This window comes from Gadus chalcogrammus, chromosome 1 (assembly GCF_026213295.1).
Source record: "Gadus chalcogrammus isolate NIFS_2021 chromosome 1, NIFS_Gcha_1.0, whole genome shotgun sequence".
Classification (NCBI taxonomy): Eukaryota; Metazoa; Chordata; class Actinopteri; order Gadiformes; family Gadidae; genus Gadus; species Gadus chalcogrammus.
In genome coordinates this window covers 15,204,384-15,266,309 of record NC_079412.1, presented here as the reverse complement: position 1 = coordinate 15,266,309, position 61,926 = coordinate 15,204,384, and the positions used below count along the sequence as shown (strand labels likewise).

At 41.2% G+C, this 61,926-nt stretch overlaps 4 protein-coding genes across 11 annotated transcripts; 2 read left to right on the top strand and 2 right to left on the bottom strand.

The window, feature by feature from the left end:
* Window positions 1-7,433: 7,433 nt before the first annotated feature.
* Window positions 7,434-13,964, bottom strand: znf217 (zinc finger protein 217). 2 transcript variants are annotated; one of them, XM_056591437.1, is made up of 5 exons: window positions 13,732-13,964; window positions 10,582-11,950; window positions 10,348-10,455; window positions 8,827-10,206; window positions 7,434-8,709 (listed from the first exon to the last, which is right to left on the bottom strand). In XM_056591437.1, exons 2-5 carry the CDS (start codon window positions 11,897-11,899, stop codon window positions 8,600-8,602), a joined length of 2,916 nt encoding a protein of 971 aa, XP_056447412.1. In that variant the 5' UTR covers window positions 11,900-11,950; window positions 13,732-13,964; the 3' UTR covers window positions 7,434-8,599. The 2 variants fall into 2 exon arrangements, with proteins under 2 accessions (XP_056447412.1, XP_056447413.1); XM_056591438.1 differs by having other exon boundaries at window positions 13,799-13,964.
* Window positions 13,965-17,671: 3,707 nt separating this feature from the next.
* On the bottom strand, window positions 17,672-33,596 carry bcas1 (brain enriched myelin associated protein 1). Of its 7 annotated transcripts, none has more exons than XM_056591430.1 (16): window positions 33,419-33,596; window positions 33,219-33,288; window positions 32,916-32,994; window positions 31,786-32,033; window positions 25,228-25,404; window positions 24,133-24,192; window positions 23,775-23,813; window positions 23,308-23,523; window positions 22,729-22,767; window positions 22,409-22,450; window positions 22,180-22,221; window positions 21,774-21,818; window positions 21,360-21,482; window positions 21,168-21,248; window positions 20,598-20,816; window positions 17,672-19,532 (listed from the first exon to the last, which is right to left on the bottom strand). In XM_056591430.1, the coding sequence occupies exons 2-16, from the start codon at window positions 33,255-33,257 to the stop codon at window positions 19,452-19,454; spliced, it is 1,530 nt and encodes a 509-aa protein (XP_056447405.1). In that variant the 5' UTR covers window positions 33,258-33,288; window positions 33,419-33,596; the 3' UTR covers window positions 17,672-19,451. The 7 variants fall into 7 exon arrangements, with proteins under 7 accessions (XP_056447405.1, XP_056447406.1, XP_056447408.1 ...); XM_056591431.1 differs by having other exon boundaries at window positions 33,219-33,268; XM_056591433.1 differs by lacking the exon at window positions 21,168-21,248.
* A 1,640-nt stretch (window positions 33,597-35,236) lies between these two features.
* On the top strand, window positions 35,237-37,188 carry pfdn4 (prefoldin subunit 4). Its single transcript, XM_056601342.1, has 4 exons — window positions 35,237-35,346; window positions 35,876-35,983; window positions 36,300-36,440; window positions 36,842-37,188. The coding sequence occupies exons 1-4, from the start codon at window positions 35,320-35,322 to the stop codon at window positions 36,971-36,973; spliced, it is 408 nt and encodes a 135-aa protein (XP_056457317.1). The 5' UTR covers window positions 35,237-35,319; the 3' UTR covers window positions 36,974-37,188.
* A 10,819-nt stretch (window positions 37,189-48,007) lies between these two features.
* Window positions 48,008-49,354, top strand: LOC130388212 (uncharacterized). Its single transcript, XM_056597600.1, has 2 exons — window positions 48,008-48,026; window positions 48,606-49,354. Exons 1-2 carry the CDS (start codon window positions 48,008-48,010, stop codon window positions 49,352-49,354), a joined length of 768 nt encoding a protein of 255 aa, XP_056453575.1.
* Window positions 49,355-61,926: the final 12,572 nt, after the last annotated feature.

Sequence of the window (61,926 nt, the reverse complement as noted above, 5' to 3'; positions counted from 1 at the left end):
GCAATGTCAAAGTTTATTGCTCGGAGGTACCGTCTTATTGGTAGCCAGACATCTTGCGCAGCATTCAGCCTTAATTTATGGGCCCCAATGTGCCAGTTACTTTTAAAGGAAATGTTTGGATACTGGGGAGGATATTAGGGTTGCACCTGGGTTGTCTGAGTTCCAGTGCCACTGGGGATGCATGTGTCATGTCAGGAAATACTCATCCAGCGTATAGGGGAGGCACATGGTTGGGCTGCTGCCAATGAGAGGAGAATGCTATTTAGGACATAAATCACGCAATGTTACACACAAGTCACACATGCATGGGTGCATATGAATTCCACCGCTCTCTGGATTGTTTGTTGAGAGTTCACTGGCCTGTGTGTTCTCAATACAAGTGTGTGAGCAGCATTTTTATGTCTTTAATATATATTTATGTATTCATATTCATGTTTATTCAAATGTCATTCTCTGCAAAAAATATAGCTTTAAAATACTGATTCATTGTTTAAATTGCAATCTTTGTGGTCTATTCCCATTACACATATATTTGATCACTTGAAACTAATTCTAAAGTTGAACACATTTCAAAGCTCCTCAAGATTAATTCTATGTGGTAAAATATAACATTTTTAATTGCTGATGGAACTCGCCCGACTAAGCGTAAATGACACCAGTAAAATGACATCCGTGGTGAGCACCTTCTTAATAACTGCTGATGCTAAATGTCATTGTACTGCACAGTGATGAGAAAGGTGCTGCGTTCAACATGACGCAAAACATTCTACAAGTCAGAGATTTGTGATTAGCAAAAGGCTAATCTTAATATATAATTTAATGAAGATTCCTGACAATCTCTTTGAAGAAGAGAGGACATGCCTGCATTGATATTATGCTGAAAATCAAAAAAACAGTGACATAAAGCAGTTTGTTGTTTAATAAAAAGGATCTACATATTATGAAGAATGCCCACATATGTATTCATACAGTAACTGCGTATGTCTCTTTATTTGAAACTGAAACTGAGAGCGATGGTGTGCACCTCAAATGCCATATTTTATGACTGACATTCCGGAATTATTAATCAAATAATTCTGTAATTTCTCCTTATATTTTTTCTCTCTATGCTTTTTACCTATGATATACGTATGTTATCTTCAGTTCAGGGAGTAAAGAGCTCTGTATTGATGTTTAAAGTTTGAAGTAAAAAAAGTAAACCATTCAATCAGTGTGTTTCATTTTTTCTGGCTTTTTATAATAAAAGCTCTACCTGGGAAGTAAGGAGTTAATTTTCTTCAAATAAAAATATGAAATAATGTATGATATATATCAGACAAAGAAAATATATAGAGGGAGAGAGAGAGTGCAGAGAGGGAGAGAGAGAGAGAGAGAGAGAGAGAGAGAGAGAGAGAGAGAGAGAGAGAGAGAGAGAGAGAGAGAGAGAGAGAGAGAGAGAGAGAGAGAGAGAGAGAGAGAGAGAGAGAGAGAGAGAGAGAGAGAGAGAGAGAGAGAGAGAGAGAGAGAGAGAGAGAGAGAGAGAGAAGACCTGAGAGGGAGATGGAGGTGGCACATTTAACCAACAAAAGAGTAACCATGTTGTTGCAGGCATCCACCTGAGGGACATCCAGGTGCTAGGTTATGTTACGTGACGGTGTTTTAATCAGACTGTAACTGTAGCTGGGCTTGCATTTGGCTAAAGAGTAAAGAAACCATGCATACGTCCTGTCTCCAGAGCACAGGAGAGTTATCTCCTCCATGTTCTGGAAAACTTCACTTCTGCACAACCACTTCCAAGTTCACGTTGCACAATCTGTGAAGTTCAAACGTGTGTATACCAACATTAGCTCATACCGCATGTAAGTTGTTCTTTTTAAGTCCCTTACATATTCTATTCTTGATAGTTCTAGAATTGCTTTTCTTAACTTAATAGCGGCTGTTGTGCCGACTATTTATCTCATGCAAAGTCAAATCACTTATTTCCCCTCATTCATCCTGATAGGACAGAGAGACCCAAGGAACATCAGCCAATTTAGGCCGAAAATCCCAGTTCAGCTTGGAGTAATGTGATTTCCCTCCTCCCTAGAAATCTACATTTATAGTGCTTATCAACTGCATTACTGGCAGGTAGGAGGAATAACCCAATTTGAGCTTACTTGTTTCTCTGTGTGTAGTATTCAGTGTCACAACGCATTAGAGGAGGAGCGCTATTGCCTTGTGGAGTGGAGGTGTAGTTGTCTCTATCCCCACCACCCCCTCTCCCTCTCTCTCTGCTCACACAGCAACAGTATGTGCGCTCATTTAGCCGCATGTTTGTGCATTACACAGCCACTTAGGCCATGTACAGTACACAGGAATAACAATAGCATTGGGGAATGTTCCCATTGAATCCAGAAGCACAGCGTCTTGTACAGTAGACTTACAGATCACAGCGATAATGCTGGTGGATTTCATGAGGGGAAAGATATATTCTAAATAGGAACCCCTTTCAACATTGGACGTCCGTCTTAGAATATACCTCACATGCAAAACTATTGAAATGTTTTTCTGATAGGAATCTGGCCCCTCCCCGCCCCTCACATGGTCTGGTCATGTGACCTGAGGGACGGACCACAATGCAGGGGAGTCCCGCCCCCCCCCGCCCCCCCTCCTCCCTATCAGTAATAGGGTAATAGCGGTATTACAGCAAGGCTGCAGTAATGAATGACCCACAGTTCACACCCACATCACCGCAGAGGTCAGCCCCCCCTGGAACAAGGGCGGCACTTCCACCAAGGTGATTATTGATAAAGAACGACACGCCAATGTAGCCTCGGGAGGGGGGTGGGGGAGGGAATACACCCCAGGGGCCAATCACAACTCAGCTCATGTTTTCATAGAGGGAAACCAGCGCAATCTATAAATACAGGGGCGGAACGTTATGCCCTACCTATCCAGTCACCATAAAGGAAACGGAGTGGAAACCATCAGTGAAGCAGGGAGCCATGTCAGATCCCTTTAGACACAATACTCCTAATGTCTTTTAAAGGAGACAATTGTTTCCTTCTCCTCTCTGATAAACCAAAAGGCCCCCGTATCAGGCAAGGTCAATGTGTATTTAGGCATTCATATCCTTTATGCACTGTGGGCTAAGTCAAAAGTATTGTTGGATGGACTTTCTGATTCTATAGCGAACAAATGATTGGATCAAATGGACATTTGTACTAAAAAGACAATGCATACAAAATAGGTGACCACGTTAATGTATATTCAAGTCCTTTATGGGGTACACGTATATGAACAAAGTGTATGAGTTTCTTTTTTTTAATTCTCCAAAACCGACTGCAAAATGAGCAGGAAAAAATAATGATGGTGAATGAGGTGACATTGGCTCATTTTGAGGACACTGTAGAAAGATAGATTGGTGGAAACTACAAGACAGGGCTAAACTCTTGAAAAAAAGGCAGTTGCTTAGGAGGGGCCATGTCCTACCAATCACTCTCCTCTCCTAAAGGGGCTCCAATGGCACCTGAGGGGGAATCTCATGGCTGTCATCCCAGAAAGCCTGCCGCAATGAAGCCTGTTTACCATCTGCTCCCCATATGAGCCCAAAACAAGCAATTTTCTCCCAAAAAATGTGCCTCCATCCCATTATCAACAACCCATATACGTGCACGTATTGTGCATTAAGCTAGATCTGCAGTAGTCCACCTAAAATCTTCACAATTTTGTGAAGACCCTGTATTGGCTTAGATATCGGCAACCTCTGACGATCAAACATGTTTTGTTGTCGAGTGCCTGGGAAGTGTATCACGGCCGGCCTCTGCCCGGGCCATCTGAGAGTGAAAAAGCACAACAGTGGGACCCCGTCAGCATAACACTTCCTGTAAATAACCCCTCCATGCCTTTGGTTTTATCATTCCCTGCAAATTATTCTGGGCCCCTCCAGAGCAGACGAGAAATAGCATTATTTTATGGCATGGAAAGAAAAAGAGGAGAGGAGATAAAAAGAGGAGTCAGGGAGAGAGAGGCAGAGGAAAGAAGATGGAGATGGGTCTAAAAAAGGTCCTTCAGGGAACATGGTGTAAATGAAGTTCCGGGAATGACACAGGCGTGCAATGAGGCGTGGATGGAAAATATACGCTGCACATCATCGGATAGAGATGCCAGTGGAAATGGCTTCATTGAAGTGTCAGCCCTCATCCATCAATCAATCATCCGCAAGAAACAATAACGCTGCAGTGATGGGGCAGCTTTTATGGGGCTTACTCATGGGTATCGGAAACAGCACTTAAGGGTAGTTCTGACACTGGGAAAGAAAGAATCCACGGTGTGGCGCTTATTCCACATGCAGGTGGAGTTAAGGGTAGGTCTGACACTGGGAAAGAAAGAATCCAGGGTCAGGTGGTTATTGCAGATGCAGTGAGAGTTAAGGGTCGATCTGACACTAGGAAGAAAGAATCCAGAGTAAGGTGCTTATTGCACATGTAGACAAATATAGACCACATACAGAAAGCAAAAATTTAAGTAGACAATCCACCCCTGGCTCGAGAAGAAAAAAGGGAAGAAAGAAATCATGGGTTTAGCTTCGCTAAACCAGTAGCATTGTATCTGTCTTGGATTAAAATTAAATATATAAACTTGGGATGTGGCTATAGAGTACTTATTTATACAAATAAAGCAGAAATGCCTAGCATATTAAACCATTGCATTCTCCTTAAAATGATTGTGCCTATACTTTTGTTTTGAGGCCCTGTACATTTAAATTAATATCTTTTAACTGACTAAATTATACAATAACTGCTCATTGGTAACCCAGTAGTAACCCAGTAGTACTGTAACATTAGACATTATTTACAAATGTTTTGGGATAGCACATTATGCTGCATTGAAGGCAGAGGACAGTGTTTTCCTACCATGAACCCTCATTTGGTTCAGGGATCATAAAATTAAACAATAAACAAAAAAACAACTGCTAAATAGTACATCAGTCGCTTTTGCTGTGTGCGAGTGTTTTGATTTCCCCAAACTAAGTCTCTTGATGGCTTCCCTGCAACATGAAACATGACACATCATCCATTATTCTGTACGTGTGCCTTGCTATCTCAGCCCTCTCCATATGGCCCCTGTTGTCTCCAGACACCCAAATCCCTTTCCTGAGGCCAGAGGCTGTTTTAGTGGGAACCATTACACTGCTCCTCTTCCTCAGAGGGATAGGGTGACGATGATGAGCAATCACAGCACAGCACAGCCTTTCTGCCTCAAATTGTGACAGGATATTCAACAATTGACCATATCCACATTGTTGGCCCAATTGCCGTACATGCAATGTTGGCAATCTGGAGGTTATTAGTTGATGAATTGATTGAATGACTGAGGTTGGAATAGGTACACAGGAAGACACATACACTTGGTTTACTTAACAATTATATAGGAAGGAAGGCAGGAGTTAGTTTGATTGCAAACAGCAGGAAATGCTTATGGAAAATTGTCAGTTTGCCATTAGGTCTAGTCACCGAAGAATGTTACCACATCTAATGGCCACATAGTCTAAAATAAGTACACTGTCACATGGATGGGATGTTCCACACTGATTTGCTATAACGTATGTATGGTAATTTTCCTTTCAAGATTTTTTTTGAGTAAAGGATTTGCTATGCTTTGGCAGCTCGGTGGCTCCATCTGCTAGTGTGCTAACCCTGTAGGTAGTACGCCTTGTAGCTCAGCAGTCAACATGCTAGTGCTAACCCTGTAGGCAGTACGCCTTGTATCTCAGCGGCTCAACCTGCTAGTGCTAACCATGAGGGTAGTATGCCTTGTAGCTCAGCGGTCAACATGCTAGTGCTAACCCTGTAGGTAGTACGCCTTATAGCTCAGCGGTCAACATGCTAGTGCTAACCCTGTAGGTAGTACACCTTGTAGCTCAGCGGTCAACATGCTAGTGCTAACCCTGTAGGTAGTACGCCTTGTAGCTCAGCGGTCAACATGCTAGTGCTAACCCTGTAGGTAGTACGCCTTGTAGCTCAGCGGTCAACATGCTAGTGCTAACCCTGTAGGTAGTACGCCTTGTAGCTCAGCGGCTCAACACACTAGTGTTAACCATGTAGGCAGTACGCCTTGTATCTCAGCGGCTCAACCTGCTAGTGCTAACCATGAGGGTAGTATGCCTTGTAGTGACCTAGGATCTATTCCTACCTGCGGTCCTATGATGTATGTAATTTCTGTCTTCTACAACCCGCTTCCCTGTCTCCCTTCACTGCCCTGTCCATATAGGGGGATTTTTTTTTTAAGGCCTAGAATACCAACAAGTATAAAAAAATATTAATCAAAATATGCCATTAAACGTATGCATTCTCTGTATTTCTTGTGCTCAAATAAATCCCCCAAAATACATTTTGAGTCATGATTTCTAGGTTTAGAATAATTGTATTGTAATACAAATATGACAGTACGGAAATATGCCACAGAAAACTGATTTATACAATTTCTGCTACACATACGTGCAGCAGAAATTCTCAATGCTGTTCATGTTAGCAATAACAAATAAATGTCAGTCAGATTTGAGGGATCCCAAATTGGGAAATAAACAAAAAACAGGAAAAAAAAATAGAAAAATTGTACATCTTGGTAACAATTTTGTACATCTGTTTGTAGAAGGTGCAGTTTGACATAAAAACCCTGGAAGCTTGTTGGGAAGAAAGGAAATGCATCATTTTGGACATGGGGGATTCTGAATAGCAGGAGACATGTCATAAACGATAGTCAACTTGGCTACTCCAACAAACATTTGCACTACGTTTGCCACAGTGTGGGGGAATATGAGAGTGATGCTAAGTGAAATGCTCATTTTGTGATTACCGTGGGCCATGGGCAATATCCACTAATGTGAGCTAATGTAAGAAATTACATAGTGCTGGCTCAGGGGAACAGGCAGCAAACAGATGTGGTTTAGTCTAAAAGGGAGGGGTTTAAAAGCTGATGCATAGCCACAAGGGCCGAAGAATTGCTATTGTGAAAGATATAATTGATGGATGTGTTGTCAATAGTCTTGGTTTGGTAATGTCAACATCAAAAACTTATTTAAGAATTGTGTCTTTGCATCTAGGGCGTTTTTTTTTAACTTTGACCATGGTGTTGGAATATATAGGCCTAATTGAACCAAACTGTTGCAGAAATCTTTTGGCTTGATTGAAAGGCAGTATATTTGATCGTGACTAGCCTTTGAAAGTACTGCCCTCTAGTGTTCAGAATATGCATGCAACCACACATCAAACGACGAAAACTTGATTCTTAACCTGCCACAACGGTAACAAGCTATAATTTCCACTACATTTTGATGTACCGGTATATATTTTTTTTTAAATGATAGCCTTTAATTATGAAGTGTTAGCAATGTTTGCCTGAGCAACAAAGCTGGTGGATTGTGTCGCTAGTTTGGGTAAACATTAGGGTACATATATATGTGAAAGGCAAATCAAAGAGGCAAATAACTTAACACAAGGCTTTATTTGTTGGAAAACATACTAATTAACAACAGATGCATCCAATTTGCTAGTACGTTTTGCTGAACCTGAGACTTTTCTCTTTCACAGTGTACAATGTTTTGAGTCATTAATTCCATGAGTACATATTGACAGCCCATTAGTCTTTCCAAAATAAATTAGGGACCAATCAGGAAAACAAAATTGTTGAACACATGACGGTAATACTTTCAAGACGTTGCAAAATATTGGCGAGTACTTAAAAGCACTGTACATCGGTCCAAAAACATCAATCCCTCCGATAGTTGGTACAGAATTCACAGCTGAAGAGACACAACAGTATATTGTTTTTTCCAGGAGAAGATACACATCAGCCCATCAAATGACAACACATAAACATCTGGCACTTACCCAGATAAAGAACGTCTGGGTAAGTGACGACTGAACAGTCGACATGAAAGCTCGAACAGCTTTACAAAATAACAGTGTCAAGTCTCTGAACTGAGGTAGACCACATAAACTAACATTTTAACAGTTTGCTGTAGCCTGTTGGTAACCCACTGGAACCAAAATAATAATAAACCCCAACCATTCAGTGCTTTGGGGAAGAACAGTGCTGGAGTGCTGCACAATGATCTGACATACAGCATAAATAAAAATACCCAACTATTGCAAATACTAATACAAGCTTTAAACAAAATTCTCTCCCACATTAAAAAAAAGGTAATGATGGAAATGGAGTTTCACAGTTGTTATAGAGTTCTAGTGGCAATAGGCATAGGGAACCTTTTATTCAAACAAGTAATGCATGTCTTAACATTCAGAGGAGAAATGCTCTACTTTAAACATTGCCTGAGTTCTAGACAGCTTGTGAAAAACTATCTTTCTTTTACACAAAATAAAATTAAGTAATAATAAGTGAGGGTAAGAAATAAAGATAAGACCATCCTTCCGCCTCGAATCCTAGAATACAAACCCTCCTAAGTTTCTCAATGCTTTATTTGCACATTTAAAAACATGGAAGAAAATAAATGGATTCGACTTTGTCAAATGACTAAAGTTGTGTACTGTGGCGAAGCAGCTTGGAAACAAGAAAGATTCCAGATAGGATTTAGTCTAGTTCAGCAGTTTTCTTAACAGTTTACCTTGGTGATATATTACTAACTCTTGTCCGCATTGCCATAACGTTCCCCAGTGAATTTGGCAGGATGCTCGAGCCTCTGAAGATGGGGCAGACTCGGTAGATGTTGGTAGTGAGTAGTTCTGCTTCCTGATTAAAAGAAAGAAAGCAGAAGAAAAACATTGTTAAACTGACAATCAAATTGTGAACGTTATGATGCCTTAGAAATCATTTTATTCAATATATTTAGTTTAAGTCCTTGCATACCAGCTCTGGGATGGGCCTGCACTCCATGGCTTGGGAATGCCGGGTTACCATGGTAGAGTGTGGCTAAATCTGCTGGGGAACAGGATCGCAGGATGTTCATTATATTCCAGTCGGTATCCATGCTGCCTCCACCCACAGGTAGAGACTTTGATTGACCCGTGACCTCAGAGACAGTGGCGGCAGAGGAACTTTGGGATGACGTCTTCATGGTTCTCCTCAAGCCAAGCAGTTGGTTGGCTCCATCAACGTTTGGCACCCTAAAGTCATGCTTCTCAACGGGTTCAGTCTCCCTGCCCGGCGGGAGGCAATACTTGAGTCTCTTGTTCGAGGGTTGACCCAAGTCCATCTGGGGGAGGCTCCCAAAGCGGCTTGAGAGACAGAGCCTGGCCGCATTAGAGTGCCACATGACCCCAGGTCTCACCGGATAACTTCTCTCGCCAATCCCTACTCTGTCCGATGGATGGTATGGCTCCATTGCATGCTTATTGTTACTGGACTTCTTCTCCACTTCTGTAAACCGAGAAGATTCCTGATTGAGTTGTTGTTGTTGTTGTTCCATCTTTGCCCCATATCTCTGCATCTCTGGGGCCACCTTCTGTGTGGGTACATGCATAGGGGAGCATTTGGGAGCAACGACTGGGGGCGCTGAGGGAGTCTTGTCATCCGCTTTGCCAGCCTGGGGTGTTGGGGACCCGGTTCGACGGGGGTGTCTCCTGTCCATCATACAGAGTGGAGTGACATCATTTCCTTCAAGGGCAGGGGGACAGCCTGTAAAGCGCTTGAGTTTCAGACTGGATCTGCTCTTTTTAGTCATGTCTGACCGATCTTTATGAATCAGGTTTTGATGCATCACCAAAACTTCAGGGTACAGTGTTTTGAATGTGCAGGATGTACAGAAATTTGGAATCAATGCGTTCTGGTGTTGAGAACTTGTCGACATGTTGATGGTGACCTTTAAAGAAAGATTCAATGGAGCATCAGAGCTTTCGTCTTCCGTCTCCGGCTTCTTCATCAAGTTAATGGGTACTGGGCAAGTGATTGATGTGTCAGCAGTTTTGGAATCAGGCCCATTAGTTACCTTCTCTACTGGTATTTTAACTTGACCCATCAGTTTGTGAACCTTGTCTACATCACCATCCAGTACGTTTTCTGGTTTGCTATTGGAGTATGGTTTAGGCACAGGCACCCACAGTTTGGCTCTAACTGGGGCCCTTCCATTCTCTCTAAACTCTTTATCGGTTGGCGACGGCACAGGAGACACAGGTCTGCTTGGGAATTCCCTTAATATTTGTTCTTTATGGCGTCGATCAAGGTGATACTTCAGTGACGTTTTCTGTGCTGCTGCATAGTCACAGTACCTGCATTTAAATGGCTTTTCGCCTGCAAAATAAGTATATGTATTAGTTTAAGACAAATTTCACGACCCGAGCCGGTCAAGACACAAAGAGCACTTCAAATATAAAACAGGAATGGGTTGAAATCATTAGCCATCATTTCATTGCCTCCCTTTTCTTAACATACCTGTGTGGGTCCTGAGGTGAATAGTGAGGTAATAGCTTGACCGGAACGTTTTGGAGCAGTAACTACATTGCCTTGATCTGACTTTTGATCTGTCAAATCCGAACTCCCCTATGAAAAGAAAAGAGCATTTCAAGTTTACTTTGTATGCAGTGAGGGTCGTTTTGTTCATTGTTTTTAAAATGTTTGGAAATAAATACATGTTAAAGGGATTTTCAACACCGGCCCCCATTTTACCTGGCCCCACGGCTTCTGAAACGGCTGCCTCCTCAGAACCATCCTCCAAGCCCTCCTCTGTGTGGTACAGTGTACCTGCTTTGGATAACTTCCCATCAGCACTGGGGCTCCCCCCTTCCCTTTCCCTTTTGTGGACCCTCGAGTGCAGGACCAGTTGGTGATAGGTCCTGAAATGTCGTCCGCATTCCTCACATGTGGTTGGCCTTGATTTGTCTCCTTGGATGAGAGACCTGTGGTCTGGTTCAGGAGATGGCGTCCCAACCGTATTCTGCCTTTGGGGCTGCAGCTCTTTGGCCAGGCCCTCTTTTATGGACTTGTCTGCTTGACTCTCAGTCCATATATTACCCAACTCCTCTTTATCGGAGTTGCCGTCTTCATTGTCCGTGCTGACATCCAACCCCAAATCTTTTGTGTTATTTGGACCAACTGCTATCTTCCCCTTAGTAGCTAGTTGCCAAGCTTGATATGTATTAAATGGGTCTAGCTGGGGAATCCATTTGGATGACCTTTCTGGTTGTACGTTCTGTACTACAGAGCGTGGCCTTAGCGTGAGACTCTCAAGAAAAGTTTCTTGTTCATTCTGGGACTTGGGGCGATCACCCTGGAATGCCACCATGTTATCTCTACCAGGCTCCCCATCTCGATTGTGTACTTTACTATGCTCGGCCAAACTTTTGTGATCAGGGAAGAAAAATCCACAAACCATGCACATTTTATAAAGGGTGACTACTGGCTGAGTGTTCAGACCCTGAGCAGCACCATTGATTGTGCTAGGGGTCTCCAGGTCGTGTTGGGCCTTTTTAGCTCCAGACTTGCTTCCATGCATCTTCATGTGGTTCTTCAGGAACCAGGGCTCTCTGAAACGCCGTCCACATACAGTGCAGCAGTAGGTAAAGTAGTCCTTGTGCTTCCGCAGGTGGTTCTCCAGCTCACTAGCATCCCGGGACACCTGACCACACAAAATGCAGCTGAGCGCTTCATCCTTATCCCTAGGTTGGGTAAACAGCACGGGTCGTTCTTTGTCCTCCGTGATGCGGAACTCGGCCTCTACGCATAGAACAGATGGTTCAAAAAGTGTGGTGGGGTGTTGGCTTAGGACATGGGGGCCGAGATCTGCCTGCTGATGAAAACTCTCATCACAGAACATGCAGGAGACTGGCAAACATTGTTTGGTTTGCATCACAGCTTTTTCTAATGTTGGGCTGTGAGGCGTCATGCTAGAACCAGGGGGCCCTGGCATGTTGGCATGACTGCTGATATCATCTTGGCTGAGTCCATCTGGGCTCTCCGCAAACGCTGGTAAGGGGTGAGTGGGCATTTTCTTCGATTGATGGTGCAATCGTGCTTGTGGCTATCCTGAACTGGAAACCTGCAGGAAGGAAAAAGGCTTCCTTTAAAATATGCAGCGTAAAATAATGACTTGGTGGAACCAAATATTAATGTGATAATTGAGAAGAAAGACATGTGTGTGTATACATAAATGTTAGACACATGCTAAGTGTTTTTCCATTGAAACAGGAAATATGCTCCTTTAGCAATCGACTTGTATACTCATTTCCTCTCTGCGTTAACCACTGAAAAGCTGATAGAACCAGATAAAGCAAAAGCAATGTTTCAGCTTGATTAATCTTTTTTTGTACATAGTAGATGGTTACCAATATATAATATACTTTTAAAAGTATACAAGGCAAACTTAACGGTGTCAGTGTTTACTTTCAGTATTTAAAGATTACATCTAACTTTATACTCATTAGGCCTGCATGAAAACGGTCATAAGGAAGGTAAACCTACAGTTAGGAATGACATAAGTTTTGTTATTGTTGAGAAAAAAATGTAAGTACAGTGATGGTATATGACCTATTATGTTTCAATATAGTATACCTTTCTATACTGAACGGCTTGAACATTTTAGAAGAAGAAGAACCAAGAAGAACTTCAATAGGATTATCAATGCTCAACCCTTGTCAAGAGCGGAGTAACTTGATCAACAGTTAAATGGCTTAAGGCATATGCCTTGTCACAAACTCCAGTAAATCAACAAGAGCCAGAACTATATCTATCTATCTATCTATCTATCTATCTATCTATTCTATAGATATATATATAAAACCCAATTATTTCCTTCTTTGAAATGTGGTGAGTGTACAATTAGCTAATTGAGTTAGGGGTTGGATACAAAAGTGTTTTGCAAAATCGGAATAAATATACATAGAGACGACCATTGAAATGGTCGATATCATGTAATTCCACTAAACTGAATATGCTCATGGTATCACTAGGTTGTATTTAGCATATTCGTAGAAAGTTACTTTATCGTGGTGTAACGTTATGCCACTAAAGTGACCACAGGCAGCTGTTGATAATGTTAATGAGCCACAGTTCAAGGTTTCTCATGCACCCTTTCTGTAACGGATTAACAACTTAAACTTTAACAACTCGTTATTCAGGGAGAAGTTCATCGTTTACTCGTTATTCAGAAGAAGTTCAGCCATAACAAATGTTACTCTTAAAGAATCCACCCCTGACAACTCGTTATTCAGATAGATTAGAGGTGACGTTCGTCGTAAAAACCAGTTGGGCCACTACTTGATGAACAGCTACTGATGTGCTTTTCTAACCATTATTATACCATTATTCGGTTGTATCTCAATCAAATTTAAAAAATACAGATCATATGTATTAGACATAATAAGCACAGCTAGTCAATTTGAACAAAAAGGAAAGTTTAAAAAAATATCAAAATCGATAGCAGATCACGAGGGTGATAACAAAAGAAAAGGATGGCTAAAGTTAAAGTTACCTATTGGCGATCAAGACTACTGATTACAGCCGAGTGCACTTTAAAATAGGAAGTAACCTGCTAGGAAAAAAACACTAGTAAGTTATCCAACCTTACTGCTTAAAACCTACTCTACTTATTAGAGCGCACCTACAAAAGATAAAGAACAATCAACTGCTTAAAGCCGTATGCACTCAATAAAGTGCAGCATAATGAATAGGTCGCCAATTCGTGTTTCCATTGTAAGAAGGGTTGTGTAAGGTTTTCCATGCATTATGACTTAAGGTTTTCCATACATTAAGACGAATGGTAAGCTAGCCATAACCATGTCGCTAGCCACGGTTGTCTCAACTCAAAGTGTTGAAACTCACCAACAACACCTTCCAGCTCTGAATGTCCGGATACACTTAGACTGAAAAACCAGGGACTAACGCTCACCAGCTCGCCATCTACGTGAGTTGCTTCCTCCTCGGGCGACGCTGGACGGACAGTGGTCATCAATATCGTTAAATCGTCTCGGTTCTTAGATCAATCCTCTCAGTTCTTAAGTCGTGCAGCTGTTGCGTTTTGGTGCGCGCGCTCGGCGAGTCTCGGGGAAGATGAAGCGCGTGCACCAAAGCAAACTTTCCTTAAACTGGGTCACGTGGGCACGAAAGAAAATATGATCAGTTTAGCACACGTGTGACTGTGAAAGCGTACGTTGATAGTACAAACGTTCATCTTTTCTTTCCACTCAATCGTATAAACTTTATACGATTGAATCGTATAAACTTTATACAATTGAGTGGTGGGATAATGGCGTTGTTTGTGCATGTCCATGTGCATGACTTTTATGTGACTCGCGTGGTTTTTGTCAATAATTGGTCGTCGGTAAGAATTGAAGTTCCCATAAATATAATGCCTGTAATCATCTATGAGGGCTCCTTTGCAAAGAAAATGTAGTATAAAACGGCGGACAATAAGACATCTGCCACATATCTAACATTTTGGTATATTATATTTTATATATATGCTATTATACGGAAAATGGGATTTCTTCAAATCCCGTGTTCGGGCTCAACCATTTGCAGCCAGCGGGTGAGGGGGGTTGGAGATTGTCTAGCACTTCACACGGCGATGGAAGCAAGGAGGGGTGTTGCAAAGAGAAACCCTAACATTCTGTTGAAGTATGTATAACGTTCTCGTATCAGCACCTTTTGGTTTAACCCTAGCCAAAAAAAAATAGTTATGACCTTAAAGTCAGAATTCTGAGATTAAAGTCAGAAGACCAAAAGGTGAGTGAAACTGGAACATGTGTTGTTTTGGTGCAAGTTTCACTCACCTTTAGGTCTTCCATTAACGAAATTGCATCTTCTTCTTCCTCCTACTGCATAAAGCAAAGCGTCTCTCCCAGGTTGGTCCTTACAGGTACCCGACCCGTAGTTCTGACTTTAAAATCAGAATTCTGACTTTTTTCTCAGAATTCTGAGATTAATGTCAAAATTCTGAGTTTAAAGTCAGAATTCTGAGATTAAAGTCAGAATTCTGATTAACAGACAGATAAACCGGTCAAATATTTAAGCACATTGAAAATTGCCAAGTTAAACTATGATTGGGCATTTGTACCTATCCAAGATTTGTTTCAATCAACTCAGTAAATAAATGCACACAAGCACATGCATGGGCACGCACACGCACGCACGCATGCAAACACACACACACACACACACACACACACACACACACACACACACACACACACCACACACACGCACGCACACACACACACACACGTACACAGTTTAGTTTTGTCACAATTCTATTCTGATATGATTTCAGAACAACTTCCCTTTTTCATGAGCAGAATAGACTCATATCACACTGAATGCTAAAAGTATTTTTATCGTCATCCATAAGGTCTGACAATTGAAAAGGAAAAAATACCCGCTAATGCAATTATGAAATGCCACAAGGTAATAAGTCGAACAAACACACATACTCAAAAAAATAAATATTCACGCACACATATATATATATATATATATATATATATACAACTCAAATCATTTGCATAAATATGCAGATTTACATTATGTTATAGGTTTCAGTCTACTTTAATTATACGCTTCATCACTTAGAATTTTAACTCTTAGTAAAGCTATGTGTAAGTGACTACAATAGTATCTGCATATTTAAATTAGCCTTGATTACATTAGCCTAAAATACATTTTATTGTGTATCGCTTCACAAATAATGCATCAATAAATTATTGATGCACCGTTATTTAATTCAGATTGGTCTCACCTCACCCTCAGATCTTGCTATAATTACCAAAAAAGTTTAGAATTGTATTCAAAGGCACCACATGTGACACAAAGAGTTCCCGCTCTTCCAGGCTGCCCTATTGTTCCCAGTCTGATGAAGCCTGAGGACCTCTCAGGAGAATTATGTGACTGCCCCCAGATTAAGCATTTGTTCAAGCACACCTATATGCTTAGTATGTGCACTTAAGAAAAAGTTGTATGTCGATAGGTACATCAATATCAAAACCCACCAGGAGATACATACTTCTACAACCTTTCATTGGTTCCTTAATGGTCTCCTTCTTCGATAACTTAATGGTATGTGCAACCAATAAGCTAAACCTGTTTTTCCACAAAGACTAACCGTCAAGGTTTGCATGGGCTTTCTGCTGCCAAAAAATACAGTATTATCCTTATAATACATTAATAAAAAAACATGTGTGCTGTGAAGTTTTTAGCCTGTATCCAAATGTCCTAATGAATAATCTTGTACTAGGCTAGTCAGATACTCTTGATGGTTTTGGAGCAACATATGGGCGAGGGGCCTCTTGTGTGTTTTGACTTGTTTTTGTCTTGATGTGTCAGAAGCAGTTGACTGCATTGTTCCGCACCAGACTCACAGACTGCTTGCCTTTATAAACCCTCCTATGACTCCTGAAAGCCACTGATTGTTTTTAGTGTCCTTTTCCCACCCACTCCCGTCATTCTTATCACACCCTATTATTAATGTTCTGAGCTTGAATAGGATTTGATCAGATTACCTCATTTATAAGGTCCTGTTCACATTTCTAAAGTATCTTAACCTGTTTTTAAATATATATATAAAAACAAATAAGAACACATCTCTAGATATGTTTATGCATTTTATGCACTTTACTTTGAAATCAGGGGTACTGTTTAGATGGTTTACTTATTCCAATGTTTTGGTTATTTAAGGAGAAGTTTAATAAACCAGACAGGAGAGATTATTGGAATTCCCCGCTCTCAAGATTCTCCCTTATTTGAATGTGTTTGTATCACAGTGTCGGTAATGCACTTACTCACACACACACACACACACACACACACACACACACACACACACACACACACACACACACACACACACACACACACACACACACACACACACACACACACAACTTGAAAGTAGCCCATCCCCCCTAGCGGCTGATTCACCAACAAAGCAACAGTCCCTGTGGCCTCGTCACCATCTTGATTGAACCGTAAACATGCCAAGAGCCGGATTGCATAGGGTCCATATCTCAGAGTGTTATCTAGTACTACATGATACCTCGCAGCAGTGATACACATTATTGCTGACAACAGGGATCCCTCACTCCATCGCCCCTCATGAGTGGGTCGCAGCATAACACAGTCACATTCCTTACTCTTGGATGAACTGCACCAACAGCCATTGAGGAAACCCCCATGGACCTTTTTTAAACTGCACTATTTATCGATGGCAACCTTAAAGAGGCTGCTTGTCTGTTTATTGTTTTACGTGTGTATTCTTATTATCATATTTTCCTTTCACATACGCAGTTATTGTATTTTGTGTCCTGGCACTAGGACATACAAAATACAGAAAAAAATTCTTAGCATTGTGTTGCATCTTATCCAAGCTATCTTGGTTGCATATGGGGAATGGGTTAACCTAGTGATTGTTGGTGCTTGGCGCTTGTTTCTATGAACATCCTTACTGTACCGACAACAAAATATTGTTTTTTCTCTTTCTTCTGACAAATGTTCTTATTGTATGTCGCTTTGGATAAAAGCGTCTGCTAAATGCCCTGAATGTAAATGTACATGAATTGCATTTGAGTGCACTGTGCCCTACATTTTTGAATAGGCTGCTGCATGTTCTTGGGTAAATACAACATGAATAACACAAAGAAATAGAATACTAAAGCCCATCACATTCGCCATAACTATTATAATCTATATACTGGGCAATAAACATGATGTCTTCCTACAAAACTAAAGCTCTCTAAATGTTAAAAAAGCGACTGTGACCTCGGATCCTTTTTTAATTTAACTTTTAGTCATTAGCATTCATTCATATGTATAAAATATACTATTACATTGTTGTATATATCATTTCAATTTGAGCTTAATGTATAAGAATGGTTCAGATTGATAACAATGCTGGTACATCAGTTATGACTTTGGTTCGATGGCTCACCAGTGCCACTAGAAGAAAATAAACCACCGCATCAACACATTCTATTTTTCAAGCAAACATGTTACCCATCACATAAATAGCATACAACATTGAACTATTGAAGTCCCACAGAGGTATGACATTTCTGTTGTTCTGTGCAGTGGCACTCGACAGTTCTTCCACGTTCCACACATAACCACCTGCTATCTTTTTTGGTTCCTATAATTAACAACTCTGTCCTCCTACAAATCTAAGGATTGTATGACAACGTGGGTTCTGCATTTCTTTGAAATGGTGTGACCCGTGACTCATTATGACCAACTGAACAGGAAATAGGAGAGGTTTTTTTATGAGATATTTATGGTCATCATATTGCTTTGGCACAGTTGTAATTCACTGGGTTTTTCCTTATTCAAAAATATGTTCACAGAACTATTTTAATACATTACATTTTTCGGGCGGTTTTTCCCAGGCATTTCAAAATAGTATGAGAGCATTCTCTGCATGGGTGGGGCCCAGACGGAGGCAGGTCCTTTATCGAGGGCCTCCTGACGCTCTCAAGATGTAAACATCTGAATGCTGTATGTGTATGTGTGAGTGGGATATGTTATGAATGTTTGAATAATTCAAATGTTGTTCTGTACTGTCAGTGGTTTTCTGTACTGTCAGTGAAATTCCCATCATCTTCATTGCAGTCTTGAATACTTTAAAAACTTGACAGGGCACATCATATAAACATATTTATTATCTTGAAGATATAGTGCAAGTTAAGGAAATAAGCCTCTCATAAAGACAGATTTCATGTTATTATCACACGTGTTCGCAGACCCTGATAACTTTTAAGTTATATGAATAAAAGAGGTGCAATCAAATCAAGCTGCAGCAATGCAAATGTACCTGTTTTTTGTCTTATAAACTTTTAAAAACCGATCTACCTTCCATCAATTCCAAAAAGAACAGTAAAGATTGTAATGTCATGCCATTAGGGAACTGCATTGCTGTTAACATACAAACACTTATATAAACAAGTATTACCTAATATCGAAGTGCTCTGTAACATCAGAGTGCGGACCTGACAGCTGTCATTCGGCTTATCTTAAGTCATTTTAGCAGGATATATCTGCAGTAAGGACATTCACCTCGAAAGCAAGAAAATATACAAAGAAAAAATATATAAAGGGTTTAAAAATGCTTATTGATGCAAAGGAATAACTGAATAGCGGAAAGTTAATTGTTGTATACGATTAAGATCATTAGATTTGTTAAATGGTTAAGCTACCACAATCAATTCAGATAAGTCGCATTTTACAGCAGCCAGGTGAGAAATTCCGATACTCATACTTCAGTCGTATACACTGATTTAACAAAGAATACAGATTTCAATAGACTCAGTTCTGTGAGTGTGTCCTTAATGAACACGTGATCCTTCAACAACATCAAATCTCCAGACAGTCAACAATCTGCTTTTACTTTTACTATTTCATACAACAAATTCACTTGCTTGTATTCTTTCAATCACTTTCGTTTCCATAGTGTATTTGTGAGATACAGAATAATTGCTGTTAACGGAATCGGTTTTCAAATGGTTTCAGAAGAGTGAAAACACAGAGCCCAATCAGTGATGTCATCAGTGTCGTCTCTCATTTCATTTGGTCTTCTCTGAGGCAGGAGCGGCAGCCGCTGACTCTGTCTGGACCCCAGCATCTAAAGAGTTGCGTTTCTGGCTCTGCAAATACATATGTACAGTATTCAATATCTGCAGTATCTTCATGGGTCACTAGATAGATCTACTTTTCAACAGTTCTACAGCATTTAGGTATTTTGTTGACTTTGCAATTTTTTTTCACATTCACACACTGTCTACGTGTGTGTGTGTGTGTGTGTGTGTGTGTGTGTGTGTGTGTGTGTGTGTGTGTGTGTGTGTGTGTGTGTGTGTGTGTGTGTGTGTGTGTGTGTGTGTGTGTGTGTGTGTGTGTGTGTGTGTGTGTGTGTGTGCTCTTGAATTAGAGCCAAATGAGAAACTGTCATTTCCTCATACCAGTGGTGGTTTTATGTGTTATGATATAAGCGACTGAGCTCACCATCTAGTGGAAAGAAAAATATCTGCAGGAAATAATCTGCCATTGCTAACAAAAGTATTGAATCAAACAGAATCATAATATCTTCCCCTACATAGGAAAATTAAATTCAATCAATGCATATCTAACCATGCATGTTCATACAAATACACAAACAAACAATTCAATACTCACAATAATAGATAAATGCAGGTGTCACATGATTTCCATGAGCTGATAACAATCTAGTCAAAGCACACTACTCTGAACCATTTGCATTATAATGGTGGCTTGACTTGAAGATTATCTATATGGATGACACAACATGGTGCCGGAAGCTGCCAGACCTCCCAGTGGGGGAGCCTGTCGCACTCCTTGTTGGTCAATGAAACCCCCTCCCCCTACCAATGATTAGTCCTATCTTAGCCTTTTTGGGATAGGCTGTGATGATGTGAACTTACAAGATCAGGATGGTTCCATGATGATAATTGAAATGCTTTTTCAGTCGCCGCGTGTATAAGTGTAACCCATTTGTGGCAATATGTATAAACTTAATAAAATAATAGTTAGTTAATAGACATAATAGACATTTTTATTATTTACTGATAAATCATTATCAGTAAACAATTACATTTTTCCATTTTTCTATTACATATTATTTTCTTAAGTTTATTCCTAGTTCCGTCTTGTGTTCCTGATCATAGGAGCTGAAAGACAAAAGCAAAGTTCCCTACCAGGGTCTTGAAGAACAAGTTAATGGAGTTCCTCTTCTCTAACTTTTTGGGGGCTTTGGCGGATTCGTCTCCACCCTGAGCAGCTTCTGAGGGGGCCTTGTTTTCTACAGAGGCCTCTGCCGTTTTGGTGGCAGCTTTAGGCTCCTCCTTGGCCTTGGTATTTTGGGCTGCCTCCATGGCTGCAGGGGGTGCAGCAGTCTCCTTCTTGGGCTCTGCAGCCTGAATGTGTCGTCAAACCAATTAAGAATCGCACCTACAGAGCGGTACAGCTATCGGAGCAACGTACAGGGTGACAAACTTTGGGACACAAACATCTGGGACGTCTGGTTAGGACACCGACAGCACAGGGGGGTGGGGGGGGGACCTCGAAAGCCACGCAGATGAGATTATATCACTCTTAAAGCGTATAGTGACAACGTTTGTTTAGACAGCTAGGTTTTAGACAGCATGCGTTTGCATTTCCCCGTCACATGGAAAACAGAACGAAACACGACAAGCGTACGTCTGATTAAATCACTGGTTAAACAAACAGTAGCCCCAGGCTCCCAGCCATCATCTCACTATATTTACCCCTCCGGCAGTTCTCCTGAGGAGCCGAACTCCGCTCGTGGAGGCGGATTGGACTTTAGCTGCCATTTGGTTTACCAGTACCTCCAATCACCACAATGCTCATGTTATTCTGCATCTCATAACGTCAACACCTGCATTTTCAATGCTCACTGCATCATTGATTTAACATTGATTAATTTGAATCATTAGTACCTTGGGCTTGAAGAAGGAAAAGAAGGGGGACTTTGCTGCAGGTTTCTTGTCGTCCGGCAGGGGGGCTGCCGCCTGTGGCTTCACATCCGCCTCCAGCGTGGTGGTCTTGGAGGCGTCAGCCTTCTTCAATGAGTTGAAAGAGAAGACGATATTGAGTAAAAAGCTAAAACTTGAGTTATAGCTACAGTTTATGCCTGCCGAATCAGCCAGTAGTTTGCCCAGCCGCCACCTGCCAGAACGATTGGAAGGATGAAGGAAGGCCAAATGAACCAAAACACCACAGAAGAAAAAATGAGAAGAGGATGGATGAATCCCGGTATGAAGTAGGAACGACCCTTGCGTCATGCAGAGCAGCAAAATAATCAATACAGGGGTTTATCGAAGAAGTCGGGACAGATGCTCCCAAAGGTTTACCTCTACTTCTACAACAACAGGCTCTGGGACCACCTCCTCTACTGTCTGCAGAGAAGTAAACGATTTGCAGACATATAGATGTGGGCAACAAACAAACAACAACATAGCTTTCTGATGCTTATTAATATTACAAGAAGTAGCTTATGTGATATTAATTAAGGCAAGAAGGGGAAAGAAGTGAACACGCTGAGCTGTTCTGGACATGACATCGCTTGGGATTCACATTTGCTTCAGTTGGAAATTCATTGAAATAGCCACACCTTTCTGTCAATACAAAACTACTGGAGCAAAATGGATTCCTTCAAGTGTAACAGCTCTGCCTCTAGTCAACACAATCTAAGTAGGATGAATATTATTGGAGAAAAGCCTCACAGGGCCTAAATTATATTATTCTCGTGTGATTTACCTGCACCTCGACAACTGGTTGTGGCAAGCACTCCACTGTTTCCTGGCAAGAAATTTTTTAAGGGGTTTATTGCTTAGGATGTCAAAATTTGTGTAGTATAGTTAATGATAGACTACAGGAGTCACAGAGACTTTAAACTGATCTATATTATTGACCATTTAAAAAAGGGTCTATCATAGGGCCAAGGATATCTTCTAAGAAGGATCATTCATTGTGCTACGCTGGTTACCTTGACTTCTAAAACAGGTTCAGGCTCGTCCGGGACAGTGTTCTGGAGAACAAAACTGATTTTATATTAAGGTAAATGTAGAATGCTAAATATTTTTCTGTATTTCTAGATATGTGCCATATTTTATTCCATTAGATGGCTTTTATGCTTAGTTACGTTTACCATGCTACACATTCGGAAATAAATCAAATTAAAATTTGGTTGTTGTGCAAATGCACTATGCAAGAAGATATTATTATCTATTTTATTGTCTATTTACCTTCAAGTTAAAAGAAAAGTTTTCCTTAGAAAGAAATACCGTATGTTATTCTCCTCTTTACCTGCACTTGATCAACTTGTTGCAGCACTTCCTTGATTTCCTGCCAGAAAGTGATTTAATGCCATTTAGAATGTTAGAATGTCACATTTTGTCTTGTTTTCGATGCCGATTGTCCTCACTGGACCTCAGAGGGAATCGAGGAATGGATGTATTTCCATATCCTTACCCGGCCATTCATAAAGATTGTTAAGTCAATGTAATTGCATTTGATGACACTGACAGATGGCTACCCATGTAATTCTTATTTGAAAACAGTCATTTGCGCAGTTCTTGCCTCTTCCGGGTGAGAGCAATGTGAGTTTAATGTTGTTAGATGCAGTGTCTGAGGGGAAGCTAGCACAGTCAGTGGGATATTAGGAGACTAATGAGAATCAACTGTACCACTGCATCTGTCTTGGCTGGGGCATTGGCTCCACTTGACGGGGCACTCTTGGGTTTAGATGCCTCAAATTTTTACATACATTACATAAATATGTTATCATGGAACACACATAGGGACACAATTCTCTTTAGAAATTATTATATTTATCGATCCAAACTAATAATGGTATATGTGTCTATATCTCGCTCCCATCTTTACCTTTGAACGGAAAAAGCTGCTCAGTGTCTCCTTAGCCGATTTGCCCTTTGCGGCATCTGGCTGCTTTGCAGAGGCCTTCGCCCCTTCCTTTGGTGTGGGTTTCTGTTGCTGGGCGGCTAGCCCCCCTTTAATTTCCATTTTAGGCGGTTCTGGAGGAGGGGGAGGTGGGATAGACATTCCTTTGGCTGCAGCCGGAGGCTCAGGTACTTGTGCGACCTACAGCATTGGAGGGAGGAATCACATCTTTATTTTATTGTTGCTCACAGGGGGATGCTTTTCCAAAAAATACTTTCCCCCAGTGTTTGCACTGGGGGAAATTGAAAATAAAGCAAATAAAGGAATGTGTTTATTATGTGGCAAGATATAAGTGAGTTGATCCAAGTGGCAGAAGCATCTTCATGTTAATTCATAATGAAAGGCTGTACAACCTAATGCAACATAATCAATGTAATACACTGAGTGCTCACAGTTGTAGAGGCTACTGTTGGCGGAGTCTCCTCCGGGGGCTGTTCCACATCAAAAGAAAATAAGCGGTTAGTGGGACAAATTAATGAATACAAAATTAGAAAGAAACATCATTGGTTGGAGGGTGCGCCATAACTCAATGTGGTAGGAAAAAGCAAGCATCGGTCATTTACTGAACTATTTTAAAACATAGGAATGTAGAGGCAAATGTCCTCTGTGTGCTGGAAGTCGGTTTGGTGCAGTCAATTTAATTTTCCATGTTATTTTTATTTTATATTTTCCCAAAATGTGTGGCCAAAGGCATAGTGATGACTTTACGTGTGGGGCTATTTATGTTTTATCTGGGTGTATTGTGATCACCTGATCTTTTGTAACATCAGGGGTAGCTGTTTCCTTTTTTTGCGATTTAGTAGGAGTCACCTGTATTACAAGAAAAAATATATCTTCACTCATGTTAATTGACATCATACGCACACACATACAAACACAAAGGCAAAGAAGCAAACATAGCAGAAAAGTAAATGTCATGACCTTCTGATAAAATATCAAGGCATCCTTTCATATTTCTAAGAAAAAATGAAATAAATTAGGTACATTGTAATATTAAATGTTTAACATGAATGTCTATGGGTTGGAATTATTACATGATTACTTGGACAAAACAGAAGCCTTTTCAGATAGGCAGACATAGGCCGCTATGATAGCCCCACACTGAGCCACACAGAGGCCCAGGGACAGAGCACATACAGTACATACACTGTCACTGGGACAGCCATTGTCTGGTGGAGATGGCGTAGGCCTGCCCTCGCTCTATCTTCACACATCTCAACTTCCAGAAGCACAGGCCTTCGTTGTGAGCTCACACTATGGCCGGAACAATGGCCGCCACAGTGCCGCATGTTGGGAGACTTGATTAGAAGGGGGCTGGGGGCAATCCTAACTCTTTAAACAGGCACTGTTCCAAGTAGAGGCACGATAAAGACGAGGAAGACACAATGGCTTCCCGTTGTACTGCTTTCATCGCGCGCCGCCAACATGACAGATACATTTCTAAACAAAACGATTATTACTTTATTTTATATGGAATGGGGCCTATACCCAACAATTTACCCTGGGAAAGAATACACAAAGCCACTGCACTCATGGAGAAGAAGAAAATTGCAGTACACATTTAATTAATTTCTAAAATGCAATGCATAGTTTGAATAGTATACATTTTCCCTAATTACGTTATTTAAGAGCTTTATAAAGTTGCCTTAAAAAATCACTTCTTCCACCTCCACCTCCACCTCTACTTATTTTACTTCTTCCATTCCTTATTTATAGAATTTAAGGCAATTACTTCAATATTGTAGGATGGATTAGAAGCATATTTTGAGGAAAACGAAATAAAATGCAGGTTCTGACTATATAACCTTTACACCCATGATTATTTATTTGATATGTTGCACTTACTAGTGTTTTGAAGAAGTTCATAACTGGATTCTGGTCGCTCTCCTCTTTTTTCTCCTCTGGTTGACTCTTTTGATCGTCGTTATCAGTTTGTCCTGCTGCTAGTTTAAGATCTAAAGTCACACTTTTTGGCTCCTCAAGCGTCTCTGAGTCTTGATCCTTCGCTGTGCCGTCTTGCTCCTATATGCCACAAAGAATTTGCCTTTGAGAAGTAGAAGTAGAAGTGAAGCCGATATGCAAGCAGTGAGTGTGTTTAATCGCAGCATTGAGATGGGAGCACAATTCCAACCATGCCTCTGCCTACTCAGGCCCATGGCAACAATCACCCTTTTATTAATGCCCGTGCCCCCCCTCCACACACACACACTCATTGATATTCAACAATGCCTAGGCGATATGCTCTGAGAAATGTCAGAAATACTTGGTCCCTTCCTGTGTTGTAATTGCAAGACTCTTTACATATTGTAAAGTTTTCCCCAATGAGTGAATGTTACTACATTAACGTTGTTGATGTTAACTATTCTGACTTTAATAGCACACGTTTATGCATTGCACAGTTGTCACAGTTTTAAATAATGTGAAATGTTAAAATAATAGTATCAACAAAAAAGGAGCCATCTCACCAACAGTTCTTAGATTTTTATTGAAAATTGCTACATTGCCTGACACTACATTATAATCGAGAGCTATCCGCCCTTTCTAATGTAAACAGAAATCATTGTTTAAAAATGCAAATCAGACATTCTACAATGTAAACGTCATAACTGACATAAAACAGGAGTAAATGAATAGCTTGATTATATTGATTATTAAGTATTTGCTATTTCTCATCTTCATTTAGCTTCACATTCATCATAACAGGACAAGGAATGAAGATGTTTCAACACTTTCAAGATTTGATGCTGACTCTTCCACAGTTGATGTTGTCAGCATGACTGCATCCCCTTCAATAAAACAGACATGTTTTGTTCACTGTCATCCAAAGTGCTGACTGTGTATGTATTGTTTGGTTCTTCACATTCTAGCGGTAATGCCCTATGTTCCATTGTCACTTCAATGCGTTCATATTATTTAGTACTATCTATTTCATTGAGTTCAATTGCCCGGTGTGCCCCCTCTAGTGGCACCATCTCCATTACTGGATCACCCAAAGGAACAAAAGTATTTTTGGTTTCAGCAGCATCCGTGGAAATGTTTATTTCTTCAATGTCATTCACAGCATGCGCTGTAATCCACTTGGGAATTTGAGATTCTTCTCCAACAGGGTTTGCACTCGGTTCTAACGTTTTCTCATCAGTGGGAGACATTAAATCAGCAGTACTTCTTTTAATTTTTTAGAATCCTCATCAACGTTTGATATCTCTTGGGTTACATTCTCTTGATATCCGTTAATCATGACCTGTAGCTATTCATCAACGAAGATATTAACAGTGTCTTGCGAACATTGTTTCGGTATTTCAGGGAACTGGTCGGCTGCCTCAGTCATTTTTGTGTCTTTAAGATTCAACCTTTGTTCAATGCAATCCATTAACAAATCCTCAGGGCTGGTATCCTCCAGTTGTACCTTTTCAAGATCTTGAAGGCTGGACTCCATGAGTCCTTCCAATAGTACATTGGGGGGTTCATTTCTGCTGGATTATTCATCAGAACTTTCGGCGACAATGATGAGTTCATTAGACATGGCATCAATTGCTGCTTCTAAAACCTTTTCGGCAACAGACTCTTTTTTGGGCGAGATGACATTGTCAAGTAGAGGGTCACCATTAAAGATGGCACTATGCTCATAGTCCCCAAAAAGAGGCATCACATGTGTAGCACTGAGTGTCTTTTCCACAACTTGAAGACAACAGACGTTGGCTTCAACAGAAGGTTCAGCAGGGACAATACCTTCAAAAAAATTTATGAGAGAATGGATGGCAGACTCCGGTACCACTTCAGCAATCAGGTGTTGATTATTAGTGTTGAAAGCATATATAACAGGATTGTATTCTTGTTGTTCTGTCATTGGAAAAGACTTATCAGGTATGGCAATCTCTTCTTCCTCTGTAGTAATCCTTGCCGTCAAAGGCTCTTCGAGGAAGGATTCTGGGCGAGGTTGGAATTCTAGGTCTTTGTCATCTGGAAAGAAAGGCTCCCATATTTGTGACGGCACATCCATGACCGCCACACTCATCATTTCAGCTGAAGTCTCTTCTTCTTCAAGGTTATTTCCCTTTGAGGGATTAAGCCAATCCACTAGTCTTTCTGTGTCAACATTCTCATGGATAACTTCTTCAAGAGGAGTACTGTCCTTGATGGGTGTTTCCTGCTGACACTCAGGAACCTGAACTTCTCCTGCAGGAACTCGAGTCACTGTAGGTTCTGGAATTGCAGGTAAAATATCAGAATTGTTTTCCATCATTTGAATAACTGGCAGATTTCCCGGGGAGTCATCGCTGTCCGTCACAACCCGAAGAGTAGAATGGACAACTTCGGTTTTGAGAGTGGAACCATCTCTAGCTTCTTCTGTGGAAAACTCAGTTGCACATGCAGGGCCTGATCCTTTCGGCTCTGTTTCAGATTCTTGAATATGAACAGTTTCAGTTTCTTCAGTTTTGCACTCAATTAGAACTCTATGAGCTATGGCTTGTGCTGACATTTTGACTGGCATGTCATCAGTGGACACTAAATCAGCCTCATATACAGCCAGAATACAATCAGCCTCATATACAGCCAGAGTACAATCAGTATTTTCTGGAAGCTTTCTGGGAGCTACTTCTACTGAGGCATGTTTGGAAAGGGAATCTCCTTCTTGACAGAAGGTTTCCGGTTCTTCTAGAATGGATTCTTTTGTGACATTTCCTTGCACAGGTTCAGTATTTTTCATCTCAAGGACATTTGTGACCTGATCAACAACCATGTTCGTTTTGATTTCTCTGACTTCATGCTCCACTGAGACGTCCATGCTCTCCACTCCGAGCACCTCCTTCTCCTGCAGCCCATTGCTCTCCACGATGACCACTTCACTGAATACAATCTGGTTTGTCTTGGAATCCATCCTCTTCTCATCTTTAATCTCTTCTTCCTCTGTAGTAACGTTTTCAGTCAAAGGTTCTTTCAGGAAGGATTCCGGGCGAGTTTGGAATTCTAGGTCTTTGTCATCTGGAACGAAAGGCTCCCATATTTGTGATGGCACATCCATGTCCGCCACACTCATGTTTTCAGCTGAAGTCTCTTCTTCTTCAAGGTTATTTCCCTTTGAGGGATTAAGCCAATCCACTAGTCTTTCTGTGTCAACATTCTCATGGATAACTTCTTCAAGAGCAGTACTGTCCTTGGTTGGCATTTCCTGCTGACACTCAGGAACCTGAATTTCTCCGGCAGGAACTTGAGTCACTGTAGGTTCTGGAATTGCAGGTAAAATATCAGAATTGTTTTCCATAATTTGAATAACTGGTAGATTTCCCGGGGAGTCATCGCTGTCCGTCACAACCCGAAGAGTAGAATGGACAGCTTCGGTTTTGAGAGTGGAACCATCTCTAGCTTCTTCTGTGGAAAACTCAGATGCACATGCAGGGCCTGATCCTTTCGGCTCTGTTTCAGATTCTTGAATATGAACAGTTTCAGTTTCTTCAGGTTTGCACTCAATTAGAACTCTATGAGCTATGGCTTGTGCTGACATTTTGACTGGCATGTCATCAGTGGACGCTAAATCAGCCTCATATACAGCCAGAGTACAATCAGTATTTTCTGGAAGCTTTCTGGGCGCTACTTCTGCTGAGGCATGTTTGGAAAGGGAATCTCCTTCTTGATAGAAGGTTTCCGGTTCTTCTAGAATGGATTCTTTTGTGGCATTTCCTTGCACAGGTTCAGTATTTTTCATCTCAAGGACATTGGTTACCTGATCAACAACCATGTTCGTTTTGATTTCTCTGACTTCATGCTCTGCTGAGACGTCCATGCTCTCCACTCCGAGCACCTCCTTCTCCTGCAGCCCATTGCTCTCCACGATGACCACTTCACTGAATACAATCTGGTTTGTCTTGGAATCCATCCTCTTCTCATCTTTAATCTCTTCTTCCTCTGTAGTAACGTTTTCAGTCAAAGGTTCTTTGAGGAAGGATTCCGGGTGAGTTTGGAATTCTAGGTCTTTGTCATCTGGAACGAAAGGCTCCCATATTTGTGATGGCACATCCATGTCCGCCACACTCATCTTTTCAGCTGAAGTCTCTTCTTCTTCAAGGTTATTTCCCTTTGAGGGATTAAGCCAATCCACTAGTCTTTCTGTGTCAACATTCTCATGGATAACTTCTTCAAGAGCAGTACTGTCCTTGGTTGGCATTTCCTGCTGACACTCAGGAACCTGAATTTCTCCGGCAGGAACTCGAGTCACTGTAGGTTCTGGAATTGCAGGTAAAATATCAGAATTGTTTTCCATCATTTGAATAACTGGCAGATTTCCCGGGGAGTCATCGCTGTCCGTCACAACTCGAAGAGTAGAATGGACAACTTCGGTTTTGAGAGTGGAACCATCTCTAGCTTCTTCTGTGGAAAACTCAGTTGCACATGCAGGGCCTGATCCTTTCGGCTCTGTTTCAGATACTTGAATATGAACAGTTTCAGTTTCTTCAGGTTTGCACTCAATTAGAACTCTATGAGCTATGGCTTGTGCTGACATTTTGACTGGCATGTCATCAGTGGACGCTAAATCAGCCTCATATACAGCCAGAGTACAATCAGTATTTTCTAGAAGCTTTCTGGGCGCTACTTCTGCTGAGGCATGTTTGGAAAGGGAATCTCCTTCTTGATAGAAGGTTTCCGGTTCTTCTAGAATGGATTCTTTTGTGGCATTTCCTTGCACAGGTTCAGTATTTTTCATCTCAAGGACATTGGTTACCTGATCAACAACCATGTTCGTTTTGATTTCTCTGACTTCATGCTCCACTGAGACGTCCATGCTCTCCACTCCGAGCACCTCCTTCTCCTGCAGCCCATTGCTCTCCACGATGACCACTTCACTGAATACAATCTGGTTTGTCTTGGAATCCATCCTCTTCTCATCTTTAATCTCTTCTTCCTCTGTAGTAACGTTTTCAGTCCAAGGTTCTTTGAGGAAGGATTCCGGGCGAGTTTGGAATTCTAGGTCTTTGTCATCTGGAATGAAAGGCTCCCATATTTCTGACGGCACATCCAAGTCTGCCACACTCATCTTTTCAGCTGAAGTCTCTTCTTCTTCAAGGTTATTTCCCTTTGAGGGATTAAGCCAATCCACTAGTCTTTCTGTGTCAACATTCTCATGGATAACTTCTTCAAGAGGAGTACTGTCCTTGATTGGCGTTTCCGGCTGACACTCAGGAACCTGAATTTCTCCTGCAGGATCTCGAGTCACTGTAGGTTCTGGAATTGCAGGTAAAATATCAGAATTGTTTTCCATCATTTGAATAACTGGCAGATTTCCCGGGGAGTCATCGCTGTCCGTCACAACCCGAAGAGTAGAATGGACAACTTCGGTTTTGAGAGTGGAACCATCTCTAGCTTCTTCTGTGGAAAACTCAGTTGCACATGCAGGGTCTGATCCTTTCAGCTCTGTTTCAGATTCTTGAATATGAACAGTTTCAGTTTTTTCAGTTTTGCACTCAATTAGAACTCTATGAGCTATGGCTTCTGCTGACATTTTGACCGGCATGTCATCAGTGGACACCAAATCAGCCTCATATACAGCCAGAGTACAATCAGTATTTTCTGGAAGCTTTCTGGGCGCTACTTCTGCTGAGGCATGTTTAGAAAGGGGATCTCCTTCTTTGTAGCAGGTTTCTAGTTCTTCTCGAACTGATTCTTTTGTGACATTTCCTTGCAATGGTTCAGTGTTTCTCATCTCAAGGACATTGGTTAACTGATCAACAACCATTTTTGTATTGATTTCGCTGACTTCCAGCTCCTCTGAGACTTCCATGCTCTCTCCTTCGTGCACCTCCTTCTCCTGCAGCCCATTGCTCTCCACGATGACCACCTCACTGAAAACAATCAGGTTTGTCTGGGAATCCATCCTCTTCTCATTTGCAGTCTCTTTGCAAACAGGTTCACCAATAATCAGAAACTCAGATTCTTCTTCCATTACTGCTTCTAAATGTTCTTTAACGAAAAAATGTGTCTCTTCTTTGGCAGCAGCTTCTGGATATATGATCAGAGCAGTCTCTGTAAAGTTGTCTTCAGTCTGCGTGAAGGCATCTTCTTTAAATATCTTCTTGGTCTGCGTTGCAATATCAGTGTAATGGGGTTCAAATTCCATATGCGATGAAATGACGTCCGTAGTGGCTTCTTTGTTACACGTACCTGATTCCTTTATTGTGAAAATCAACATTCATATTTGAATTAATAGATATTTCAGTTTCATGTTTTTTGCTGTGCAGTTCAGCAACTGCGAGATTAACACAATTAATCAATGTGTTTTAATGTTTACATTTACATTTAGATGTTCAAAGTAATAATCAATTCAAACATCAAATGATACAAACCCTCAGCCACATGGATAACTGAAAAATTATATGATAGTGCTTAAATTAACATGAAGATGACACTTACGGGCTGTTGAGAAGAAGGCGCTTCTTCATCATCCTTGAGAACCCCCTTGGCCTCATCCGTCTGCTGTTTCTGAATGGTTGGGACATTTTTTGGGGAAATTACCTGAGCTTCTGTGGAAATCCCTGGGATGTCCTTACTGCCGTTAACTGGTGCTTCAACATTGAAGCCGTCTGTTTCAACTATCGATTCTTTATTTTCGGTGTTTGTGGTCAGCTCACCATTTGGCTTTTCAGCCTTCTCAATGGTAGCTGTGAATAAGAAATGATTGTTGCAATGAGCTATAATAAATCAGGTTTGATAATATCAACATGTTAATAAATTGTCTATTAATGCATTACTATCAATATTATTATCATGGATAACTTGACGTTTATCACTATTATGGCTAAGTGAATACCTAATATGATTTTAATGTAATTAAGGTTTGGATCCTGTTCATTAATGATTCATGCACACTGCATTGTCTGATCTACCAAAGGATGATGAGCCGATATAATATGCTAATGAAGTTAATCTACATAGAAACAAGAACGCTGAATGTGAAGCATAGTACATTTATTCAAGCCACAATGACCACATAACATTCACAAAGCAAACATGGGTTAGTCTGCTCTGGGAAGAGTGACATAACAGCCCATCATCAATAGAACGTCTTGCACAAACGACTTGTTGAAATTCTGCTTGCAAATTCAGTGCACGAGGCTATGGTTCAGTAACAGATCAAACAGCTGCACTCTGTACATATCCATGACAACACATATAGTTTACCTTGGAAGACAGAATACCTAATATAACAGGGAGTCACTGTGTTTACAGAGCATTACCCAATCATCTCAGAGTAATCCCATCTACAGTCATATCAAAATAAAACATGTGAATTTGTGTGTGTGTGTGTGTGTGTGTGTGTGTGTGTGTGTGTGTGTGTGTGTGTGTGTGTGTGTGTGTGTGTGTGTGTGTGTGTGTGTGTGTGTGTGTGTGTGTGTGTGTGTGTGCGCGTATATATATATATATATAAATACATACAAACCAAAGTTTGAAGTAGGATAATTAATCAACAAAGAATCATGAATAATGATACAGTGTACAATAAACTTAGTTTACATTAAGATCCTATCCATAGGGGCACTCACCTCCATTCTGATCTGACTTGTTTTTCACTTTGAGGCTGTTAACTTTTCCATTCAAATGCTTTTCCCCATTTTTCCCATCCTGTAAAAAATGAAACATATAATTATTATCAAAGTTTTACTGTCACAAAACCGGAATAACATTTGGAACAAGTTTAAATTGCTCCTGAACCTTAACCCTTCAGGGACACACGATGATTATGAATACTGTGTTTCTCTGGAGGTCAAACATTACACCCTGATTTAATGTGTGAGAAAGCATGTAGACAATGTGTTTTTCCGAATGAGATAAAAATAACTGTTTACCTTTATTGGGCCTTTCTTTTTTGAATTTTCGTTGCCCATGTTTGCTCGAGCTGAGACGTTTGGAAAAGGTCTATTCAATATGCATTCAGTAAGTACATAGAACAACATGTCAACCAATGCAAGCTTGCAAAAGGGTTCTTGTTTTTTGTGTTTTTTTTCACATATATTTTCACTATATTGTGATGTATTCATCCTCTTACCTTGTGTGTCCCTTGTAGGTTTAGTAAGTTATGTCCTCGTCTGAAGACAAATGGGCTGTAGACCTTTTCCTCGATGGAAAAAGATAATCGTCCTTCTCTATAAGGGATGGCCTTTCCAAGTGACCTGCTGAGCATAGTATGTGTGTGTTTGTGTATTTATATAGTCAAGTATATGTGTGCTCAGATCAGGGTGTGACTTTCTTTCACATTGGATTTGCTTCCTGACAAGCTCACCATCAGTCAAGCAAGCAAATGACTCACATCTCTGTCTGGAATCACTAAGTATTAGTGATTCACTCATAATAATCTCTAATGAAGCATCCCCCACCCCCCCCCCCCCAAGAACATGAGTGATGGGGATGATGGGTTTACCTTATGGTATCACCCCAGGTAGCTACAACATAACTGTGTTTGTTGACAGAAGCAACAGGGAAGAAACAGGATGTGTCTAAAGGATATTCAATGGTTCAGGCGAGCCATCGGTTATTGACTTACCGTGGCTTTTGTCCAAATACATGAGAGGAGAAATGTGGTAGGCTTTATTTACTTTTTCTTTTTTTATAAATGTTCCCTAAATTGTATCTATGCTTTGTCAAACTTTAAGATCAAAGTAGTGTGTCAACACATATGCAAGACAAATGGAGACACTTCTATAATTAAATCAACTGTGATTACTGACCTCCATATAGTCTACCCACCAAAGGGATTACCTACAACTCAATAAATAATGACACGTGTCAGAGGTCAAATTCAAACACTGTAGACCACATCAATTGATTACCTTGATAGTTTTGCTCAGACTTTCTCAAGCGGCAAACACTATAATGCATATGATATAGTCTCCTGTGTGACTATACAGTCAGTATGTCATGTTTGAACAATGTAATTTATTATTCGTAAGAGGTTTTAATGTATTGCATACATTCTCAGTAATCACTTTGTTTTGAGAGTTCCCTTTAATGTTTTGGAACCTCTACTTCTCAAACAGAATACATGATTAACGTTTTCTTATAATATTATTAGGTGATTAAAAGCCAAAAAATATATCAATTATATAGATTAATTTGCTATATAACAAATTGAATGACAGTTTCTGATTTCCCACTTCAGTAAAGGTCAGGCGTCCCTGATCAAGGCACCTAACCCTTATTATTACTGCCCCCAACGACAAGGCTGTTGCATCGCATGGCTGACACCGTAGGCTGTATGAATGTGATGCAATAGTTGTAAAGCACTTTCAGTTGCTACTGGTCTGAAATGCGCTGTATAAATGTACTCCAGCTATTGTAGAGGCAATCAGTAAATATTTGAAGTTGGGTGTGGTACTGATTGCTATCAAAATATTTACAAAGCAGCTAGGATCCGGTTCTTCAAATCAGTTTTATTAGCCCAATGATTAAACGAATGAAGCACATATATCCCATTTTTGTTGAGCAGAATATGAATGACATATTATAGTGTGGTTAGAATTATCTTTCTTTGTGGTTGAATCCTACTCCCACATTCAATAATTTTTTGATGGCCCGTTTTCAGCCTAGAAATCTAGACGCACCCTAGCGGCAGCAAATGTAATTTGCAGCCGGGTACGTCTGGCTTGCCAGGCTAACATTCACTGACACAGTTGGCTACATCATACAAATACCATACTTGCCTTAAAGCTATGAATGAATGAATGGTTTGATAAAAGATAGTTAGAGAGGCATTTAGGTTTATTCGATCTGAATACCAACTTTTAACATCTGTCTTCCATATCCTAAAACTTACGGTGTATGTATACGTCTTTAACATTGTCCCCAGATTGTCAAGCCAAACCATACTACGTTAAGTCCACTAGGAGGCGGTATTATCTCAAACTCCCAGTAGCACACCAAGCTGCTGCTTCCACCGTCGAGGAAGTCAAGATGGCAGCCACGATGAAACCTTCTGTAGTAAGTTCAGATAATAATAATAATAATAATAATAATAATAATGCTTTGTGTATACGTACAGGTTGTAATAATGCTTCACCACTATGAAGCCGTGTGTAATAAGTACAGCAAAAAATACTGCTTTGCGTGTATTAAGTGCAGATGAGATAATAATACCCAGTCAGTGCTCCGACGATAAGTGGTCCGTTTCATTCTACCTGCATCGTTACTCAGTAGGTATTGCGTTCTGGTCGTTGTGACCATTGCTTTTATATTAAGCCACACCCTTGTGTTGTCTGCTGCTAGCCAGCCATGGTAGCCGGCCATGCTAGCCAGCCATGCCAGCCAGCCAGCCAGCCAGCCATGCTAGCCAGCTATGCTAGCCAGCCACTACCAACATGATAATGTTGATGATAATAGGAATGACATAGTTCATCATCATGGAGGACATCTTAGTTATCATCAGTAGGAACAAACATGTGAACTAAGCTGTTGACGTAATACTAATTATGATATCTCTCCTTTTAAACTTATTCTTCCTTATCCCCAGGCGGTTGAAGATGTCAACGTCACTTTTGAAGACCAACAGAAGATTAATAAGTTTGCAAGAAGCACAAATCGAATGACAGAGCTGAAAGATGAAATAGAGGCAAAGAAAGTAAGTGTCTGTGACATATTGTGCTGTTCGTTGACTCTCGTACAGGACCTTTTGCAATACCATTATTCCATACCAGACTCATTCGCTTTGGATGTTAAACCTTAAGCTTTCATCAGCTGAGCATGGACAATGCGTCTTTATAGTAATAGCCACATTACTCATCAATTACTCACTCATGAGTGGTGTCAATAAACAATATACTATACTTACTACTTATATTATAATGCCATTCTCATAGGTAGGCATACAAATGTACAATGTTCATGCAGTGCTCCAAAATGAATGGAAATAATAACATGTCAATGTATCTTTTTAGAAATCCCTGCAAAACCTGCAGGATGCAAGCGATGACCTGATGATGTTCGACGACGACTCACTCCTGATCCCTTATCAAATTGGTGACGTCTTCATCAGCCACTCCCAGGAAGAAACTCAAGAGATGCTTGAGACTGCTAAGGTTTTCTTAAGCTCCTAACTAAAAACCTACCCCTTTACCTAGAGCCCTCTCCACATCCAAGAAATATATATATGGCACTAAGGGATAAAGCAGTGGTTCTCAACCTTTTTTTGAGCAAACGCCCCCGTGACCTTACCCTGATCCTCTGGCAATGACATTCCATTTAATTTACTCTTGCACATTTTATTATTGGGCTTACCAACCCCCTAATGAATCTTCTGGTTAATATTCATTCAGGTTTTGTCATCTGATGAACCAAATAACTGTCAAATGTTACTGTGACCCCTCGAGTAACATTCACAAAGCTCATGCCGTTGTTGACTTGACATAGTCGAGGTAAACAACAGCAGCAGCAGCAGCCAGGGTTTCACCATTGCCTGTTGCCCTTACCCTCCCCCCAGGAAGTGCTGCAGCAGGAGATGAAGGAGCTGGAGGGTCGAGTGTCTGCCATCCAGCAGGTCTTGGGCGACCTCAAGGTGAAGCTCTACGCCAAGTTTGGCAACAACATCAACTTGGAGGCTGACGAGAGCTGAGCGGGGAAATGGACATTGACAGCTCTCTCAACATGGACTTTCTTTTTGTCATGCGGCTCATATTTCGGATCACAGTGGACTGTCTTAATATATGTATACACACACACACAATCAAATGTTAAGTTGGTCTTGGTTTTGGAGCCAAACCTTGAAACAGGACAAGTCACTGAAAAATACAATAAATGGAAGTGATGTAAGATTTTACTTGGTCATAGTATTTTTCATACGTTTGTGTGGTTAAGGGTTACAACATGCATGATCAATATTCATCCAGCACCTCCTCCACACTCTCAGGCCATAGAATTCCCTTGAGTGAATGTAAATATGTACAATAAGACATCATCCTTCACAGCCACTGGTATGAATACGATGGAAATCTTTACTTTCAAGCAGGAAAATCGTCTCAGTTTTGTATTAGAGAATATTTAAGAAGTTTTAATGAGTAGTAATCAAAGCAACAGCTAGTTTTCTTTAGTGTCAAGGGTCAAAAAGTGAACCACTATCTAACATTTAATTGATATCTAGCTCAATATTTACCTAGAACCAACTCGTTTTAAATTTTGAATACGTTCAAATATTTATTAGGTTGTGAGGTTGTCTATCGACCCTATGGAAAAGCAAAACAAGGTGGCTATTTCTTTATGCTGGACATAACCGATGCTGTGCTCTGCAAACATTGCACAGCATGCATCATTTGCTCGGGGAATGAAGATCAAATAATTGCTCTGAATATATTTCCACATATACGCATTTAGCAGACCTAAATTAAAAATAATATATAATATGAAAGTGCACCCACTCAAGCTCATAAAGAGTGTTTGTTGATTAATTCGACCTAAAGAATTTCATCACAAAGCAACAATTTAATGGGCAGATCCAAATCTAAAAATATGAAATATATAAAATGTGTGTATTTTGTGTGATGTATACCACACCGTCTGTTTGGTAAAGTACATATTATTTTAGTCTTGTCATTTCAACCATGGTGCAGCAACAGCACAAACAGGCCAAAGGGTGTCTCTGTTTCCCAACACATATTCACTGGGATGCGTCCAGGTCTCAGGGACTTACGGCAAGCTCCTTTGTTATATCCCTGCATAGTAAGCATAGAGGGAAATTAAATATCATGAATCATAATTATATAAAATGGGAATTCCAATCACCATAACAACACAGAGTTGGAAAGAATTGCGCTAGAAAAAAAGCATGACCTTTCAAACCCTTGTATTTGGTTCTCTTCTCAATTAGTCACACTGACAACAGATGTTTGTTATCACAGATGTTTGCAAAAAAATCCCATCCTTAGTTAAATTGCTCCCCTATTCGTCCCCCGGTTTCACGGTATGGTATCTCTGATTCATTATAAGGGAAACACAATCTCATTCTTGCAAATGATTGCATCTGATGTGTTATTCTCATTTTGAGGCACCAGGCAAGGTATTGCTAAACAACTGTCCATCATTTAGCTGCATTGTCTCATGGCAGCTCTGGGCCGTGAGCCTGAGTCAGTTGGATCACAGATTTCCTGACAGAACACCCGTTCATCACCTGGTCACCCAAAACATACTTTGACTCTTCTGATCATCATACAGCAACAGCAATGGGATTATCTGCAAAACCTTATCGATGGGATGAGACTATAGCTGACGATGAGATCACTTTGTTTCCAGGCTCCCCAAGAGTTCTCTTTTCTATTATCTTCAAACCAAGCCTACTCAGAGGACAATTTAATTGGATTGCCCATATCTTTGTATTTGCTTAAGATGATCAGAAGAGTCAAAGTATTCAGCGGGACAGTGGTCTCCCATCTAAAGAGACGGTGAATGGATGGGATTGTAGAAAATAGAGCGCTGAACCATGGGTGGATAGACCAGGATGAATTGCATCAAGGGATAAAGTTGAGGGGGGACTATGATTCCTGTGTGTAAAGTTATGTAACAGTGGGCAGACTCACTATTCCAAGCAGGCCTGAATGAAATATAAAGGTTTATGGCACGCCTGGATTATCAGCCTGACAATTGTTGCTGTTGCGAGACTTAATAATATGACTCACTTCAAGCCTCTTCTACTCCTTCTGTGCCCGGGTCGCTCTGTGTTTCTAGCGCCAGCGACTGCCTATGACATTGATTTCATTACTGTCCATCAAGGGTACCATGTTTGCTGAGGCAGCTCGGGAGGAGCTGAATGTTGATGACCTTCATTGGGGTATCATGTAATCCTATGTGAATTCTCACTTTAACTGTGTGTGTGTGTGTGTGTGTGTGTGTGTGTGTGTGTGTGTGTGTGTGTGTGTGTGTGTGTGTGTGTGTGTGTGTGTGTGTGTGTGTGTGTGTGTGTGTGTGTGTGTGTGTGTGTGTGTGTTGGGGTGCATGTGTGTGTGTGCATGCATGCCTGAATGTTGGGGTGTGTGTCCACACACACCAACATTCAGCCTAGGTGGTCATGCTTGTGTGTGTTTGTGTGTGTGCTGATAAAGTTGTGATTATGTGATATGAGGCGTTACAGGGGGGGGGGGTGTGTTGATGTGTGTGTGTGGGTGTGTGTGGGTGTGTGTGGGTGTGTGTGGGTGTGTGTGGTTGTGTGTGGGTGTGCGGTGCAGTGGGCAGCGGGGGCACCTTGCAAATTCAGTCGACCTCAACGACCACTTCCTATCACCTGCAAATACAACTTCCTGTCCCCATGGAGTAGAGTTTCATGAACTTATGAAAGACATCTTAGGAAACTTATCCTAAACTATCTAAAGGAAAATCCAGAGAGCGTATCTAAATGGTTCCATGACTACCTTCAGCAGATATTGATTGTCGATTACAATGCCGGGTCCAAGACTAAAAAGTTCTGCATCATAGCATTCCTCATCACCTTTCATCAACTAATCAGTATTTAGTCAATCTAAATGTTAAAATAATAAATAAATCTATTGACTGTACCCCCTCCTGACAAGTTTATTATACATTATATACAACTCCTGATGAGTTGTATAATCATTATATATTATTTATGCATTATATGCTTCTGTCTTATAAGTTACATAAGCGACTAGTCATAATAAAGTCAATAATGGATATTGACATCTGCATAATGTGCTTAGAGCTCATAATATGCATATATTGGACATTTTACATTAGAAACATTAATTTAAATAAATAATATACATCTCATATGCATTATATGCTTGGTATGCATAATCTGCCTTCATCTGATATTTGACATGTGGTACTATTCATTTAAATCAATAACGTATACATTTCAGAATAGTTCAGAAGCAATTGAAAAATGGATAGCCAGCCAAGCAAATTAAATGTTTTTCTCCTCGCAATCAATTAAATACTTAAAGCTGCATATTTGTCTTATTAAAGGTTCGGTATGGAATTCTCTTTTTTGGCCTTTTTTGCAAAATTACATGAAATCCTTATCATAACGCACTTACAGCCACTGAGTTAGAAGTACTGACGTGAAAATTAAACAAGTCAATCATCTGTGGAACGGGCAGGGCTTGAAAAACTCCAGCCAATGATTTCCAAATCCACCGAGTGGCATTGGACAGTAAGTACGTCAATCAAACTACTAGTACGTCAGTACTGCACTCCCCCTCCCCCTCTCCTCTCCCCGCGCGTGACCCTTTCGTGCACATACTCAAAGCCCGTGACCCAGAGCAAGCTTCCGTTTGTTGTTAGCTAACTAGCTAATCCACATTTGGTCCTAGCACTAGAAGACAACCCTAAACTCCAACCTAGCTAGCCTGGCTCGCTCTTGCGCATCTGTGTTCACATCTCGTGCATGATTGCGCGTCCATGTACTTGGAATAGGTGGAGTCAGAGTGAGCGTCGAAGGAGAGGGGGTAGGACCATTTGAGTTGTGTATTTTCAAAATCTGCTGGCGTTTCGCCAATCCCATACCCAACCTTTAAAGAGACCCTATTATACTACTTTTCTGGTCTTAATTTCTTATTATTGACTCCTATAGCGCATCCTGACACGAATCACAGCACAAAAAACGATGTCGATTTTCGGGAAACTCTTCCTCTCATCTGGGCGCTTTCAGCATTCTCTGTCAACGCTCGGTTTCGTCCTTCTCCGCCCCCTCGCCCCCCTCCTGCCAACCCCACTCCGTTGTGATCGGTTAGTGATAAGTGCGGACTTGAAGCGCGCGCGCGGGCAGATTTGACCAGGCATATGGGGGCGTGGCAGGAGTGCCTCTACGTAGATGATTTCCCGGAAATGTGAACAAGTGAATCGCAAACGTTGTTCCGAGTGTTTAGAGCTCTGAACATCCACCGCAGACTGTCAGCAGGGAAGACGTCGAAATGCATGTACGTCATTATTTGACACTTTAGTATGGTTAAACATGACTATCAATCATTATAACAACGTTTATAGGTCATAAAAGTCGAAAAAGCATAATAGGGCCCCTTTAAGAACAATGCCTAACACATGTATATTCAGATACATAGCACATTAAAACAGGATTTCCAAAATGTTAACTGGAATTAGTCTGTGCACATCAGTAAATTTTTAACCTTAAATGTTAAATAAGAAATCAAAGTATATCAGTATGCTATTCTTTAACTCTCATATTGACCTCGTTTTCAACTATCCTATATACTACAACAGAATAATGGAACTTCTGTAATCCTGTGTCATTGGCCCATCCAGCCACCCCTCAGCAACACTTTTAAGGAGGCCAGCAATTGTAATTCTAAGCCATCTGTCCAAGAGACTACTAATGTCCAGACTACAGCTTGTTTCTATGACCGACTAAGATAAGATAAGCTATTTCCAACTGCGTGGTAACATGTATTATCTAAGAATAATTATATACTTACATTATATAGTAACATTTGGATTAGATGAACACTGAAACAGAGGAGATAATTTTGAAATACATCCTCACCAAAGCTTGTCATTGACCATCACTGACCCCTAAGATGAAAATGTGTTTTTATTGATACATTGAACATGTTAGTAAAGATTTTAAATTACACTATACATCTTCACAATGTGAGTTAGAAAGTGTGTCAGCTTTGGTACTAACAGATGGCTCTTGTTGTGAAATGGTCTTTAAATGATTGATTACACGTGTCCAAATAACAAAATAGACGAGGTTTGTAGCGTAAAAATAATATTTTACATATTTTTTACATCCATAGACATTACATCTATATATTTTCCTGTCGCTGGTAGTTTAAAGAGCCCATGCCATTAAAATCACATTTTTCCTGTTGTTTGTTAAATAACATAGGTCTGAATAAGTTTGTGAGCTGTGGTAAGTTTGAAATCTATGCAGTTTGTCTGCTGAATGCAATAGGCAATGAAAGGAAAAAGGCGGAAGAAATGAGCCAATCTGGATAAGGTGACACTGTGACGTAGCGTTGTCAAACTATTATTCATGGCCCTGCCAACTTGGTTGGTTCGTAACCACCCACAAGAATTCTGAAGGAGTCGTGATTGAGCTAGTGCTAAATGCTAATACGTGTATGGTAGTTGCTTAGTTCGTAGTAACAGAATTTTGAATGCAATGGCAGAACGACATCGAAGTACATGAACTGCGACATGCTGCCTGCTGCCGGTTGCCGCGAGGCACCACCGCCGCGAAGCACCACCGCCCGGCAGCGGGCAGCCGGGTGGTGGTGCCTTGCGCCGGCAGCAGGCAGCAGGCAGCGCGCGGTTCTGTCTACTACAGATTGATGTGGAAGTGGAAGAACCAGAGACGTCGGAGAACCCGACGAAGTCCTTTGGGATTCATTATATCGTCTGGACGTGCATACAGCTTTTGGCCGTGATAATATGTATTATTTGATATAGATATCTATGTATTATATGATATTCTTTATATATAGAGCTCCAGGACTGTAACGCAAGTGTTGTACACTTCCTTGTTATTTGGATAACCGTTCTGCTGTTGGTGTGATGGCGCATAACACGTCGGACTCTCGTCTCTGGTATTTCTACAACAAGACTCGTAGTGGGGGTTATCTCAGCCATGGTTGAGAATGAATTGGGGGAAAGGAACTTTGGCTTTGACTCCCTGAAGTAGGCATGAACCACAACATGGAGGAGAAAGGGATTGTTGACCGCGGTCGTCTCCCGCCGGAGCCTCGCTGCCGATGGACCACCGCTTCAGGAGGCGGTGATTAGCGCTGACCGCTGCCGAGGCGGCGGGAAGCAGGGCTCAAGCGGGATACATTCGCGGCCAACGTTCTCCGACGTCTCTGGTTCTTCCACTTCCACATCAATCTGAAGAAGATGCGGTCGTTTGAGATTCATAATAGCCTATCGTCTGGAGGCTCACACAGCTTTTGGCCGTGATAATATATATTATGATATAGATATCTATGTATAAAATGGGTTTCTAAGAGCCATTGCGATACATCCACCGTAAACAGAGCGCATGGTACCGTGGCTACAAGCTGCTCAGGGCCAGGTGATAATATATATTATAGATTATATGATATAGATATCTATGTATAATATGGGTTTCTAAGAGCCATTGCGATACATCCACCGTAAACAGAGCGCATGGTACCGTGGGCTGCTCAGGGCCAGGTGATAATATACATTATATATTATATTATATTATATTACATAGATATCTATGTATAATATGGGTTTCTACGAGCCATTGCATACATCCACCGTAAACAGAGCGCATGGTACTGTGGCTACAAGCTGCTCAGGGCCACACCCCCACCCCCCTCCTTGACCTGCCTTGACACGCCCACCGAAACAGCGCGTTTGGGGGAAGCTCAATGTGCGACAGGTTCGGAGTGGCTGTAACTGCACCACGGCTGAATTTCGGGGACGTCTTTGAATACTGTGTTTGTGGCCCACTAATACCTATATTAAAGCATCCATAAATAGCATGGCATGGGATCTTTAATATTCTATACAAAAAGTGTGCTATGTATGAATAAGAAGGAACTTTAATCCTCTGCATCCCCTGTTTGTCAAGCTTAATGACACACAGCTGTGTATAAGTTGATTCCATTAATTATGGTGATTATATTCACCTCATATTCAGGTGAGTACAGCCAAACCCTTTAGAGATTAATAATAGAAGCCATCAATGGCCATGAAATGCTTGAATTATAGGCATCCTCAACTGATAACAGTTTCAGATACATGTTAGATACAATTAAAGATAAGTGACATGAGTAATAAATTATAAGACAACTAAGATAGTTAAAGATAAACACTGTGCACTAGTGAGAAATGTAATTTCGTTTCATTTCCTGTATGGAAGTACAGTTTTTTGAAATGACAATAAAGTGAATCTTGAATCTTGAGAAGGACATATGAATAGTCAAAAGCACTCTTATTAAAATAGGATTTTGCAGGTATAGTGCAATAATGTATAAAACACAAAACGAGGATAAGCTATACTGAGGGACTGAGGCCATAATTTACTCCCCCAGACAGATTCTAGACCAACCAGAGAACAATAGGTTGTTGAATATATATTAATCCTTTCGCACCTTGTAAATTGAATCCCACGCACCGTATTACCTACGCGGTGACTGTGAGACCTCAATATCAACACAAAATAATAAAACATTTGAAAAAATCTGAAAGCATCTGCTTTGTCATCTGCCTATTAAGGCTACAATCCCACGATGAACAGAGGGACGGGGAGCTAAATGACCATCTGGAAAACCTCTGCTTTTCTCTGATGGAACATGTTTATGTTTTATTCCCCCCCCCCCCCCTAACTTGCATTCATATCCATGGCCTGAGCCTAGACCAAGAGGGAGATGATGAATAAGAATGAGTAAAGCTGTGGATGTTTTATTTTCACTTTTTTAATCCCCGATTCACTTTATATTCCAAAGCAGTCTTTCAACTGTGTAAAATGCCAAGAAATTATGTTTTGATGCATAATGACTTAGGGACTGGCACATTTGTCATACAAGGCTCTTCAGATAAAGATATCAGTTGCCAAGTCAGCTATTACAACTTTAAAATGTCCATGATTTAAATGATACAGCCAAAGGGAATAGGCCAATAGTTATGCAGGGTGGAACCACAAGATGATTAGTGATCGATTGCTTGTGGTTGAGAGACTAAGAGAACAATCGATCCAAGTTTTAACTTTTCAGTTAGGGGGAAACTCTGCCATTATTAGAGTCAATGGGCAAGTCTAATGGAATCTCCCTGTTTGCTGTAGCTTCAAACATCCAGTTCAGGCACTACGTCTGCCATCAAAATACTCCATTCTCTCAATTCCTTCACTGGTCCATGAAGTAGCAACCTCCGTTCAAAAGTGAGACATCCTTTTGAGACAAATCACTTTTTGTCATTGATTGTGACGATTCAGAGATGTGCATTACTTCTTCGGATCGTCTGTCACCGAGTCAGTTTTAATTAACCTTGAATAAATCCTACCACCACTTATGTGGAAACGGCCTAATGTTTATTCACTGTTCATCCCGCAACACAATAACCCTCATCCCCCAGCCCCCTTGGCATATCGGGGGCCGGGTGGATGCGGGCAGCGTTTTAAGTGTGATAGATGGAGTTTAGATTCAGGTGGCCACTGTGGCAGCCTCCCTCACTTCCCCCCAGAGGAGCTGGGATGAGCCTCTGCTACAATATCACTGTTAAGCCTGGATGCTACCACGGTACCCGGGGCTGCTAACATAAATCAACACAGGTCTTATTTTGTGTTCTTTTCTTCTTCACTCACACTTTTTTTTTAGACGCAGACGCAAAGTCGGACCTATCCATACATTTGTATCAATATATCTCCTTCAAAGAGATGTTAACCCCGCAGCACCAATGCTTTTAGACAGAGACAGACAGCAGACGACCAACCGACAGGCAGGCATGCAGACCGACAGACAGACAGAAAGATAGGCAGACCGACCGACTGACAGACAAACAGACTGACCAACCAACAGGCAGGCATGCAGACCGTCAGACAGACAGAAAGATAGGCAGACCGACAGACAGACAGACAGACAGACAGCCAGACAGACAGACAGACAGACAGACAGACAGACAGACAGACAGACAGACAGACAGACAGACAGACAGACAGACAGACAGACAGGCAGGCATGCAGACCGTCAGACAGACAGAAAGATAGGCAGACCGACAGACAGACAGACAAACAGACAGGCAGGCAAGCAAACAGACAGACAGACAGACAGACAGACAGACAGACAGACAGACAGACAGACAGACAGACAGACAGACAGACAGACAGACAGACAGACAGACAGACAGACAGACAGACAGACAGACAGACAGACAGACCAACTGACAGGCAGGCAAGCAAACAGACAGACAGACAGACAGACAGACAGACAGACAGACAGACAGACAGACAGACAGACAGACAGACAGACAGACAGACGGGCAGACGGGCAGACGGGCAGACGGGCAGACCGGCAGACCGGCAGACAGGCAGGCCGTCAGACAGACAGACAGAAAGGCAGACAGGTGGGCATGACCACAAAAAAATTTGGTTATTGTAATTAATTTTGTATCAGTGTCAAGTCTTTTCCAAATCCAGGCAAAGTGTGGCAGAGAGTGTGCATGAATTGAGTGTATCCTGAATTATGTATTGTCCCTTGCTGTTTAGATAAATAAGGAAGAAGCCAAGAAAAATATTATCAAGGATAACATTTTCAAGTGTACCATTATTATTTTATTTTGGACTCATTGCTTCTCTTTAATCCTCACCTGCATGTATTAAATAACATATACCCGATGGATTCTTTATTTCTCTTTGATTCTCATTCAGACCCTTGTGTCAAAACATCCTCCCTTTGAAAGTTGTTTTGCTAGTTCTACCACCAGCTCCTCCACCTTCTCTACCCCATCTCTACCTCCAGCTCCTCCACCTTCTCTACCCCATCTTCTCCTACCCCCAGTCCTACTCCCATCTCCAACACCAGCTCTACCTCCAGCTCTACCTCCAGAAAAACACAGACTCACACAATAGGATGTCATTGCATGTGCAACATGATTCTGTAACAACCAACATACCAAAAATGTGTTTTCAGAAAACAATGCCAGCAACATTGAGCTTCACAAACTGGAAGTCATTGTTGCATTCAGATGAAGCTGCCAGCCACTGGACCCTCCTGTTCCCAGGGAGCCCTGCAGCTTCCGGTGCCCTGAAGCAGTTTAAACAGCGGTGAAGGACCTCTAAAATCTAATAAATTAGATTTTCAGTCAATTATATCTCAGTCAGACACTGAGAAGAACCATTGAATTATTCATTTCATTTTTCTTATTTTTTTATCTTCTAGTCTGGCGTGTGATGGAGACACTGGGCATGGAAGTTGATACCTGTGACAGTTCCACCAAAACATTTGTTTAATTAGTTTGGTGTACTAGGAATGTTTATTTAATCGAACCCTCAGCAAAGCTATCCTGGAAGAGCACAGAGTGTAGGTGTTCCTCAAATATGATCAGTATTCAGAGCGAACAATACAGCTTGTTATATTGTTCTTCCATGGTAATAGATTGGTAAACAGGGAGCCAAATTAAAACACGATCTCTCTCAAGCTTGTTTATACTAGGTGATTCATTTTCATTGTATTATACTGCAATCAAGAGTCAGCTCGCTCCTCTGACAAAAAAATACATACATAAATACATAAAAAAATATGGCTTATGAAAGAACTGTAAATACAAAGGTTAAAACCACCAGTCTGCCGTTGCAATCTATTTACATACAGTAGATGTTTGAGAGTGTGACTGTGTGTGTGTGTGTGTGTGTGTGTGTGTGTGTGTGTGTGTGTGTGTGTGTGTGTGTGTGTGTGTGTGTGTGTGTGTGTGTGTGTGTGTGTGTGTGTGTGTGTGTGTGTGTGTGCTTGCGTGCATGCGTGCGTGTGTACGTATATATCTGCATATATGAGTGTGCGGGTACTTAAAGGTGAGCATGCCCAGAGTCATTTTAATCCTCTCTGTGAATGGGTGATTATCACAATCTGTAGCTTAAATTCAGAGTGTGGAGAAAGTAGGGAGAGGGAGGACTGGTCCTGAAGGCTTAAAACTTAGCCAACAACGAGGGAAAAGAGGCAAAAGCATGGAAAAGAAAAACAACCGTAAGTAAATATTTTGTATAAAGTTTGATACGATAGCTGTTTAGATAAGGGATGTTTCTAACTGATACTTTTGGACATTGACTTACAAGTTTAAAATATGTTTTACTTACTTTTACTCCATTGGATTGGGAATTGGGCAGCGTGTCCACGGGAGATGTCAAAGTAAATATCCGTTCTCCATTATCGATTTGTGTCATTAGATATAATAAGGTGTATTCAATATATGTGTATGATGTACACATTTTATTCACAATACAATGTGTTTTCTTTCTTCTGTAATTTTCCAGCTGTGTGAGAGGCAACTTTAAGCATATTAGAACTATAAAGACCAGTAACTATAATTGTTGTGCACATAAAGTTACGTGATCCCATTGCGAAATACAACGAGATTCTGTAATAGTCCCACGAGGCAGATTAGCGTTATTAAACCATAATACTCCCCCTCCTGACTCCCTCTACAACTTTCTCCCCCTCTCCCTCTCTCTTACCCCCTCTCTACCGCTCCAATCCTCTTGCTCTCCACTCCCTCACTTCCTCTCTCTGCCCCCTCCCTCCCCGACCCACCCCCCCCCCCCCCAGTCCAGTTCTCCATCCGGGGCTACGAGGCGTCGGATCGGCGTGAGGTGCTGGCGCTGCTGTCCGACGGCGTGCTGGAGCACGTGTACCCGGCCTTCTTCCGCAGCCTGGCCTACCCGGACCACGTGGGCGTGGCGCTGAGCGTGTGCGTGGCCGGCTACGTGCTGGGTGGCAGCTCCTACCTCCAGGCCCTGCTGTTTGGCGCGGCCTGGGCCGGCCTGCTCTACTACTGCTGCCACCAGGTCCACCAGGGCTACCTGCAGCGGAGGCTAGAGGCCGCCCGGGGCCAGAACGGCCTGCTGGAAGGGAGCGGCCTCTGGGTGGCCGAGACGGAGGTGGGCGGGCGCACCAGGCTGGTCGGGGCGGTGGCGGTGCGGGCGGTGAAAGGAGACCAGGGGGCTCCCGGTGGAAGGGTCGAGGACCGGACCGGAGAGGAGGAAGAGGAGGAGGAGGAATTTGAGGAGGGGGAGGAGGAGTTGGAGCTCTACGGCGAGTTGCCCCTCATGGTCGTGTCGTACGGCTGTCGTCGCCGGGGCCTGGGCTCCCTGCTGGCGCTGAAGGCCCTGGAGACCTGCAAGGGCCGCGGGTACACACGGCTGCTGGTGGACAGCAGCTCGCCGCAGGCCGCCGCCAACACCCTCTACCGGAAGATGGGCTTCGTCCAGACGGCGGCCCACGGTGAGACGCACGCCAACCGCTGGATCGCCATGCTGGCCAGAGTGCAGGTGTTGACACTGGAGAAGTTGTTATAGTGGCGGTGGGCGGACGGGGGGGATTCCACACGGGACACAGCCGTCACTGTGAGGTTACCACCGTTGCTGGTTTTCTCAACCACTTCTTGTTTTCTGTCAAATGTACTGGAAGCACCTTGCAATGCAAACAACCACACCAATAAAAGTAAGAGTCATTTCCATGAGACAAATGTTCAGTTTGACCTGTTTTGCAAGATCATTTATTAATTGAATAGTGAAGGCTGCAATTGAAGGCTCAATTGCTGTGCATTTAATTGCATCATAAGTAATGTCACCAACACAACTGTTGTTTTTTTATGCAAAGAAATTTAAGAAAAAAGGGCAGAAATTTATATGAATAACATAATGAAGTAGAATGATTTGGAACACCAAAACGTAAGCTTCTTTCCAGAGCATAGTTGAATCCCTTTGCCTGGGAGGAATTAATGCCAGCTGACTTTTAAGACCACAATGCTCTTTGCTTAAAATACCGAGGAAAATGCAATAGACCCGGGACACAGAGAGGTTTAAAATTCTTCGGAGCTAAAGGAGCTGTGTGTAGGGCACAAGAGAGAGGATGAGGACTTCACAGCACCACACGGGTCAGCATGTGTAACGACAGACCCACATCATCAAGACATATTATATAGTTAGGTTACACAACATTGAATACATTTAACATGAATACTAAAAACAACCTATTTAAAAGGATCACACATGATGATTGTGTGTGTGTGTGTGTGTGTGTGTGTGTGTGTGTGTGTGTGTGTGTGTGTGTGTGTGTGTGTGTGTGCGTGCGTGCGTGCGTGCGTGCGTGCGTGCGTGCGTGCGTGCGTGCGTGCGTGCGTGCGTGCGTGCGTGCGTGCGTGTGTGTTTGTCCCGAGTGCATGCATATATGTGTGTGTGTGTGTGTGTGTGTGTGTGTGTGTGTGTGTGTGTGTGTGTGTGTGTGTGTATGCGTGTGTGTTTGTGTGTGTGTGTGTGTGTGTGTGTGTGTGTGTGTGTGTGTGTTTGTGTGTGCGTGCTTGCATACATGTATATGTCCGCTCTTACATGGGTGTGATTATGTACACATGATGATGTGCATATTTTCCAGATTTCCTAAACGACACAACATCGCACTACTTCGTAATTCTCTGAAAGAAGGGACTCAAAGGGCATCTAAAACGTTGTCGTCATCACACAGGACCTTCTCCTCCCCCAGTCACTGACGATGCGCTTGCGTCAAACCTACTGCACCCATTTCTGACAAAGGCAGGCAGGTGTAAAGTCAATGACTTTTAAAAGTAATGAATGGTGGATTCCACTTAACATCACACTATCGGAGTCGTCCAGGTGTCGATCATCCCAGCTTGGGGGTTTCAGAGCTGAATTAGGCTGGTGGCCAGACAGCAGGTAGTGGATTGGAGCCTCGACGATGGGCCAACCTGTTGTTATTGCCTTGAAAATTACCATAGGCCTCAAGGTAATGGCAGGGGGCTTGTAAGTCTCCCCATGCCTGAGTGCATGTTTGCATCTCTCTCTCTCTCTCTCTCTCTCTCTCTCTCTCTCTCTCTCTCTCTCTCTCTCTCTCTCTCTCTCTCTCTCTCTCTCTCTCTCTCTCTCCCCCCCCCCCCCCACACACACACACACACACACACACACACACACACACACACACACACACACACACCTACGGATGGCCACCCACCTATAGGTCTATTAATTCTTTAGAGAATAAACAGGTTTTTTTAAGAATACATAAAGAATGACTATGGGAGACTTTCTCAAAGACATCCCCTGTCTTGTACATATTGAACATATTGAAGATAGCACTTGGCCAATACATCAGAATAAGAAATAATTGCCAATGAAGGCGAAGAGCCTGTGCATTTGTAGCTGGTCTAGTATTGTCAATTTGCAGTACTTATCACTAACATGATGTAGATTCTGCACTTAATCAGCACATATCACTGCAGTCCATTATTGGCTTCAAGGCAAAGACATGATAGCTTTTATCGAAGAACAGAATGAACAAAAGAATATACCACTGGTACACTTTGCAGTTTCATCCAATGGAATGCCGGAAACTGTTGGATTCCACCAATTACAAAAAAACACTCGGATGATTATGGTTCGTAAGAGATCCAACATGGAGGGCTTTCAGAGTGCACTATATCGACTTATGTTCAAGTAATACAACTAATTAACATTGGACAAAACATTAAAAGTAATTTGATTTGATTAAATCATGGCAGAATGACAAAACAAGCTGCCTTATATGACGTTGCAGCCTTTTACTGTTTTAAATGATTGGTGTACATTGTTAAACTTATTATTAATAGACTATTGAAATTAGCTAAATAGGAGAAAACTATTATTTTCATTGAAATTGAGTAAACACTAATCACATGTGTCATTACATTTAAATACTGGCAGAGAATAGTGTAAGCCTCCATGTTGGGGATATTATTTCATTACTGAGGAGATGCCTCTTGGCAGAGTGACACAGAGCAACAGTGTAAGATAGCTGTTGGGATTTGGGGGCGTAAATTAATGCAAAAAAATGACTAACAACTATCACAGATGTTGTCATTTTTATTCTCACGATGATGTTGGACCGATCAGTTTATGTATTAATTTATTTATTTCTGCCTCCCAATGTCTCTAACAAGGGAGCAATGTTTTACATATTTACTGACAACTTTTTTTAATTACTTTTTGGTTTTCTGAAAATAATTGTATTCCTTCAAAGAATGCCAGGCCTGAATATATCTGAAACATTGATACTCTGGGCTTAATAGTGTGTTTTGCATTTGATTAATGAAATGCATCCAACAAGGGAACGAGTTACGACAATAGCTTGCCCAGGTGAAATTACAGCATTATGAATAAAAACCAGAAAATGTTCTGCTATCTCATCTCATCTCATCTCATCTCATCGTCATCCGCTTATCCGGGGTCGGGTCGCGGGGGGAGCAGCTCAAGCAGGGGGCCCGAGACTTCCCTTTCCCGGGCCACATTGAGGCGTTCCCAGGCCAGTGTTGAGATATAATCTCTCCACCTAGTCCTGGGCGTGCCTGAAACACCTCCCAAGGGAGGCGCCCAGTGGGCATCCTTGCCAGATGCCCGAACCACCTCAGCTGACTCCTTTTTAAGTAACTGTATCTGATTGTGAAAAAACTTTCTGATTGAAGTCTGAAAACTGGAACAGACTTTGTTTTAAAGAGCGGATAATGAAATAGGGCTTCAGTTGTTACATGCCTTCAGTCCCTGACCCATTACATTGGTTAATTGTATAATTGACTCAATTCAAATAATCCATAGTGGATATTTCCACTCAACCTATATTTTACAAAAGTCTGCTTTACAAGTAAACATATGAATGTTTGAATGCATTTCACAGTGCATCTGTTAATGTGATGGTACATTTGCAAATCCATTTGGCAGCGGATAAAATCAAATCAAGGGTTGATTTGTTTGCTTTTCAAATTATACAAGCGTATGTGTGTGTGTGTGTGTGTGTGTGTGTGTGTGTGTGTGTGTGTGTGTGTGTGTGTGTGTGTGTGTGTGTGTGTGTGTGTGTGTGTGTGTGTGTGTGTGTGTGTGTGTGTGTCCTTTTGTGTGTCCGTGTGTGTATCCGTGTGTGTGTGTGTGTGTGTGTGTGTGTGTGTGTGTTTGAGAGACAGAGACCGAGAGATAGACACTGAGAGAGAAAGAGAGACAGAGACAGAGAGAGAGACAGACACTGAGAGAGAAAGAGAGACAGAGAGCGAGAGAGAGAGAGAGAGAGACAGAGAGACAGAGAGAGAGAGAGAGAGAGAGAGAGAGAGAGAGAGAGAGAGAGAGAGAGAGAGAGAGAGAGAGAGAGAGAGAGAGAGACAGACCTGAGAGAGAGACAGAGACAGAGACAGAGACAGAGAGAAAGACAGAGGGTGAGAGACAGAGACTAGGTGAGTGATACAGAGAGAGAGAGACAGAGACACAGAGAGAGACAGAGACTAGGTGAGAGAGACAGAGAGAGGGACCGATCTCTATGTTGGCCTTAACTCGTCGAGACAACGATGATCGACTGGCTATACAGAAGTTCCCATAAAAGACTGAACAGGTGCAGACACAGGAAATGCCTCACAATTTCTCCCAACAAAAAAATTATCTGGGGAGAGTGAGCCAATGGGAGAGAATGACAAAGGAACACATTTATAGTGATTGTGCATCTTGTCTGCACCCACTGTAGCCTCCGCGTCTGCTGGGGGGAGCCTCATCTCCCAAATGTGGGTGCTCAACCCCAGTGGGAACGGATTCGGTTTGCTTCTAATTATCTGACTCTGATTTAGTTGTTTTTTGTAATTACGCCTAAACTAATGAGAACAACAGAACCAAGTGACCAATCTTGGGAGAATTAAATATCCGTACTAGGAGAGTAATTGTTCGTCGTCTTGTTGGAGATTGCCATTCTCTTTCTGAGGACAGAGGGCATAAAATGTGCACAATGCAACTATATTGGGGTTATCAACCCGAGATTAGGTCCATTGTGTTCCACATGCTTGTCAATAAGATGGACATCCGTGACTTTATCAGTAGTTTAACCAACGGGTATAACTTTTCACTTAAAAGAGTTAATATAATGGCACTTGTGTAACAAAGCAAGATTAATGTCATGGCAGTCACATTTTTATGTAATTGATGTTAAAAGGGTTGAGGTTCGGTTGATGACAATGGGTTTTGTGATAAGAATATAGACTTAGAGAGTGATGATGTTAAAAATATACTTTCGTCATAATCACAGCCAATATGTCTCCCCTTCCAACACAACCATAAAAACCCTTTACCGCTACACCCCACACATGGGCTTATTGGCATGAACACACTCTCCACTATGTGTGACAGGACATCAAATTAGATGTAAGGGTCTTGATCCTCCAGACCAATCTGGCCCAATTCCACTGGGCAAGATCTTTCAAAAAAAATCGTCAGCCATCCATCCATCGTCCGTCATCCCTCTTCCATCCATCCACTGGCACTTTAAGGTAATGCTATACCTACTAAAAGATATATAAATAAATACAGTAAGACATCATTATTACTACCATTATTAATAATTATTATAACATGGAGACAAAGCAGTCAACAGCTGTTTCAATGACAGTCACAGAGGAGACTCACAGATGGATATTAAAAGTGTGTGCGTGCGCACATGTGTGTGTGTGTGTGTGTGTGCTTGTTGGTGTGTGCTAGTTGGTGTATGTGATTGTGTGTGTGCGTGCGTGCGTGCGTGCGTGTGAATGGGCGTATCTGTGTGTATCTGTGTGTGTTTGTGTATCTGTGTGTGTGTGTGTGTGTGTGTGTGTGAGTGTGTGTATTTGTGTATCTGAGTGTGTGTATCTGAGTGTGTGTATCTGTGTGTTTGTGTGTGTATCTTTGTATCTGTGTGTTTATCTGTGTATCTGTGTGTGCATGTGTGTATCTGTAAGCGTGTCCTTGTGTATCTGTATGTGTGCGTGCCTGCCTGCGTGTGTGTGTCTGTCTGCCTGCTTGTGCGTGTGTGTGTGTATGCGTGTGCCTGCCTCAGAAGGGGCCAGCCTAGCGTCTCCGTGTCTTGGCAGCCGGCTCTGGGCTGAGCACCACCAGGCAGGCGATACGCTGCTCTCCTCCGGGGGTTGTCAGCGGGCTGGATGGTCACTGCATGCACTCGCTGCCAAGTCAACTAAACAAAGCCGAAATGACAACATCCTGAATCACCAAAGAATTTCAAAACCCACCACTGCAGGAACCTCCATGTGTACCAGGATGTGTTCATCCAATGGTCACGCATCGAGATTAAACAACCATGAATGATGCAATGATACTTAAGACAGCCAGGCGAGCTCAGGGGCAAAAAACATTGCTCCCCACCTGCCAAACATGAATGATGTCCTGGAATGCACAACTTTGTGATCTATAAAATTAAGACTAAGCAACCAAAGGCCGAAATTCCTCCAATTAAACATGAGCATGCTTAAGTAGCTGTCTAGTCACTGAAAGTAAGTTGTTTAATAAAACATATAGACCCTATGTTCTTCATCGTCCTGCCTAAATAGACCAATAAACATCAGGAGATTACCTATACCAAGGAGAGAAAAGGGAACACTGAAGCATAATGTTTCCGTGGTGATTTACAAGATGTACACTAGTCTTTTGTAAGAACAATCTTGTCCCTGCCATATGCTTTTCCCAAGGACATTCTAAATTGCGATGTCGCAAATGGAGAGAAATCTTCAGCTGGTTGAACACTGTTTCCCTGCCTTTTTTTTCAATGTCAGCTCTTGTTGGTTAAACATAATCTGCATTACAGCAGTCATACTATGGACTAGCAGGATATCTGATCAAGCAGAACCAAATATGTTATAGCAGAACTTCTGATCCAGCAGATCTACTATGTTGTAGCAGGACATCTGATCCAGCAGACCTATGTTATAGCAGGACATCTGATCCAGCAGACCTATGTTATAGCAGGACATCTGATCCAGCAGACCTCCTATGTTAGAGCAGAACTTCTGATCCAGTAGATCAGATTGAACCCCTACTATGTTATAGCAGATCTTCTGATCCAGCAGTCCTTCAATGATAGCAGAACTTCAGGGAGGAGACGGCACAGAGTCTGGGCCGGAACCTGAAACTATGCATTGTTTCCAGTTTTGTTATTGATATTTTACTGGAAAATACTCACTGAGCGGGTGGATGAAGCTTTCAGAAGTATCGATAAAATATTTCTACAGTGGCAGTGGCATGATGTTTCTCCTCTTGAACGAAGGATTTGGATTGTTTTTCAACCACATCCAACCTCAGAATATTAATCTAGACACCGTTTTAGAGTTCTGACTTGTTTGTAAGAAAGTTTATTTCAGAAAGCTTTTGTATTGATGGAGGGGAGCTGTACATTCAGTTCAGTAGGTCATATAGGTGAAGAGGTAAAGAGAAAAGAGGTCAGACTGTAACGTGAATGTGAATCTGATATGCTCCGCAAGGCCTTCGCATTTCTTGTAGGGCTGAAGAGAATGGCAAAATAAGAGATACGTACCATTATATGTACAGGAATGGGCATGAAAGTGTGATGAACTGAATCCAAAGTTTTAAAAACAAAATTGACCTCATGTTATAAAATCAATAGATCTGTATTTTTGGGGAATCCTAAGTCATTATTCAGTAACATTGATGTTGAAGCAGCCGATGGATGTCTGTTGTGAATGTACAATCGTTGATGTAATCAAGGTGGCCAGGGGTTGGACACGTTGAAGTGATTAGGAAGTGGTTTACTCATGATACTCAACTATTTAAACTCCTTCTGATTGGATTGCATCAAAAGTTAAGTGCCACTAAAAGTATTCCTTGACCTCCCCTTTCTTGAATCTTTCTTGAATTCTTTGAGTGAAACCCGCACTAGAGCCTTTAAAATATCCAATCTGTTTTGAGATGTTTGCCAATATTTTTTCTTAATTTCTTACAAAGGCGATAGCTGCAAGGAAAAAATTACAAGAGCAGGTTTTTCTTTTCATTACACTCAATCTCGCAAATGAAAACATTCATACAGTTAAAGGATATTATTACCAAATGGCACATGCTGGGTGGTGTAAGACAATTTGATCAGGGGCTAAGTAGAAATTTGACACAATCATTACACTCTAGAAAGGAATTCATCATGCACACATAATGTTAAATTAATTGTCCATTATTATGCTACATATAAGTCTTACCCAAATAGTTATAACCATGGTTATTTATAATAATAGTATTACTACTACTACTTCTACTACTACTACTATTACTACTAATAATAATAATAATCCAAAATGTAGTCTTCTTGAAGTAACAAATCTAATAACATATCCAACAAAATAATGTGCCACGACATGCATCGTTATGGGGAAATTCATTAAATTGCAAAATGCTATTTTCAGTTTTCTGTTTCACAACTACAATCAGTAGAGGCTGATGAGGAAGAAAGTGTGTCTTGAGTGGGCCTCGAGTGACTGCACATATTTAGTTCATCAATTCCACAAGCATCCCGCTGAGCTACAAGTCAGCATTGCTGCTTGAATCAGAGCAAAACTATTACATGAATTAGCTTTCACACGACAAATCGTATTGTGTATAAAAAGAAGTAATTTAAAGAAGAAAATGAAGAAAATGTCCAATGAACTGTAAGTGCAGGTCTCTTGACATGCTCATGTTTAATCAATTATTATTATTTCTTTTAAGTTCGAAACAAATTTTGGTATTCAAGGAGGAACACTAGCGTGGAACCTTGGTAGCTAAAGCAAATACAAAAGGTTGTTGGGGCATGTAATGTGTTTTTTAAGGTCACAGTGCGTATCCGCTTACCTCAATCCTGTTAAGGGTGGAAGGAAAAGGTAATCGCTTGGGACAATGGCTATCATCATCTTTGCTCAACTTGTGTCTATTGTTCCTTCGGTCCATTGGTCGATGCTCAAACAGCATCTAATATATTCATGCACCATCACTCTCACAGGTCAAACACATTCTCAGAGCTACTAATAGGTCCACACTTTAGACCATGTGCTGGTAGTGCTAGGTAGTCTCTCCTCCTTCATCTCACACTTTAGTTTTTCGCAGGAGGCGAATGATAAGTCACGGCAATTCCGTTTATCATTCCGGACACATTAAGAAGAGCACAGAGCCATTCCCTGTGGATAAAGATAGCAGATAAGAAGGATGGAAATGGTTAGTGGACAAATCAAAAATGCAATCCAGAGAATCTGCCAGGATACTAGTGCGCTCTGGAAGTTGTTTTTCCTTTCGTATCGTTTTGTTTAATTTTTTCTGTTGGGGAATCGTCATTATACCTAACCCAGTCGACAGACGGTTGTGTTGGTTTTTCTGTAAACCCTGGTTGCTACATTGCATTAATATTTACCCTAAATCTGTCACACGTATTTTCAGCATGTCTATATTTCCAGAAATATAAGGCCATCACAAAAGGTCATTTATTCATCCTTTCCAACAACTAAAATGGTGCCTCCATGGGTTAAACTTAGAAAAAAGGAAAATATATCTCTATATAGATACATACATACATACATACACATGCATCCATGTATATATATATGTATACTATGTACATACATACATACATACATACATACATACATACATACATACATACATACATACATACATACATACATACATACATACATACATACATACATATATATTAGAGCTGTCAGTTAAACGCGTTATTAACGGCGTTAACGCAAACCAATGTTAACGGCGTTAAAAAAATTATCGCGCGATTAACGCAATTGTTTTATTTAAAATAAAAAAATATATATATTTCTAAATATTTAATTGATTTGAAGTTACTCAAGTTTAACCAAATTATTTATCTATTCAATCCAAATATATGGCAGGTCACAGCGAAAAGAGAAGGTAGCTCAGGGTGATTAATGAAGCGTGGAAAAAACCTCATCAGATTGTGTGTGTGTGTGTGTGTGTGTGTGTGTGTGTGTGTGTGTGTGTGTGTGTGTGTGTGTGTGTGTGTGTGTGTGTATTACTTCAAAGAGCCTCTTCCTCTTCCTAATCCTAACCAACACCCCACCACTGCTGAGTCTCACCGTCTGAGCTTTTCATTCGTTATTCAGACGCGGGAACGGAGCCATGTCATGCCCAGACCGAGAGATGCTGCATGTGAATGTGTTGGGTTTTAGATCCAAAACAAAGTGGCCAACTTGTTGCAGGCTTTCACACAGTGCTTTTGTGTCCCTGCATGTGCATGATGTGCCCGGTTTCAGTAGTCCTTTTTTTGAATGGCTATGAAATAATAAGAATCCAATATTAATTCAACATTAACCCATTTTTGTGCATATTTTAGTATTGAATTACAGAGCAGCAAAATAGGTTGTTTTTAATGACCAATGGCTCAATTGGTCATTAAATGTCTGAATACATAAATGTCTTAAACGGAAGCCTTTACTTGGGTTGATAATCAAATAGGATTTTCTGAAAATGTCTGGGTTTCTGTGTCCATACAGGACTTCAGAGGACGTCATAGAGCATATGTTTTAGCCAATGCAATATCTCTTCAAGTTAACAAGATCCTTTTATTTAAAATATACTCACAGAAATAGACAGTGACTTAATCAGGAGGAGTCTAATTCCCTACAATGAGAAATGCTGATTTAAGGTAATGAACATGCCATTTTCCTGTGTTGTACAGTACAATAGTCTTAAATTATGCAATTGTATAAACATTCCCATAAAATAAATGTTATAGCTACTGTTGGGTAAAACCTTCGGTTCCAAAATGTTTAATTCACCTTTCCATCTTTCTTTCTTTATTTTAAACTATTAACAATCCTGTACAGGAAAGAATAAGATAATAAGAAATAGTCCAGGAAATAGCCAAGGAAGAAAGGTTGATATATTATTGCTATTGTCATTACCGTTTTTTTTTCACCATTTAAAAGTGTACAAATCCGTAAATAACACTGTAATAATATCCATATACCTATAGTGCATGTGGTTGAGATTAAATTTCTAATGTGAGGCAGTGCTGTGATTTAAAACACTGAAATGGTGTGAGGGGAAAAAAGCTTCAACCTTTAAAGATTAAACCACAGAGACACATCACCGAATTCAATCAGGAAAAAGTTGACTGTTGGAGGATCAAAAGGTAGAAGATAATGACTATGCTCAACTTTTCTCATTATCAGCCCGGTCATTGGCATTTTTACACCAGTTGCTTTGTACTGGCAGCTTTACTCTAGTCCATCTTATTTTAGTGCCATGACGACCATATAAGAAACCTGCCATGTCAGGTTCCTTCATGTCATATTGTGAGATGACATTGCTATTTTTAGTAAACAAATAAGGGTAAAAACATGAAAGCTATAACTAAAAAATTCAGCAAGTTATGGGTGCTGATACAAAAAGTGTTACAAACTTCAAGGTCTCTGCTATTTGCTGTGTAGCAATTGAGTAGGTGCATAACCTGAAACGTGACCTAGTCTCATATATTTAGCTTTCTAGTTACTCTCCGTCCAAATAAAAGCTAACACAGTTAAGCTTTGTCAGTAATCATAAGAGGAGGATATACCTAACATATTTTCTACTGTGTATTGGGAATGGGAAGGGGACGACGACACAATCCACCCATGTCACCGTCAGCGAGAAAGGCCTGGCTCTCAGGTCACTCTCAGGTCACTCCTCTGCCAACAACCAACAGAAGACCGGCTGTTGCACTCTGGGTATTACTGAAAAATAACATTTGAAACCCCAATAAATTTCCTGTATGTATTGCCAATTCCTATTCTTTAGAAGTGATAAATACACTTGAAAACTGACAATTATCTTTCCCCGCTGTCGTTGCTTAGGCTCTCTGTAGTGCTCTATATGCTTAGACCTGGTTAGGTATGAGCTTGGATGGGCTTTAGATGTACAATAGGTGAATAGACCTTTTACGCAAAGGACATACCTGCAGTGAAACACACCAGAGAGGTGTCAGCGTAGGACACACACAGGTGTGGCTCACAACACAAAAGACGGGTCATCGCTTTTAACGGACCAGGGCAGCGGTACATAAAGGGCACTTTTAAAGGGCACTCTTCCTCGCTAGATTAGTTTTCTAGCCGGACCCTGGTAAAGAAAATTAGCAGACCCATAATCAGTGTTCTGAGCGACACCTGTGTTCTTCCTATGAGGACCCCTCTGTGGCGTGCATCACTGCAGTCAAGTGACCCCATTTCTGATCACATATCAATGGTTGGTTCTCCAATGAGTGAATATTACCTCGTCATACAAGAAAAAAAAGCAATGATGTGGAATTTACTCTTATTGTCTCTCTTCTAAGAGTACAAGTTCCCAATTCAATGTAGTCCAGTTTTACACCAAACTGAAAATACACTGAACTACAGCACTTAATAGAAAGAAAGTTCCAATCCATTTGTAGCTAAATACAGAACCTGCGGCTGAAAAGGTGCCAGAACACACCAAAAACATGAACGCAGCGCTATCATTAAGAGACCCTAGTGTTGGCAGTGGAGCAAACAACACAGGCTGGCCTTATACCTCTTGGCTAGTTTAATGTTTGATGCCCATTTCTTTTTTTGCTTTGGGTTTTGGATTTCCTGTGAGTTGTGATAGTCCCAAAGGAGCCAATCAGAGTCCACAGATTGTTTTTAAACAAATGACAGAAGCGCTGCTCCAGAAGTGCTAGCTCATTTACAGACGGCATGCACATAATCATGCCTAAAGGTTGTCCTCCAATATGCCAATAAAGAAAGAAATTATAAAATTGTGACTTCCGTGTACCCTATAGGCCTATGCCTCAGTGTATCTGAGGTCCCTCAGCTTTTCTATACTTTGGAAAAGACTCTGGGTAAAACTTTATATTAAAATACTATTTATATTTCTCATTTAGTCCTTTATTTTGTGGTAAATGTATATTTTTGCATGTAAAGATATGTAATACACGTCTTATTAAATCTGTTCTTGTCTAGGAAGTCCCTGTTGTCAGCATCAATCTACAAAGCAGTATTATACACCTGAATATACTTAATTAATTGCTTTTTCTTATTTTCTGAACCAAACTATTTGTATTCAAGCTCCATGGAGCT

Bases quoted from the DNA above. Each gene is read 5' to 3' on its own strand.
- znf217 (XM_056591437.1), bottom strand. From the start codon at position 11,899: ATGCCCACTCACCCCTTACCAGCGTTTGCGGAGAGCCCAGATGGACTC. The intron at 10,456-10,581 runs GTAAAATGGGGG...TTCTTTTCATAG, and splicing joins TTCAGAAGCCGTGGGGCCAG to GGGAGTTCGGATTTGACAGA. The intron at 10,207-10,347 runs GTATGTTAAGAA...CTTATTTTGCAG, and splicing joins TCACCTCAGGACCCACACAG to GCGAAAAGCCATTTAAATGC.
- bcas1 (XM_056591430.1), bottom strand. From the start codon at position 33,257: ATGGGCAACGAAAATTCAAAAAAGAAAGGCCCAATAAAG. The intron at 21,483-21,773 runs GTAAACCTTTGG...AACTCATTGAAG, and splicing joins CTGTTGTTGTAGAAGTAGAG to AAGGCTGACGCCTCCAAGAC. The intron at 21,249-21,359 runs GTACTAATGATT...TGGTGATTGGAG, and splicing joins TTTCCTTCTTCAAGCCCAAG to GTACTGGTAAACCAAATGGC.
- pfdn4 (XM_056601342.1), top strand. From the start codon at position 35,320: ATGGCAGCCACGATGAAACCTTCTGTA. The intron at 35,347-35,875 runs GTAAGTTCAGAT...CCTTATCCCCAG, and splicing joins CCACGATGAAACCTTCTGTA to GCGGTTGAAGATGTCAACGT. The intron at 35,984-36,299 runs GTAAGTGTCTGT...GTATCTTTTTAG, and splicing joins ATGAAATAGAGGCAAAGAAA to AAATCCCTGCAAAACCTGCA.